Source organism: Ursus arctos, unplaced genomic scaffold, assembly GCF_023065955.2.
Source record: "Ursus arctos isolate Adak ecotype North America unplaced genomic scaffold, UrsArc2.0 scaffold_32, whole genome shotgun sequence".
NCBI classification, from domain to species: Eukaryota; Metazoa; Chordata; class Mammalia; order Carnivora; family Ursidae; genus Ursus; species Ursus arctos.
Genome location: NW_026623008.1, coordinates 19672556 through 19742600, shown reverse-complemented (window position 1 = coordinate 19742600; position 70045 = coordinate 19672556). Strand labels below are relative to the sequence as shown.

The following is a 70045-nucleotide window of genomic DNA, read 5'->3' as shown; positions in this document are numbered from 1 at the left end:
TTTGGCTTGTAACTCAGAAGGAACTCAAATAATTAGGTGACATTATTGTAACAAAGCTCCTTCCATTCTCATCTTACCTATGGTACATGGTTTCTAATGATTCTATTTATAGAAATAAAAAACTGATATAAAATTGTGGCTGAACCCAGCCTTATTCCAACAATAAGTAATATTTATCCAGAAATATGTGAACTCCTTGCAAAAAGTCTATTTCAATAAAAGAAGCATTTCCAGTATTATTTTACTCTTGCCTTAATAATTACTTATATTAAAAAACAAAATTCAACTGAGGAATTCAATCATGAATCGGGTAGCATCCATTCCAGCCACGTAGAGGGATTCTCGCAGGGGTTGTACAAAATGTAAGGCTTTTACAAAGCAACCTTTTTCATGACACATCCCCAAAGGCAAGAGAAACAAAAGATAAAATGAGCTTGTGGGACTTCATCAAGATTAAAAGTTTCTGCACAGCCAAGGAAACAGTCAGAAAAACCAAGAGGCAGCCCACGGAATGGGAGAAGATATTTGCAAATGACACTACAGATAAAGGACTGGTATCCAAGATCTACAAAGAACTTCTCAAACTCAATACACAAGAAACAAATAAACAAATAAAAAAATGGGCAGAAAATATGAACAGACACTTTTCCAATGAAGACATACAAATGGCTAACAGACACATGAAAAAATGTTCAAAATCATTAGCCATCAAGGAAATTCAAATCAAAACCACACTGAGATACCACCTTACGCCAGTTAGAATGGCAAAAATAGACAAGGCAAGAAACAACAATTGTTGGAGAGGATGTGGAGAAAGGGGATCCCTCCTGCATTGTTGGTGGGAATGCAAGTTGGTACAGCCACTCTGGAAAACAGTGTGGAGGTCCCTTAAAAAGTTAAAGATTGAGCCACCCTATGATCCAGCCATTGCACTACTGGGTGTTTACCCCAAAGATACAGACGTAGTGAAGAGAAGGGCCATTTGCACCCCAATGTTCATAGCAGCAATGTCCACAATAGCTAAATCGTGGAAGGAGCCGAGATGCCTTCAACAGATGACTGGATTAAGAAGTTGTGGTCCATATATACAATGGAATATTACTCAGCTATCAGAAAGAACGAGTTCTCAACATTTGCTACAACATGGACGGCCCTGGAGGAGATAATGCTAAGTGAAATAAGTCAAGCAGAGAAAGACAACTATCATATGATTTCTCTCATCTATGGAACATAAGAACTAGGATGATCGGTAGGGGAAGAAAGGGATAAAGAAAGGGGGGGTAATCAGAAGGGGGAATGAAACATGAGAGACTATGGACTATGAGAAACAAACTGAGGGCCTCAGAGGGGAGGGGGGTGGGGGAATGGGATAGACAGGTGATGGGTAGTAAGGAGGGCACGTATTGCATGGTGCACTGGGTGTTATACACAACTAATGAATCATCGAGCCTTACATCGGAAACCGGGGATGTACTGTATGGTGACTAACATAATATAATAAAAAATCATTAAAAAAAAAAGTAAGGCTTTTATAGGAAGGAGGGTGGGGCAAGAAAGTCATAAACAAATGAAAAGAAAGGCAAGTTCATCTTCCCTTAGGGGAAAAGGCAGGGGGTCCCCGTACAGACTACCCCCTTTGGGAGACTGAGAAGACCTATGCATGAATTACCTCATTGATACTTATCAGAAAGTTCCTGACTAACTTATTAGGATTTGCATTTCTCAGGGAGGTTGAAGAGCAATTGGATAACCCTGTTTTGGTGACTTGGCCTGGCCCAAGTAATGCCATTTGGGGCCTGTGGTTTTCTTTTTAACATTTATCAAAAGATACATGGTATGGGCATGGCTGGCTGGCTCAGTCAGTAGAGCATGTGGACTCTTGATCTTGTGGTGGTGAGTTCAAGCCCCATGTTGGGTATAGAGATTACTTAAAAATAAAATCTTGGGGTGCCTGGTTGGCTCAGTCGGTTAAGCATCTGCCTTTGGCTCAGGTCATGATCCTGGGGTCCTGGTGTTGCAGGATTTTTTCTCCAACGGTGCCCACGGTTCTTGGTCACGCCACCTGGAAGAGTGAAGAGCTACAACAGACAGTGGTGGGCAGCAAAGCAAGGTTTATTGAGCGATAGTAAAGTGATAGTACAAAGCTCCCAAGAAAGGAGGGGATCCCAGAGGGTTACCCAGCTCTGCAACTTCTGGCCTTGGCTTGGGTTTGGCCAATGGGGAGTCTTAGCAGGAGGCAGAGGGGAAAAAAGAAAGTGAGGTCAGGGTCTCTATTGCCTTGGTTCCTACCTCTGCTGGTCTAGTCAGTCTGACCCTGTCCCTGGACAAAAAGTTAGTGTTCCTTTCAAGCGGAGGAACTGCCCCTCTAGGTCTCAGGTGGTAACAGCCTGGCTGCTGCCCATCCCAGCTTCCTGCATGATCCCTTGTGATTTTCTCTACCTTGACCACACCTTCTAAATTACCCCTTTGTATATAGTATAACCATCTCGAATTGTCTTAATTTGAGTGTGCCACTTGCTTCCTGTTGGCATCCTCACAAATACAGAAGGGGCGCAGAGTTTTTAAAAATCCCTTAAGGGGTCACGAAAGCAAAAAGTCTGAAGACCACTGATGCACACTATAGCCTCATCCATTCCTTCAGTAAACATGGACCGCATCATGCCCAGGGCTCCACTACAGAGGTGAATTACATGGGGTCCCTCTTCTCAAGTAATAATAATCGAGTGGAACAGAAGATACACAACTAATTAAGCAGAAGGTAACAGAATGGAGTATGATATGTGCTTTTTAATAAGGATATGGACAGTAAGTTGTGGGAGCACTGTGGAGAGAGCAACCAACTAATTGTACTTGGGAGAATTGGGGATAACTTCACCGAGGGGGGTTCATATGTTTTATGGCAGCAAAGATAAATAGGAGCTTGCCTGAAAGAAAAAGGGAGAAAGGGCGTTCAAGGCAAAGGGACACCGTGAATAGAGAACCAATGGTTATCAGAGGATTGCTGAGTCATGGCCCGTTTCCAAAGGTGGTTCAAAAAGCACCAAGAATAAAGGAAATAAAATGTAAATATGATTAGGTTAAATAAAGAAGTCATACGTGGCAAAAGGCATTGCAAACAGAGTTAAAATACTAAATGGCTCTGTGGAAGAAGATAATTGCAATTCATATATAAAGAACACCTAGAAATCGGTAAGAACGGAAGATAAGCAAGCGAGTTGAAACGTAGGCAAAGCACAGGAACAGGCAAACCGGTAAGAGGAAGTCCCTAAGGCAGAGAAATGCGGATTAACACAATTAGGTACCGCTTCCGAAGAACAGAGTGTGGCAAGGGGACAAATAATAACTTCACAGTGGAGCAACCTGGAAACACACATTAACCAAATGCTTAAGGGTAATAATCTCACCAGTAGCAAGTCATGTGGGTAGCACGTGCCCCCGATTGGATGTGGGGAGAGCACTTCACCTCCTGCTATTCTTCTCGTAAACCCATAACCTTGCCTAGTCATGAGGAAATCACCAGATAAACCCATATTAAGGACATTCTGCAAAAGATCTGATCAATGCTCCTGAGGACCATTTAGGTCATAGGGGCAGGAAAGACTGAGAAGCTGTCACAGATCCCAGGAGACTAAGGAGACATGAGGACTAAACGCAATGTAGTATCCTAGATGGGAGCTTGGACCAGAAAAAGGACATTAGTGAAATCTGAATTAATCTAGAGTTTAATAGTAATAAACTGGGGCGCCTGGCTGGCTTAGTCGATAGAGCATATGACTCTTGATCTCAGGGTTGTGAGTTTGAACCCCACATTGGGTATAAAGATTGCCTTAAAAAAATAAAAAATATATTAAAATAGTAATAAGCCAATGTTGGCTTCTTAGTTTTGACAAATATGTCGTGGTAATGTAAATGTCAACATTAAGGGAAATTGAGGGAGGAGTGTGAGTCTCTTGACTATGTTTGCAACTTTTCTGTTGCTCTAAAGATACTCCAATAATAAATACTTTAAATAAAAAGTTTATTTTAAAAAAGGTTGAGGGGTGCCTGGGTGGCACAGTCGGTTAGGCTTCCAACTCTTGATTTCGACTCAGGGTTGTGAGACGGAGCCCCACGTTGGAATCTGCACTCCGTGCAGCCTGCCTGAGATTCTCTCTCGCCCTCTGCTCCTCCCGTTCATGCTCTCTCTCTCTCTCTCAAATAAATAAATCTTAAAAAAAAATGCTGAAACACTATTTTCTACCCTTCGAATTAGCAAAGAATAAAAAGTCTGACTCAAACTAAGAATTGAGAAGATATGGGAAAAGTAGCTCGCTCATACTTGCAGGTGGGAGGGCAAAAGAGACCTTAGGAAAGGGCGCCTGGCTGGCTCAGTCAGTAGAGCACGTGACTCTTGATCTCGGGGTTGTGAGTTTGAGCCCCGTGTAGGGTGTAGAGATTAAAAAAAAGAGGTACTTTAGGAAGACACTTTAGTCTAGGAAAGCAGAGGATGTACAAACCTTACAATCCGGAAACCATTCTCAAGTATATAGGAAGAAGAATTCTTAAGCATATGCGTCAAGAAATATGTATAAGAGCAGTCGATATGACATTCTTCACAGTAACATAAAGTTAGAGCGACTTGAATGTTCATCACTAGGGAAGCACTTTAAAAATTGAGATATATTGGGGTGCCTGGGTGGCATAGTTGGTTAAATGTCTGACTCTTGGTTTGGGCTCAGGTTGTACTCTCAGGGTCATGAGAACGAGCCCCGCATTGGGCCCTGCACACACTCAGCGTGGAGTCTGTTTGAGATTCTCTCTCCCTCTCCCTCTGCCCCTCCCATTCATGCTAACTCTTTCTCTAAGATAAATAAATAAATAAACCTTTATTAAAGAATTGTGATATATTAATATGATGAAATATTTACTATAGAGCAGGTCAAAGGAAAGAACAAGATCTCTATATATGAACATGGCTAGATGTTAAAAATATAATATTGAGTGAAAAAGTAAAGATGAAGAAGGATAAATATATGATGCCATTGGTATAAATTTAAAAGACACACAAAAATACCATATATTGGTTTTTTTTAATATTTTATTTATTTATTTGAGAGAGAGAGAGAGAGAGTGCATGCACGGGGAGGGGGGAGGGGGCAGAGGGAGAAGCAGACTCCCCACTGAGCAGGGAGCCCAAATTGGGGCTCGATCCCGGGACTCCAGGATCATGACCCAAGCTGAAGGCAGATTCTGTAACCGACTAAGCCACCCAGGCGCCCCACCATCTATTGTTTATGTTTACATGTATCCTAATTCATTCATCTAATGGACCTTTCATGAGTGCCTTATTATGTGCCAAGTGCAATTTTCAGTTCTGAGGATACAGCAGTGAACAATAATAGCTGGCAATTATATAGGACTTGCTGTGAGCCAAGCACTCTGTAATAATAATAATTAATAATAATAATAATAGCAAACACTTATGTAGCGTTTACTACATAGCAGGTATAATTCTAAGTACTTTACATGCATTAGCTCATGGAATCCTCCTAGTAACCTTATGACATAGGTTCTATTATCACTCGCATCTCACAGCGCAGCGCAGTGAAGTGAACTTGCCTAGGGTCACATGACTGGACCGTGGTGGTGAGGGCGTTCAAATCCAGGCGGCCAGGCTCCAAGTCTGTCCTACCAACCACGACGCTCTCTGCCTCGAATCTGTGCTGTCACGGAGCTTACATTCTAGTGACGGCAAGCCAGGCCACACAAATATATAGTATATGTAGTGTGTAGACAGTGACAGAGCTGTGGGGAAAATAATAAAGGGGAGGAAAGAGGGAGAAGGGGTGGGGGTATTACGTTTTAAGGAGGGGATGTGGTGTTCAGGAAAGGCCTCACTGAGAGATACCATCTGAGCAAAGATTCCCAAGGAAGGAGAAAACCATGCAGCTATCTGGGAGTGACTGCATTCCTGACAGATGGAACAGCAAAGTCAAAGGCTCTGAGGAAGCGGTAAACCTGGAGTATTTGCAAAATAAATCGCAAGGAAGCCAAGGTGGCTAAAGCAGAGGGAAGAAGGGGAAAAAGTCAGAAGCGAGTCCAGAGAGATGTGGGGGCTACACTGTGTGTGTGGGGGGAGATGCTTCGAAGTCATAATGAGGACCTCGGAGGGGTCTGAGCAGGGGGTGGCAGCATGTGACTTAGGCTTTAGAGGGCTCCCTCTGGCTGCTTTGTTGAGATGAGACAGCTCAGAGGCTTTTGTAATAACCTGGGCAAGAAATGGCAGAGGCTTGGACCAGAGCGGTCACAGGGGAAGTGCGAAGAAGTGGGTGGGTCCTGGACATATTTTGCAGCTTCGATTGGCAATATTTGCTGAGGATTGACAGGAAAGAAAGAAAGGAGTCTGGGGTGACTCAGGTTTTTGGCCTGAGTAAGTGGGAAGATGGAGTGACTGTTTCCTGGATGGGGAAGACAGTGCAAAAAGCAGGTTCGGGGACGGGTTGGGGGGGGAAGGCCTGAAGTTCCCTTTCGGACGTGCTGAGTTTGAGATTTCTGTTGGACAAGCAGGTTGTCATGTGCCGCGTTCCGTTGGACACAGTAGTCTGCAGTGTCGAGCAGAGAAGATAAAAAAATCTGTGTACGGTCTGCAAATGGATGTTATTTGAAACCACAAGAAACGGTGAGATCACCGGAGACGTGAGCATAGATACAGAGTGTGCAAAGGTGAGAACCAAACCCTGGGGCCTGACATGCAGAGGCTGTGCAGGAGGCTGAGGAGAAGGGAGCCAAGAAGGGGAGGATTCGGCAACAGGAGACCGAGAAGGAAGAGCCCGCAGGGCGGAGGAAGGCCAGGGGAAAAACCGGGAGAGCGTAGAGTTTCATCAGCTGATTGAAGAAAGGGGTTCGTTTCATCAGCTGATTGAAGAAAGGGGTTTGAGAAGGAGCAAGCGATCAAATGCGTTGAAGGCTCTGATAGGTAAACGACGATGAGGACTGAGGAATGGCTGATGGAGCAACACGGGGGTGTAGCGGGCAGAGTACGATACCCCGAAATATGCCGCTTTGGCGTAAGGCTTATTTTGAGCAGAAGGCGACTGCTGCAAGGAAGGCTCTCTGTCCTCCGCCTCTTCGGATGAAAGGAGGACACACGTTTCAAAGGGGTCCCTGCTCCTTCTCCACCAGGAAAGACAAGAGTAAATCCCCGAGACAGCTTCAGACCCTTAGCTGGAGCTACCGCCAGAGGGGTCTCCGTAACAAATCACTCACGGGCCTTTCTCTCTCATTAGTTTCCCGTATGTTTGCCTCCCCACAATTTGCTGCCCCTGGAGACAGGTTCTTTTCCATCGTCTTGTCACTTCCCCAAAAATGTATTGCTCCTTTGCTAAGATGGTATATAAGCCCAAGTTCTAACTAAACCTTTGAGTCACTCATCTGCGGGTACACGATACATGTGTTCGGCAGCTTCTGTCTGCTTCTCCCTTCTTAACCCATCTTTGGCTGGTCTCATTGACGGGGCCCCAGCTGGAGACCCTAAGATGGGTAGAGAAAGAGCCTTTTCCTCTCCAACAGAGGCCGTTAGTGACATTGACAGGAGGGCTTAGGTACAGCACAGGGAGGTGAAAACCTAACTGGAACAGATGTCGGAGAACGGGAGGAGAGATGATGCGAACTGTCCAGACGGTTCTCCCAGGTTTTGGCAGTAGCTGGAGGGAGCACAGAGTGAGCAGATGTGTGTTAAAGTGTCAGAATAAAGCATTACACTCATGATAGAAGTTGCCAGTCATTGATAGAAGTTGACGTACGTTACATTCATGATAGAGGTTGGTGCTAAGCAGGTTCAGAGACTTTTTAAGATTTGACAAAACAGTACATGTATCCTTAAAAAAAACCATCACCCACAATAATTGTATGTTGAAAGCAAATATAAGAAACTGTAACAGCTGATAATTCAGAAGTGAAAATTTTGGTGTTTGTTATGCTATCTTTGTACTTTCAAATTATCTTATGAATAATTGCGGAGGGGAAGTTGCGGGCCTGAATGTATGAAATACCTTGTGTGCTCTGCGGAGAATGGGGTATGTAGCTGTCTAGACAGAGGATGATGGTGGCTCAGAAAGTTCTCCCTGAAAGCTGTGTGTGTGCCGGACTTGTGTACAGCCAGCTGGAGGTGAGAGTGACACAAAGATTACTTTTGCTTTCTTTAGAGAGGGAGAGAGAGGGTTGGGGGAGGGACAGAGGGAGAGGGGGAGAGAGAATCCCAAGCCGGTTCCATGCCCAGGGCGGAGCCTGACTCAGGGCTTGATCTCACAACCCCAAGATCGTGACCTGAGCCAAAGTCAAGAACCAGACGTCTTAACCGACTGAGCCGCCCAGTCACCCCCAAAGTTCACTTTAATAGGATCAGGGCAGAGTTTTCCAAAATGAGGACAGGACCATCTGCTTCAAAACCTCCCAAAGGCACTTAATAAAAATTCCAACCCTGGGCCTTCCCCTCCAGCCTGCTAAATTTTAACCTTGCCAGCAGGGCCAAGCAATCTGGATCTGGAACATGGAGTGGCAGCAAGCTTGGGGGAAGATGGGAGGCTGTGTTTTGTACCTGGAGATGGAAGCGCCCATGGGCTGTCCAGGCGGTGAGTGGATGCGAGTATCAAGCTCACTGATGGGTGTTTATCGGACTCATCATGAAGCTCCCATTGCAAGAAGCACAGGGACGTGCACATAGTAGGTACTAAATGTTACGATCTTAGCTTAAAAGTCCCCTTGCTGAATTCCAAATTCTAACTCCTGACCGTCCTCCCAACTCTCTTCTAGTTGCCCAGGGCGTGTGTTTTTTCACGCTGGCTATCAGCCTAGAGAAAGGGGCTTAGGCTTCAGAGTCAGACAAACTTGGATCCTCATCTAAGCCCTCCCCTCCCCGGCTTGGTGGACACAAGCAGCTGTCCTCTGGGAGCCTTGACTTTCTCATGTACAAATAACATATCCTGTCATGCATTCATTCATTCATTCATTCACTCATGAGGGTTCTTCTGCCCTCCTGGAGCTTACAGCCTATGCGGGAAATGGCAGTAAACAATAAATAGAGTAGATAGGTAAACTATACCAAATGTGAGAAGGTGAAAAGTGCTATGGGGGGAAAAAAGGAGCAGAGAAAGGGCTGGGACTGGGTGATAGTGGCGGTGGTTGGACAGGGGAAACATCACTCCTGAATAGGGGTATCACGTAGTAGGCCAGGTGCAGAAGGGAGGTTTGTGGGAAGGCTTGGGGGATGTGAGGGAGGGAGCTGAGTAGATATCTGGGGGAAGAGTGTTCCAGGCAGAAGGAAGGGCAAATGCTTAAGGCCCTCAGGCAGAAGTGTCTGAGAAACAGCAAAGAGGCTAAGTATGGTTGGAATGGAGCAGTGAAGGGGAGATTGGAAAACAGGGCCTTGCAGGGCAGTGATATGACATAACAAAGGGAAGAAAGAAATGAACAGTTACTGAGCGCTAACTATGTGCCAGGAACTGAGATTGACATACACCAGCCATTTGATCCTTCAAAGAACCTTCCCCAGCAGGTGCAGGCAGACCGCATTTTGTTGTGCTTTACAGATGTTGCGTTTTTTACAGATTGAAGGTTTGAGGCAGTCCAGCATTGAGCAAGTTTATTGGCGCCATTTTTCCAACAGCATTTGCTCACTTCATGTCTCTGTGCCACATTTTTTTTTTAAAGATTTTATTTATTTATTTGACAGAGAGAGAGAGACAGCCAGCGAGAGAGGGAACACAAACAGGGGGAGTGAGAGAGGAAGAAGCAGGCTTCCAGCAGAGGAGCCTGATGTGGGACTCGATCCCATAATGCCAGGATCACGCCCTGAGCTGAAGGCAGACGCTTTAACAACTGAGCTACCCAGGTGCCCCTCTGTGCCACATTTTTAAAAAGATTTTATTTATTTATTTGAGAGAGAGAGAGCGAGCATGGGGGGGCGGTGAGGGGCAGAGGGAGAGGGAGAAGCAGACTCCCCGCTGAGCAGGGAGCTTGACTCTGGACTCCATCCCAGGACCCCAGTATCACGACCTGAGCCAAAGCAGATGTTTAACCAGCTGAGCCATCCAGGCGCCCCTCTGTGCCGCATTTTGATAAATCTCACTGTATTTCAAACTTCTTCATTATTATTGTATTTGTTACAGTGATCTGTGATCAGTGATTTTTGATGTTACTATTGTAATTGTTTTGGGGTGACATGAACTGCACCCATATAGGACAACAGGCTTAATCAATATATGTGTGTTCAGACTGGTCCACCAACCAGTTGTTCTCCCATCTCTCTCCCTGTCCTCGGGCGCCCTATTCCCCGAGATACAACAATATTGAAATCAGGCCAATCAATAACCCTACAGTGGCCTCCAACTATTAAAATGAAAGGGAGTCACAGGTTTTTCACTTTAAATAAGAAGCTAGAAATGATTAAGCTTAGTGAGGGAGGCATGTGGAAGGCCGAGATGGCCATGAGCGAGGCCTCTTGTGCCAGTTAGCCAGATTGTGAATGCAAAGGAAAGGTGTTGAAGGAAATTATTTTTTTCATTAAAGATTTTATTTTTTTATTTGACAGAGAGCACAAGTAGGGGGCGAGGCAGAGGGAGAAGCAGACTTCCCATGGAGCAGCGAGCCTGATGTGGAACTCAATCCCAGGACCTGGGATCACGACCTGAGCCGAAGGCAGACACCTAATCCACTGAGCCACGCAGGAACCCCAGTCTTGAAGGAAATTAAAAGTGCTATTCCAGTGCACACAGAAAGTGAAACAGCCTTCTTGCGGATACAGAGAAAGTTTGAGCGGTCTAGATAGAAGTCAAACCAGCCACAATATTCCCTTCCGCCAAAGCCCCATCCAGAGCAAGGCCCCAACTCTCTTCAATTCTGTAAAGGCTGAGAGAGGGGAGGAAGCTGCAGAAGAAAAGTCTGAAGCTAGCAGAGGTTGGTTCATGGGGTTTAAGGAAAGAAGCCATTTCTATAAAATAAAAGTGCAAGGGGAGGCAGCAGGTGCTGATGGAGAAGCTGCAGCAAGTTCTCCAGAAGATCTGGCTCAGGTCAGTGATGAAGACAGTTACACTAAGCAACAGATTTTCAGTGTAGGTGAAACAGCTTTCTGTGGGAAGAAGATGCCATCCAGGACTTTCATAGCTGGAGAGGAGAAGTCAATGCCTGGCTTTGAAGCTTCAGAGGATAGGCTGGCTCTCTTGTTAGGGGCTAACGCAGCTGGTGACTTTAAGTTGAAGCCAGTGCTCATTCACCATTCTGAAAATCCTAGGGTCCTTAAGAATTATACTAAATCTACTCTGCCTGTGGTCTATCAGTGGAAAAACAAAACCTGGATTTCGGCACATGTTTACAACCTGATTTACTGAGTATTTTAAGCCCACTATTGAGACCTACTGCTCAGAAAAAAAGATTTGTTTCAAAACATTACTGCTCGCTGACAATGCACCTGGTCACCCACGAGCTCTGACAGAGACGTACATCAAGATGAATGTTGTTGTCACGCCTGCTAATACAATGTCCGTTCTACGGCCCATGAATCTGGGAGCCATTTTGACTTTCAAGTCTCATTATTTAAGAAATACATTTAAAAATTATACTTCATATGGCTATAGCTGTTTTAGATAGTAATTCCTCTGAAGGACCTAGGCAAAGTAAACTGAAAAGCTTCTCGAAAGGAGTCATCGTTCTAAACGCCATTAAGAACATTCATGATTCATGGGAACGGGTCCAAATATCAACATTAACAGGAATTTGGAAGAAGTTGATTCCAGCCCTTGTGGATGACTGTGAGGGGTTCAAGACTTCAGTGGGGAAAGTAGCTGCAGATGTGGTGTTAACAGCAAGAGACCTAGAATGAGAAGTGGAGCCCGAAGATGGGACTGAACGGCCGCAATCTCATGACAAAACTTTAATGGACGAGGAGTTGCTTCTTATAGATGAGTAAAAACGTGGTTTCTTTTTTTTTTTTAAGATTTTATTTTTATTTATTCGACAGAGACAGCCAGCGAGAGAGGGAACACAAGCAGGGGGAGTGGGAGAGGAAGAAGCAGGCTCCTAGCGGAGGAGCCTGATGTGGGGCTCGATCCCATAACGCCGGGATCACGCCCTGAGCCGAAGGCAGACGCTTAACCGCTGTGACACCCAGGCGCCCCAAAACGTGGTTTCTTGAGATGGAATCTACTCCTGGTGAAGAAGCTGTGAAGATTGTCAAAATGACAACGAAGGATTTAGAATAGTACGTAACCTGAGTTGATAAAGCAGCAGCAGAGTTTGAGAAGATTGACTCCAATTTTGAAAGAAGTTCTACTGAGGGTAACCTACTAGGGGGAGATGCCACCCAGGACCCAAGCATCTTGAGACTGCAGGGGGAAGGGTTGGCACAAACATGGCTTCTCTGAGTCAAGAAGTATGGGCCTGGAATGGTTAAAAAATGAGGACATGCTAAAACAGGGTTACGAATATTGCAGTATATTTTAACTGATAACTTTTAGTGAGATCAGACTTTTAACAGGAACAGTACACAGTGATATAGTTTATCTGAAATTATTAAATTCATAGCACACTCGAGGTGGTGTGGTCTCATGATGGAACCAGTTTCACAGATGTGAGGGCCTTCCTTCTAGTCTGTCAATGTGTCTCTGTGACCGAATGTATAGCATGAAGCCCTAACACTAAAGGTCTACGTTTGAGGCCCTCAGTACATGTAAATAAAGATAATGACATACATATGTGGTGCTTGCCGGGTGCTGCTCTAAGCTTTCCAAAGATTCTTGCGTACAGCCATGACCTCTTGAATCTTACCAATTCCAACGAACATGATACGTTCAAATCTCAGTTCCGCCACTGCTGTGGGTTGACTTGTACCCTCCCAAAAGTTGTTGAAGTTCTAACTTCCAGGACCTGTGAATGTGGCCTTCTTTGGAAATAGAGTTATTGAAGATGATCTAGTTAAGATAAGGGCATTAAGGTGGGCCCCCATCCATCTGACTGGTGATCTTGTAACAAGGGGAAATTTGGACCCAGAGACAGAGACCCAGGGAGATCACCACGTGAAGACTGGTTATGTTGCCAGCATCAAGCAACACCAAAGATTGTCTGCAAACCTCCAGAAGCTAGGAGAGATGCAAGGAACGGATTCTCCCTCACAGCCCTCAGAAGGACCCCATTCGGCGGACACCTTGATTTTGGCCCTCTAGCCTCCAGAGTCCGAGACAAAAAACGTCCGTTCTTTAAACCGCCCAGTTTGTCTACGTTGTTACAGCAGCTCTAGCAATCTAAGGTACCTACTGATATCCTAGCTAAGGAATTCTGTCTCCTGTTTTGTTATCTGCAGAACTGGAACCATAATAATGGTTCTCTAGGCCACGCTCTATTCTAAACCCTTTGCGTAGATTATCTCATTTGGTCATCACAGCATCTCTCCGAAATTCGTACTGCTACTATATCCCCTTGAGAAATAAGAAAGGGAACAGAAAATTAAGTAATTTGCTCAAGGTCATAGAGTAACTGAATACGGAGGATAAAATAGAACCTTCACGAGACAGTTGGGAACTCTGCATGAGACTGCGGGTGTCTAGCGAAAGCGCTTTGTAAACTAGTGAAGCATTCCACCCGTGTTAGTTAGAATCTCTGGGGATTCAATCCCCCCCCCCTTTTTTTTTTTTGGTGACTTCTGACTCTTCTCTTCCTACCCGTACTTCCTTCCCTTGGCGACAGTGGTCGCTGCGGTGCGCGGGCGCTGACAGGTCCCTCTAGCCCGCTGCGCTGGCTGCTCGCTGGTGTCTATAAATACCAGCTCCGGGCTCAGCGAGGCATCAGTCGGCCGCCGCCGGGGCTGGGGCCGGGGCTGCAGCTGTCACTGGAGCTGGACGCGGCGGAGCTGAAGCTGGGCCGGGGCGGAGCGCCGCGCCGCGCCGGGGCCGCAAGGAGGGGTGTGTTGCTGCCGGCCCACCGCGAGCCGCCCCCAGCCCGCGCCCGGGGCGCCCTCCCGCCAGGCCGCCTGCCTCCGCCTTCCGCCTCCCTCCATTTCCCCGGAATTTCAGCCCGGCGCGCCTGCACCCCGGCCCTTCTCTGGGTGGGGAAGCTCCCGGCCGCTTTCCGGCTTCACTCCTTCCTCGCAGGCTGGGCTCCCAGCCCCCTCTCTTCTTTTCCTGGACTGGCTCCCACCCCCCGACCCCTCCTTTGGTCCCCTTCCTTTAGCTCAGGCTCCCTAACCCCTTCCCTTAGCTGAGTCCCAGCTCCTCAGTCACATTCCTCAACCAAGGGTCTCAGCCTTCCCTCTTCCTTTCCCTCGCCTGGGGTCCAACCTATCCTGTCCCTTCCTCTGTCCCTAGGGTCCAGTCTCCTTCTCCCACTCCCTTTCCCGGGTCTGGAGTTCCAGACCTTTTGGTCTCCTGTGGTCCTTTCTGGGTCCTTGTCCCTTTTCCCCAGTTTGGAGTTCTCCATTGCAAACCCAGCCTCCCTCCACCCCCAGAGATCAGCTTCCACACAAATACCTCTCTAAAACATGAACTTTTCCTAGGGACTGCCCCAGTCTGTCTTCCACCTGCTGACCCCTTGCTACCTATGCCCCAGGTCTTACTCTCACTTTGCTAACAGTCAAGGCCTGCTGAACCAAGGGATCAGCATGAGACTTCTGTGGTCTGGCATCTGTGGCCGTGCTCCCCCGAGAATCTTCCCTTCGTTGCTGGTGGTGGTAGCCTTGGCGGGGCTGCTACCTGTTCTCAGGAGCCATGGCCTCCAGCCCAGCCCTACTGCCAGCACCATCCGAGGCTCAGAGCCACCACGGGAACGCTCGATTGGGGATGTCACCACCGCCCCACCCGAGCTCGCCCCGGAAAGCCGCCCTGTTAACCATTCCGTCACTGAACACAGCATGAAGACTCGAAAGGCCTTTCCAGTCCTGGGCATCGACTACACACATGTGCGCACACCCTTTGAGATCTCACTCTGGATCCTGCTGGCCTGCCTCATGAAGATAGGTAAGTCCAGTTGGCTCGGACACTTCTGCGGCCACCAAACTGGCGAGCTTCTTGCCCGGTCCTTACCACTTGAGACTGCCCAGGAATAAAGGTCCGGACCACTACAGAAAAGTAGGCAGGCTCCGTCCTGCCATCTTGGTCTTTCTCAGACTTGGGCTCTGTGGTCTGAGTGCTCCCAAGATTGGAGCCAGCTTTGTGCAAGGGAGACAGCAGGATTAGGGCATGGGATGCTTCTTATAATAGGTACGTTCAGCAAGGGTTCCAGGCCTGCAGATCTCCTCTGGCTGGGCCAGACCCCGAGGGGAGCCAGGCACCCAGCTGTGCACGTACAAGACAGAGGAGTGTCTTCCAGCAAGTGGCCAGTTGGCACTGTCACCAGCAGCCAGGGCAATTACATGCTTCACAGGAGGGTGTTCCAGAATGGGGTATATATCTACTTGGCCTGTCTGAGGAGTTTAAGCATAGCAGGGGACCTGTGTGCTGGAGACCTAGAAGTGCGGTGGAGCCTGAGGGATCCCCATAGTATCACCTTCCTTTATTCCCAGAATGTTATCTGTCAGCTTTGCCTGCCCAGGCTGGCCGGGAGCCCCTGAGTCAGTTTCCGGCCCAGGAATGCCGTCCTTTATACAGTTTATGGGACTGGAGCCCTGGAAATTTCTGAAGTCTGTTTTGGACGTGGAAGGGGGAGTGGAGGAAGTCGAAGCTTGGTCTGGCCCCCCACTCACGTCCACGTTGGCACCCGGCTGTGTCTCAAGGTGCTGTATGGGCTGACAAGTCACGTTGGCTGGCCACTCAACCAAGTGGGACAGGGACAGGTGGATGGGCTCAGGATGTTCTGGTCTGAAGAGAGTCTGAAATGTTCTTTTTGGGAGAAGGAACCAGAAAAGTTGTTCCCTCCCCTCCCTGGTCTCCGTCCCTGCTAGGCCTGAATGCTCTGTTCTGCTGGGTGATTGATGGAGTTCACCGGAGCCTGCATGGCCCAGAAGTCCCTGGAAGTGTGTCCAGGGGGGCTTTGAAAGCTGCCTTTGCTTTTTTAGCCTCAGCTATCTGTGGAAGGCGTGAGGATCTGGGATTCTGCTGGTTTGGGTTTGGGGAGTTTGTGACTCTTGGTAGGAAAACTTGCAGCTTTTCCAAGGACATGCAGGAGCTCAGTGGTGATGCCTGGCTTCGTGAGGCAGGCTCTGGGACATGCTGCAGGAGGACACTCCGTTTTGACAGATGCAGTGGCTGGTGCAGAGCTTTGGTGCTGTGACAGTAGCAGGACCTGTGCATGGAGCTGGGCCACCAGCTTCATGTACTTATACCCTGATGGCAGCCAGCTTCCTGGTAAAAATCAAGGACTGGGCAAGGGGACCTATGTGTACTGATTCTGACACCTTGACCTTGAACAAGCCGGGCCTCTTTCTGCAGGTCTTGCCCAGCTGTGAAACTGGCAAGAATCTCTACATTTGACCGTATCAATTGAGTCATGAAAACTGTGTCTTAATTTTTTGTAAGAAACTAGTGACCGTGATGTGTCATGTGCCTGTATGAGGCCAGGAAGAGACCTCATAATCACTGTCTAGAAATTGCCCTTCTCTCTGCAACTCCCTCACCTTCCAACGACACCTGGCATTGTGTTAGAGCACTGGGGGCCGGTACGCACACTACAAGTCTCAGTGCCTTCTGTTGGGACGACAGCATGACCACAGAGATCCTACTCTGGGCAGGAAGGAGTTTGTCCCTGAAGGCCTGGTATCTGTTTCTGATGGGGTCAGGCTCGGCCTGCTTTGTCCCCACCAGAACCTGTGCCAGGGACCCTGAGCAGCTGGAGAACAGAGATGACGCCATGGCAAGGGCATCAGTCTAGAAGTTAGAAAACTTGGCTTCTCATCCCACCTCCCTCTCTGACCTTGGGCCAGTCATGCCTCCCCACCTGTCAGCTGATCTTTGGCCCCTTCTAGGGCTGACATTTCTGCCATTCCACTGACTCGGGTAACCCTGGCAAGTCACTCAGCCTTGGGCCTCAGTTTTCCTATTGTGAAATGAGGAGGCTGGACATGATCTCTGAGGACGTTTGCAGTTCCAAAAGTCTGTGTCTCTGACTTGGAAGGGCATTCGGAAAACAGAAGAGCCCCAGCATCTGGCTCTTCTGGGGGAGAGAATTACGACCAAAAGATCTCAAGGGTCCCTGTTCAGGTGGCAAAAGTGAGTGCCCATTTTTTCCTTTCCCTCTGCAGGGTAGAACTGAGGTTAGATGAAGGCGCCTCCACTCTGCCCCTGAGCCTTTCTGAGCCTCTGCTTCCTCAGACATTAATGGGGGAAATAATAATACCTACAGAGCTGTCGGTGTGACGCTGACCCGAGCTAGTGCGTATGAAGCTGCCTTTGTACCTACAGGTAGCACTCAATGAGTGACATCTGCCCCCGTTGGGATTTATTTTATTTTATTTATTAGAGAGAGAGAGCCCCCGAGCGGGGAGGGGGGGTTGCAGGGAGAGAAGCAAGCAGGATCCCTGCTGAGCACAGAGCCCGATGCAGGACTCGATCCTAGGACCCTGGGATCATGACCTGAGCCGAAGGCAGACACTTAACCAACTGAGCCACCCAGGCGTCCGCCCCTGTTGGGATTTGAACCACCAAAGGCAGATGCATCCCTACCTCAGCCTCCTACGTACAGTCTTCCTCTGAAGCTGGAGGATTACAAATCTCTCAACCCTAGGCTGCCACAGGGCGTCCTTCCTTAAGGTTTTGGGGTGTTGGGTGTGTCCTACTGATTTTGTTCTTCCTTTCACTTTAGCTGCCTCCAGGGCTGGTCCTGGCAGGGAGGGGACACAGCACCAACTGACTTAGGGGACAGGGGTGGGGTCTGAGGCCATGCTTCCTCTGCACTGTCAGATACTCAGGAACCTCAGAGTTCATTTCGGGGTCTTGCCTACTCTCTCAGCACTTCGGTGTGGGTAGGAGCCGAGTCAGAGCCCTCATTCTGTCACGTCTGGCAGCTGCTTCCCTTGCAAGGTACCCCTCTTTTAAGAATAGAAAGTGCTGTGTGCAGTTCGCCTTCCTGTCCTAATCAGTGAGCAGAGCCTCAGGTTGACCCCGCCAGAGATGGTTGGGGGAGGGTGGGGTTGGTTAGAGCTGAAGTTCTAGAGTAATGCTTCTGGGTTCTCTTCTGACTGGCTCCGTGGGTGACATGGGACCCTTCTCTGGGCCTTTTCGCTCTCTCTGACGGTCAGGGATTCTTGCCTTTTCCTTGCCCGGGAGGGGCTGGTGGTGGGAGGGGGGTTTAGACTGTTAGGAGACCTGTGAGCGTGACCCTAAGCCTTAGGTTCGGTCTGCTCCCCCGCCCCCTTGTGATTTGGGCCCTACGTGAATTCCACTTTGTCCCCAGTTCACCCGACTCCCAGTCTAGTGCTTGTTCCAAGGGAGAGCCTCCCTGTAACCCGGCTCGCCACTGGCACCCCTGCGTTTGTTTGCCCATATCCCTGACCTGGAACTCCTGGCAGAGGCCCGAGAGCCCATAAAGCAGGTATTCATTTTGTCTCCTGACCAGAGACAAAAAAGCCTTCCTTTGTCTCTTCAAGTCATATAGCTTTTTTTTTTTTTTGGTTTTGGTCTTTGCAAGGCATATCCTGCCATTTCCTCCTTAAACAAGTCTGTGAGGGGGGAGAGGGTCACTGTTGCCCACTTCCCATGCATGGATATCGGCCCCAGCAACTGGTTTCCTGTAAAAATAAGACTAGAACTCACCTCTCCCACTTCTCAGAAGGAGAGAGGAACAGCCTTAGAGGTCATGTTGAAATTCTCTCAAGAAGCCCAGACGGCACCCTCTAAAGAGAAGGGGGTGGCCTTTTCCTCTCTGGGAAGATAGCTGACTGCAGGACAGTGGGAGCGGAGGGTCAGCTGGGGGCCGGGAGGAGGCCTTCAGGTAGGACACGTGTCTCCAGAAGCATCAGGGCCCTTGGAGGCCTTCGACTGGTCATGTCGCTGGACTTCATTCAGCTGAGCGCCCACGAGGCGTGCCTTTGCTCTCATTCCCGCTCCTCCGCTCTGGGAAAGCAGAGTGGTCAGAAAGCCTGGGCTTCCGCCGCCGCCCTGCAGTACCAGGGACCACGGCCGGGCCTCGTTGCCCTGGACCTGACTTGCCTCCCTGGTAAGGTGAAGATGCCGCCTGTACCTTCTAAGACGGGCGTAGAGGACGCGCTTGGGAATGCCCAGCACGGTGCCCGGCGGGCTGCTGAGGCCGCTTCTAGGGCCCGTTCAGACTCCACCCCTTTGGGCGGGCTTCCCAGCCCACTCCAGCCCACGGCCAGGGCCAGTTGCTCTCGCTTCTCCCCCTGAACCCGTTTCCCTTATTGTTTATCCACAGCTTTGGCACGAGGCCTAGCCTGCCCTGTGACATGTCTTCTGTTGGGGGTGTTTGCGTTTTCATCAGAATTACCACTTATTGAGTATCTACAGAGTAGTGTCAGGCACTTTATAAAAGTGATCTCGTTTAATTCCTACTAAAATCGAATGAAATAAAGGCTGTCTCTGTTTTACAGATGAGGAAGCAGACCAGAGAGGTTATCTTCCGTGATGTTGAATTGCTGTTTCTTTTCTGTTTGTGTTTCGGCCTAGCCTCCTAGAGGAGTGCCCCTGTCTCTCCGGCTCCTTACAGCCCCATGGGCAGATGCACACGTGGCCTTCCTCGGAGTCGTGCCCAGCCTGCCGAGCTCGGACTCCCTCTAGGGATGGGCCAGATGTCAGTGGTGGGAGCCCTCTCTCTGTCCTGTGAAAGCTGTTGGGGTTCTGCGCCTGGCTTTGGGCCTATCCCCGGTCCCCATGAGTTGCACAGATACAACAGAATCCTGCAGCGAGGCTGGGCCTGTCCCCGAACCTCTGGTAGTAAGCCTGCCTGTCCTCTCTGTGGAGGTGCCCTTTCTGTGGTCTGACTAGAGCTTGCTTCTTCCCTGCTTGGGCAGGGGAGTGCCCATGGAAGGGGGGTTAGCCAGCAGGGGGTGGCTAACCCTGTGATTGCAGTCTTCTGCCGCTGGGCAGGGAGGGTGTGGGGCTGCTTTGGGTTACCCTCAGGGCCCAGCAGGATCCCCTGAGAGGCAGCTTCTGTGTTGGGGGCAGGTAGCACAGATTTCTTTAGCCCTAGAAGGCAGGCAGAATCTAGTAGCAGTTATCATCACTGCTGTAACTTGTTTCCAAAGCACTTGCATATATAGTATTTAATTCTGATCGTCTCAGTGGGTTAGCAGGTGGTATTGATGTGCCCATTATACATCTAAGGAACCTGAGGCCGCCTAAGAAGTAGGTGGCAAAGGACACATCTCTGGACTTCTAATGCAAGACCCCATCCTCTTTCCTGCCTGGCTGACATCCTGGGTCCTTATAAAGATCAAGGGAGACCAGAGATAAGGGACTTTGATGAGAGTAAGTGACTAGGCCCATCCACATTGGTAACTCGAGCAGTTGTCAGAAGGAGTCAGTTTCCCCAGTAGGAGGGGAGAGCTGAAGGAACAGGGCAGTCTGGCGTGGTCTGGAGCCCAGGCCAGATCAGCTCCTAGTTCTAACAAAGAGCGTGAGGGCTGAACTCAGCCTTGGGGCCTGTCATACTCAGACAGGTCAATGGCACAGCAAATCTTTGAAATAGAGGGCTTTTCCTTTTCCTTAAAGTGTTGTAGGCCCTCCTGGAGGAGAAAGGAGAGGCAGAGATGTGAATTACAACCAAAAACATGCTGAATGGGCAGGAATGAGGAAGTCAAGAAACCTGAGATCTGGTCTTAGTTCTTTGCTGAGCTGTGTGACCTTAGGCAAGGCACAACCTCTCTGAGCTCCTGTTAGGAAATATTTGTGATAGTTTTGTCAAGTATTTGTTAATTATATTAGCTGCTACTTATTAAGCTCCTATTTCAGAAGCCATGTCATGTACTTGCACAGCTAGAAAATATTGGGGTTTAAGCCCAGATCTTTCTGACTCCAGAGCCCATGTTCTTCATTATCCCCCCACTCCCTTTCAGTTCAGAAGTTTTATTTTTCCCATAATCATTATGAACAAGGAAGAGTTTTATGGTTTTAGTATGTCAAGTCTTGACTGCACTCTGTGGATCATTTCTGGGTTTAGGGAAAAAACCGTGACATCCCCCCCCCCCCCCGCCCGCCCAAGTCCCACTGTGAATTAAATAGCCCTTCTCTAAGGTATTGGCATTCAGAAACACAGGAGAGGCAGGGAAGTGGAGTGGAGGGACCCCAGATTCCCTTTGGGAATGCCAGCCTGGGCGGAGCCGGCTGGCCTGCCTCCTTCTGTCGTCCCCTCACCTGCCCCCTCTCCTTCCGTGGTGAGGAGAGAAGGCTCACTCAGCAAACCCAGGACCTGGGTTATTCCTGAGTCATCCATCGCCTGTGTGGGCCTCATTTTGCAGCACTCACACCCCCTGCAAACGTCTGAGTCAGACATGTCTCCCCAAGGTTGTCTGCACACACCGCCCTGGGCCAAACCATCTCTTTAGATGCCGATAAACATCAACTGATACTTTTAGGCAGCCCGTGATTATATGTGGGTATTTTTAATCTTACGGGCTAATCTAATTTTAACTGAACTAAGTTTTGAGTTGGGCCTGGATCAGTGGGCTCTCCCCCTTCTTGGGATTATGCTGACTTCATTTTCTTCCCCTAAAAGCTCATCTAACACGCGGGGCCAGTTTTGGGGTCTATCAGGCCAGACCTGACCCCTGACTTCTAATACTGACTTGCTGAGAATTTGGAGTTCCCCAAATCACCCCTAGCAAGTTCTTTTCTGAAAAGATATGTCCTCAAGCAGCTTGGAGTGAGGTTCAGGATGAGAAGTCCTGTTCCTCCCGGGGCCCCCTTTCCAGTCCCTTAGGGGGACACTTATCCCTAAGCCCAGTCTAGCCCTTCCACAGTATTCAGCCTGTTGGAGACCAGGCCACTGAAGGCGGAGGGGTGACATCACAGCTGTGTGTCAGGCAGAGCCCACAAGCTCACCAAAATAATAAATAGCTAACACTTAACATAGCACTTTCCGTGTGTCAGGCAAAGCTCGCAAAGGCTATGTCTTTGTACTGGCCAGCCAGGACTGAGAACAGCTAATTAATTTGTCTCTTCAAGCTGGGATCCAAGAGGCAGGTCAGCCGAAATCAGCCACCAGGCCTTTAGCTTGTGGCCCATCAGGGAACCAGGAAGAGTGAAACCCTGAGCCCTGCTCGTTAGGCTCAGGAGAAGATGGTCTGTTTGTGCTGAGGGGGTGGGCAGACTCCCGGAAGGCAGAACATCAACCCCTGAGCACAGGGGTGAGGAGGGGAGGCTTCTCAGTGAAGGTGGAACTCGAGCCAGTCTTGAAGGATGGAGAGGAATGAGATAACCATGCAGGACCGAGAGAGTTATTCTTAGCACACAATCCCCACAAGAGTGTAAGCCCCTTGAGGACAGGGCCTTTGTTGGCTTTCTTCTCTGCCTGGCACAGAGTAAGGGCTCCTGCGTACCGGGGGATTGAAGGGGTGCAGGACTGACTTCCATGATTATAGACATGGGGTCCATGTGAAGCATGGGGCAGATTGGAAACCTAGTTTGATGGCCCAGAGAGGAAGAGAGCAAGGTTTGGAGAGGCTAGTCACCAGACTGAATGCCAGGCCGGGAGTTTAACTGAGCTCTGAAAGTCACACGCAGAGTGATTGGAGGTGTCAGCCTGTGTGTGAGCGGTGCTGCCAAGGCCACTTCCCTCCCTGGCCACCTCCCGGGGCTTGTCTCTAATGGAGGGTCCCTAGGGACATCCTCTGTGGGCTGGGTGGGGTCTCCCTGGGAAAGTCTGGGTCTGTTTGCTTTGCCCTCAATTTGTGTAAGTAAAAGCAAGATACCAGAGCGTCCTCAGGGAGCTGCCAAGAGGCCTAATTGAATTAAACTTTTCCCGGGAAGATTCTTCAAGCCATCAACTGCACCGTGACTGTGAATGAATGAGACCAGTGGCCATAAACCACGCAAGAAGGCAATCTCATTAATTTATGGTTGCGCCTAGACAGGTCGACTTATGGCTTCTCTTTGTTTTTATGTGTGTTGGGAGTGGGCTGGGGCCAGAATCTCCTTTCTGTAGCAGATTTATTTTTAAAATATGAATAAATAAAACATGTTTGTGGTCAAAACAAAACCAACAGAATAAAACTCACAGTACGGAAAGGTATTAAGGTAAAAAGTAAAAGTTCCCCTCCTCGCTTCTCTGATAACCCAACTGTCATACTCCCCGGAGTTAACTTTCTTGTGCTGCTTTTCATAAATTTCTATGAGTATATGAGTGTGGAAGTATGAGGATAGATTTAGTTTTCATAAAACCATTTGTGTAAAGGAAAAGAGTTCTAGGCTGGGGCCTAAGTCCTAGTCCTAGTCCCAGCTCTGCCTCTTTCTTGCTTGTTGACTGATGGTAAGTCATTTTGCCTCCCTGGGCCTTGATTTTCCTATCTGTCGATTTCAGTTGTTGAAAGTCCTCTCTGGGACTTTTCAGCAGGAAAGGCAGTCATCCCAGAGGAGCCCCTGCTCTGGTGAGACCCAGGGCAGACTGAGGCCCTTTGGGAGATGGGCCGCTGCTGTCATTAGCCCTGCCTTCGGAGTACAGAATTCCCAAGTACTGGATCATGGTCCTCTCCAACTCCAGCTCAGAGTTATGGAATTAAATGAACGGGTTTGCAGAGAGCCAGCTCTGTTGCTGGGGAAGTAAGACAACACACAAGGGAGGAAACACAGGTAGGAAAGTATGTGGCTCAGGCTGGGATGATGGGGGCATTGGATTGGAGCAGGAGAGATGAGGGAAGATTCCTGAAGGAGTAGTCCTGAGGAGTGGGCCAGGTGGAGAAGAGGAACATCGTTCAGTAAGGCGTGCTTTTTTTTTTTAAGATTTTATTTATTTGTCAGAAAGAGATGGAGAACACAAGCAGGGGGAGCAGCAGGCAGAGGGAGAAGCAGGCTTCTTGCTGAGCAAGGATCGCAATGTGAGACTCGATCCCAGGACCCTGGGATCATGACCTGAGCCGAAGGCAGACGCTTAACCAACCGAGCCACCCAGGCATCCTGGTAAGGCTTGCCTTTGAAAGGGAATCTGGCTTAGGTGGGAGAATGGACTGGATGACCTGCTTTTCTTCTAGGATCTAGGTTTCTAAGATACTTTTTTTTTTTACTTTTTTTTTTTAAGTGAGTTCTCACCCAGTGTGGGGCTCGAACTCACAACTAGAGTCGCATGCTCCAGCAACTGAGCCGGCTAGGTGGCCCTAAGAGTCTTTCTGAGTCCATGATGGAGTTCAGGGGGCTTGTGGACCCCCCCCCAAATAGTCTGCAGACGTTATATAATTGTGTTTTTATCAGAGAGAGCAGTACTAGCCACAGATTTTCCGAGGGATCTGTGGCCCCACAAAGTTAAACAGCTTTGGCACTTTGTGCTGTGAAAATTTGAAGAAAGGTAAAGGACTTTCCTCGGGCAAAGTGTAATACTGCACCCTAGGGTGAGTGGGATATGCCTAGGGGACTGCAGAACTCATTCTAGGCAAGGGGAATGAACCCGGTCAGAATGGTAAGCTGTGTCCTGGGAAAAGAAGAAGGAAATTGACCCTGTAAAGTAGAGAAAAGCTTCTCTGGACTGGGGATCAAAGCAGATGCAGCAGACCCCTGCCCTGCCCTCCTGCACAGGCAGGGAAGGTGCTGGGCTCCTTCTGCCCCCAGGGTCTGCTAGGTTTCCATGGGGAGTCCAGTTCACACCCCAGAAGGTACCCCTTTTTCCTAAAGTGGCTAGGGCCCAAACACACCTCTGCGTGTCTGTTAGGGGAAGCAGCTACCTTCGAGGCAGCGGAAACAAGGGATTGCCTCTGAAGGGGACAGGCTTTGAGGGCGCAGTGCTAGGCAGCCCTGATTCGCTTCTGCTGTTTCCTGGACTGAGGATGCTTTATCTCTTGCTCTCACCCCGTTTCTGGGAGTGAGAGTAGAGAATATTTTTCTACCTGCAGAGTACTAGAGGTAGAAAGAACCTTAATGTAACTGAGGCCCCAGGGCCCAGAGGGAGATGGAGATGTTTTGATCCCATCCTCGGATTTTCCAGTCGAGGCCCAGAGAGGATGTGCCCAGAGCCACACATGAGTTTAATGGCAGAGGGAAGGCTCTCCCTGCTCTTCTTAACTAATAACCCAGGTGTCTCTGGGCAGTAAGAGGGGCTGTGGTCTTTGATCTGGATATTGGTTTCCAAGCTTTGGTAACTGATGGGCCCTTTAAGCCTAAGAAGGGCAGCTTCCTCCTGGAGTATCTATCCCAGAGCTGTTCCTGGCCCGGAAGCCGTTTGGCCTTGGCCACCCAGCTGCTTGCAGGAGAACCAAGTGCAAGGCTTTGGACTCCGTCACGAGCCAGTGTTGAGCCTGGGTGCTGGGCTTTTTATAGCATCTTTGCCATCAAACCAGGCATCGAGATCTTATCTTTTGGATCCTGGGCCAGGGCCCACAGCAATCTGGATGCGGTAGCAGGTAGGCAGGATGCCTGCTTGAGGCGGGGCCAGCTCACCTCACTGAGCACAGCCGGAGACTCCTGTTTCATCTCAGTGGAGGAGGGGAGCAGGCAGTCCACCCCACCCTCCCCGGCCAGGCTGGCTGGCAGGCAGACCAAGCAAAGATGCATGAGAACCACTTCTTTTGAGGAACTCAGGGACTGGTCTGAAAAATGCCATATAGATGCAGCGCAGTTAGGCAGTAGAAAGTGGGGGTGATTTTAGGTGCGGATGGAATCCTCTGAGGGTTTAGAAGAGACAGAAAGACCTTACCACCTGGGAGGATAAGAGGAGGGCGTTTTGTAGAAGTGACAGTTGAACTAACCCTTGAAGAATAAGAAGGATTAAATGAGATGCTTGAGTGAAACAGGTCTCACTGGGCACAGCCAGAAGCTTCTTGGGGCAGGACCTTTGAATTAGAGGAGTGTCCCAGGGCAGCTTCCTTTGGAAACATGGTGGTTAGGAACACAGGCTTTACCACGCCACAGACTTGGGTTCAGATCTCAGCTCTACCACTCTGTGGCACCGTGACTTTGGGCAAGTCACTTCCCCTCTTTTTGAGTCTCAATTTGATCACCAGCACCATGGCGTAACACCTGGCAGTGATGCTGGAAGGACTTGGAGAGAGTACCCTCGTAAGATGGTTGTCACAGAATTCAGCACATTCCAGACACAAGATAGATGGTGGCACTCACGAATCCCTCTGGGATCAGGAGAAAGAGAAATACTGGCTTGTTTTCTCTAACTCCTGAATCTCCCAGCAACTGAATAATCACTCAGCAAGACTTACTGATGCCCTGCTGTGTGTCCAGTGCTGTGCTAAGCGCAGGGGTGACGTGACTGTGAATAAATCATATTTATCCTTTTAATGCGTACACTCCTGAGGTGGCTAGAGCGCTTTCCAGCATGCGTCAGGAAACCTTCTGGGGAGATGCTATTCTCCTTTTCATGAATGCGGAAACTGAGGTCCCACGAGGTTAGGTGACTTGCCTACGAGCGTAAAGCCCGACTGTGGCACAGTTGAAGCCAGACCCAGGGCTTCTCATTCTAAGTCCTTGCTGTTTCTCCTACATGACAGTCATCTCACCATCTAGCTGTAGGAGCAAGACTTATCACTTGAAACATTTAATGAGCAAAGCACAGTTTTGTATGACAACTTGATGCGTAGCCATAAAAGCACTAAATTTTGCAGAACAGATGATGGTTTTTTAAAATAGGCCCTGCTATGATGAGGTGCCAGGTGAACTGCGCCAGTATGGACAGAAGGTTCTGCCGCTTTGTAACTCCACCACCCTGGCTGAGCCTCAGTCTCTCCAGCGCAACAGGTAACGTGTGTAAAGCTCCAGGCACATCACAAGCACTCAGAAATGGGAGTTGCCCCTGTGCCCGTAGCATTAAAGGAAGAGGAAACGGGAATGATTGGAAGATGGTTTTAGGTGTGACGGCCAGAGGGCATTGCTGACTGTCACCAGGACTGGCCTGGGCATGCAGGTGAGGCCGTGAGCTGAAGCGTCTGAGTGTGGTCTCAGCTGGGAGGGGGAGACACACATTCGACAAACACCGATCCGTGCCTCATAACTGCTGTGCTGGAGATGGAAAGACGAATAATATAATCCAGCCTCGCGGGAGACTGACACATAAACAGGCGCTTGTGCCGTGCTGTGAAATGCCGCAGCAGGGCCCCGCAGGGCTGGGGTGCACAGGAGGAGATGGGGGCTAGATCAGAGTGGGCTTCCCAGCGCTTCGAGCTGAGTGAGCCTCGACGTTAAGCAGGAGTTTGCTCACCTGGAGGGCGGAGCTGGACAAAGGCACAGAGAAGTGAATAATGCAGAGCCATTGACCTTTGCTTGTGGAACCCTTGGGGCATTTTTCACCCCCTTAACCTCAGCCCCAGACACGTTCCCCCACCTGCCTGGCTGGACAGAGAAGCAGAGCCTCCCTGCGGGGTTTGGGCACCAGTGCTGGATGTGGCTGGATGTGGGCGGCAAGGAGGGAGCTACTGTTGTCGGGAACCTCCCGAGTGCCTGGCCTTGTGCTAAGGGCTCTGCGTGGTACGTTGTGGTCCGAGGGTCTCGGTCGCCCTGAAGGGTACAAGTCCTGAGTCCTGGTGTGTGCCTTTGGCTGGCTTTATAGCCACCTCGGGGAATACAAGTGCCCGACGATGGCTGTGTCGCTGCCTCAAAGCCTAGAAGGACTTCAGGGAGAGGAGCGATGGGGCTGGAATGAGAACGGGGCAGAGGCATTTGTGCAGGTGTCCTCACAAGACCTTGACGGGGGGGGGGGGGGGGTGGAGCTGGCGGATCGGGTGAGGGTTGTAGCACCAGCCAAGGCTCTGAGCAGTGGGTGTGAGGGGACAGCCAGCCGGAGGAGGGGGAGAAGAGGAGGCCTAGCCAGCCAGGGTTGGGAGGGAGGGGGGTCTGAGCTGGGGGTCAGTGAGAAATAAGATTGGGTAGGAGAGCTAGTTGGGGTTCACAGGCACGGAGAACTCCAGCCAGAGGGCTCCTCAGGCTGCTGGAAAGTGTGGCCCCGCAGATCTGAAGCTGGCCCTTCACTGTAGTTCGCTTCTGCTCTCCCTGTCCAAGCGGCGAGGTCTCTAACCGGGTGACTCCAGTGGCCTCCTGAACGGGCTCCTGGTTCACTCCCCTCTACCTGTAATCAGCTCTCCACGGAGCAGCCAGAGAGATTGTTCGGAAATACAAACCAGAACTCAGCATTCCCCTGCTTCAAACCTTTCAAGTGCTTCCTGATGAATTGAGTTTGAAATAAAATCCAGGAGAGGTGTGGCTACACCTCTCTCAACTTCCCTGCCTGCTGTCCCTCCCCTACTCGCTCACACCAGCCTGCCTGCGTTTCTCAGATGCACAGGGCTTGCCAGGCCCGTTCCCCCGCAGGGCCCCTGTGCTTGCTCTCTCCCCTGCCTGTAAGACCGCCGCAGGCTGGCTCCCCGTCCAGGCCCTCGATTGGAGGTCATCTGTTCAGAGAGGCGTCCCTGGCCACCAAGTCTGATGTGTAGCACCCCCCTCCTCCCACATCAGACACTTCTGGGTGCTGAGGACACAGCCAGGAGCAAGACAAGGAGGCTCCTGGAGTCAGGGGGCTCGCATGCCAGTGGGGGGTGTTGGGCAGTGGACACAACAGTGTCAGGCAGTGGTAAGTATCCTGAAGAAAATAAACATGAGAGAGATGTGCTCCTTTGGATGGTCAGCGAAGGCCTCTCTAAGGAGGTGGCTTTTGAGGTGAGCAAATGACAAAAAGGAGCTTGCCTTTCAAAGACCAGGGGCCCTGGGGAGGGCATGTTTGAGGAACCTGGATAGAGGGAGGGGGAGGGAAGGAGGTGAGGTGTGAGATCGGAAGGGAAGACAGGGGTCAGATTGGGTTGGGTTGGATTCTAGGCACTATGTGGTGCCATTGAAGGCTTTTGATCAGGGTGACGTGGTCTGACCTGGGGAGGGATGCGCAGAGCAGCCTGGGAGCCAGAGCCGGAGACTTGGCTCTGGCTTGGCGCTGGCCTCCGGGAGCTGAGCAAAGCAGGTCCCTGGCCCACGGCCACTCGGCCCAGGTCCGTGAGAGCAACAGGTGCAAAGCTTCCAAGCAGGCACCTGTGGCCAGGCCAGTAGTGGGACGGAAGCTCCAGCGGGGGGGAGCTGTTCTCAGAGAGGCGTGACGGGGAGCGGGAGAGGGCAGGAGGGGATGAGGGCACGGGAGGAAGGGAGGGGATGAGCGGACGCCAGGCTCTGCTCGACTCCTGCCTCCTCCTCCCCTGCCCCACCCTAGTGCCCGCAGGCGGGCGGTCACCAGACCCGTCCTGTGCACGCCTCGGTGCGGCCAAGTGCCACGGCTCTGACATGCCTGCTCCCTGCTGAATCCTGTGGTCCCACATGACCTGGGGGACTGCCAGGCCCGAAGAGACCAGGCCTCGAATCAGAGGACTTTATTGTTAGGAAGGATGCTAGGGACCGAGCGAGGGATCCAGGTGGTAAGATGGAGAAAGATGAGGGGGTGGGGGATCAAGAGGCTTAGACTTGCGGCTCTTGCAGCAGTGGGGGGCCTGGCGTGCAGACCGGGGGAGGGTCGTTGACAGTGCAGTGGAGAGCACCCGGCGGTAAGGCTGGCAAGTGCTTGCTGAGCAGTGAGAGAGCCTGGCCCAACCCCCTCAATCTCACAGAGGAGGAAGCAAAAGGCCAGAGAGGAAATGACTTGCCCACAGCCCAGGGCGGCAACAGAGCGGGGGTTAGTTCAGGTCTTCCAAGCCCCTAGTCCGGAGGCCTTCTGTAATGGTGTCCGTGGGTCTTCTTTCCCCTGCCATTCCCTCGGGACCCGCCCCTGTCCCCTCCGCAGGTGAGGCAGCTGCCTGTGGGCGCCCCGCTTCTCTGGCTGGCCTCTGAGCACCTACTGTGCGTGAGCACAGCTGTGCGGGCGGGAGCTCCGCCCCCCTCCCCGCCGGTGGCGCTGACAGTTGTGTGAGGGAGATAGACGTGTGAACAGCCACTGTACGGGCTGAAGTGACACGGGGAGGCGGCACAGTGCGGCGTGGGCCCTGGTGGCAGACGGGTCTCGGTTCTGGCGCTGCCACTTAAAACATAGCGGTGACGAGGCCTGAACCTAAATTAGGAAAGATCAGGAAGGCCTCTGACTCAACGTAGAGGAGTGTGGACATTTCTTGTAGTGACGGTAACTGGAGAGGTTCTGTGGTGAGACATGATCACAGCTGGCCGGCGTTGGGGACGAAGGTTCTCCTAGCAGGTGGAGAATGGCCTAGACGGAGTTTCTCGCAGTGTTCTTGGCTCTGGGGATTTTCCGCCTCCTCCCTCCATAGATAATTATCCTTCCTAAGAAACTGATCAGATGGGAAACTGCAGGAAATGGTTTGGGACAAGATTGTGTAGGAGTTGGGGGGGAGATGAAAAGGATGTAGCGGGAGGGGGCATCAGGCCCAGCAGCGGGAGGTGGCTCCCTTGGAAGGAGGAGAGAGGGAGCTGGGCAGGCTGGGAATTTAAAGCAGAGTGGGTGGCTCAGGAGGAGCCAAGCCAAGTTCCTCAAAGTTCCCCCACTCCCCTGGTGAGGAAGAGGGGTGAGATTGACTGGCAGGGCCAGCTTTTCTGAGGCAGTGTGCAGCAGTGTGGCCCAGCAAGCCCCAGCCCCGGGCCAGGTGTCAGAGCCAAGCCCAGGCCCAGCTCTGCTGCTCAGCTGTCCTTCCACATCCGAAATTCCATCCTGGGGGCCGGGGCCTATGATGGCAAGTGGGCGTGCACCGGGTTCCCCCTCCTGGCGCAGAGCACACCTCCTGTCCCAGCTCCCAGCAGGCCCAAAGCTTTAGTTGTGGGCCTGGCCTCTGCTCCCCGTGGGCCTTGCTGGTGAAACAGCTCTCAGCGCGCTGGGGCTTCCAGGGAACCAGGCTCCTGTCCACGTGAGTAGGTGACTGAACCACAGCCACCGTGATTAGCAGTGAGGGGCAAGCAGAGGCAGGGCTGGCTGTGCAGGGGCCGGATGGGAGGGAGTCAAGGCAGCTGTCCGTACAGTCACGGCAGGGTCAGTAGAGCCTGGTGGCGGACGGTCGTCAGAGCCCAGCACATCTGGCTTTGAGTCCCAGCTGCACCACCTGCCCGCTCTCTGACATTAGGCTGAGCACCTGACCTGTGAAGATCATTCGTCTGTACGTTCTCCCTTACCTGTTTTTTTCAAAACCTTCCCTCCTCTGTTTAATTGAGGGATAACATGCATAAATACATACAGGAGAGTGAGCTAATCTTAAATGAATGGCTCGGTGATTATATTTACGAATGTATGTGACCATGTTAACAAACCAAGACAGAGGATATCTATGTACCCCCAGAGTCCCCTCCTGCCCCTCCCGGTCTGTACCCCCACATTCCTCCGCGTAACCCCTGTTCTGAGTTCCGTCAGCATCAGTTGGTTGTACCTGTTCTTGACCTTGATATAACCGGAGTCAGACAGCGCATACTCTCTTGTGTCCGGCTGCTTCTGCTCGGCTTATCCAGGAGGTTCCTCTTTGTCGTCATATGCAGGAGAGCCTGTCCCTTCTGTCACTGTGCAGCATTGCCTGGCGTGAAGAAGCCACAGTGGCTCACTGTCCTGCTGCTGGGCATCTGGGTGGGTTCCCACTTTTGACAGTTACAGATAACGCTGCTCTGAACATCCTTATCCTCCGTAGGGTTTTGTGAAAATTAAATGAAATAATCTATTACAGTAAAGTGTTGAATACTGAGTTTAGACTTAGAGCAGGTGCTCAAAAAAATTTTCTCCCAGATTTTTGTTGTTGTTGTTCATAAAAAGGAAACAAAAATTCAAACACTACCTAAGTGTGTAAAGAAAAAATGCAAGTCCTACCCCGTTCACTCACCTGCTCCTTAGAGCTGATCACTTTACAGTTCAGTATGTTTGCCTGAACTTTTCTTTTTTTTTTTTTTTTTTTTTAAAGATTTTACTTATTTATTTGACAGAGATAGAGACAGCCAGCGAGAGAGGGAACACAAGCAGGGGGAGTGGGAGAGGAAGAAGCAGGCTCATAGAGGAGGAGCCCGACGTGGGGCTCGATCCCGGAACGCCGGGATCACGCCCTGAGCCAAAGGCAGATGCTTAACCGCTGTGCCACCCAGGCGCCCCTGCCTGAACTTTTCTTTGCTATTGTGTGAAGGTCTTTTTTTTTTTTTTTTAAGATTTATTCATTTATTTTTAGAGAGAACGAGAGAGAGAGTACACGTGGTTGGGGGGTGGGGTGTAGAGAGAGAGCGAGAGAGAATCTCAAGCAGACTCCGTGCTGAATGCGGAGCCCAACGTGGGGCTCAGTCTCACGACCCTGAGATCACGACCTGAGATCACGACCTAAGCCAAAACCAAGAGTTGGACGCTTAACCGACTGCGCCACCCAGGTGCCCCTGAAGTTCTTTTTAATAAAAATAGTTTCATAGTAGTAATCATGCTGTTCCTACTCTTTTGCAACTTAGTTTTTTAATTACGTCTGACTTTTTAAGAGTCTCCTTATCAGCACTGAAGGAGCAGCTTCAAGAGGGACAGACTGGGATAAGCTCCTGAACCAGTCCGCCGAGGCCTTCCACTCTGGCCTGGCAGGGCTGCTGTTAGGTTCCCTCTGTGTGGAACCCAGGGTTTGGCTTCCGGAACCCTGGGTGCAAGTCCTGGCTCTCTTGTGCCCTCTTTGGGTATGTTCTTGGGTTTTTGTGCCCTGAGCTTTGGTTTTCTCGTCTTTAATGCAGGAGCGCCCACACCTGCCTCATACGGATGCCATGAAGTCTAAATCTAAATGTGATAACGTACAGGAAAGATCAATGTTAGGGTAGGAGATAACATATAGCAAAGTACAAAGTGGAAAGTACAAGGTGAAAAGTGACGCATGTTGCTGCTTATTATGTAAAATTACGAGCTGTCAGAGCTAGAGGCCTCTGAGAAGCCCGCAGAGCCAGCGAGTGATGGAGCCAGAACCAAGCCAAGGGGGACATCGGCCCCGCAGCTTCTGAGCTCCCCCCACCCTGCAGTGGAGGGGGTGCCCGCCATCCTCTGGTCCAGGAAGGTGGGGAAGCAGGAAGGTCGGCAGAGGCACGGGGGCCTGGGTGGGGAAGGAGATGCTACCCCAGTCTAGGCTACAACACTTTCTCCATCCTAACTGTGCCCCCAAACCCCAAACTCTGTCCATTCCCCGGCCCCACAGAGCTCCCTTCCTCCCCCTAAGGAGCCAGACCAGCACCGCTGCTCCCTGCCCCCTCCCGCAGGTACCCACCTGGAGTTGTGTCTCTGAGGCTTCTTATAGCTTGCTGTTTGGATCTCCTGAGCCTTCGGCCCCCCACACCCCCAGCTTTTATAAGAGGATAGAGAGGGCTCCCCCAGGCCCGTGAGCTGATGGCGTAGACTGAGGTCAGGAATCCAGAAGCAAAACCCTGACCAGCCTGGGCTGGGGCCTGTGCCTCATTCACCCTGCTCCCCCTCCCCAGGAAGAATTGGCATAAGATTTGCACGGAACCGGCCTCGGTGGGCTCCGCTGTCCCCCGTGTCTGGCCACCGCACTCAGTACCAGGTGCACCGAGGCAGAAGTGGCTCCCTGTGCTCTGGCTCCCGCCCCTTTTGGAGCCCCAGCTCATTATAGCAGCACCCGTGGCGGTGATGTCAGGTTGCTGGGCAGGGCCTCTGGGAGTGCCCTGTTCGTCCAGGGTGGGGTGGGAGCCCTCAGATCCCCTTTCAGGGCGAGGCTGTGGAGTGACACATGTTCTAGTGGCAGTGAATGGTGACGTCACAAAGGCTAGGAGGCACCTCCCCCTCACGCTGGAGCTCTTGCCTTGTGTGGCCCTTCATCATCTTGGGTGGGTCTCCCCTGACCCTGTGAAGCGAGTGGAGGTGTCCTCATTTTTTAAATGGTCTGGAGAGGTTAACTAACTCACCCAGGGTCACAGGAAAGTGCCAGAACCAAGCCACCTTGAATCCTAGGAAACCAGAGTGAAAGAGCCATGTGAGGTTTCCCGGCCCTGTCACCGCATGGCTGAGCAAACCCAAGCCCCAGAGTGCAGGCACATGGGGATTGGCACCCAGGACCGGTATTCTTTCCATGCCGTGGACAACAGCCATAGTTAGTACCACGGTGGGGCCCCCGTCCGCTCCTTTGAACATTCTGAGACAGTCTCGTTAGGGCCGTGCTTTGGAGAGTGGAGAAAAGTTGTCATCCAGCTTATTTTTTCTGTGGCTCAGATGAGGAATGTGGTTGAGAACTGCCCCTGAGGACAAGCCCCCGGCAGCTCAGGAATCCGCTTCCCGGGCTTGAACCCCACTTCGCCCTGCCCCCTACCAGCAAGGCGGCCTTGGGCGGGTGGCCTAGCCCCTCTGAGCTGCAGATTCCTCGTCGGTGATGCGAGTGTGCTAGTGCGTCTCTCACCGGACGGTTGGAGGGTTAAGGAGCCCTCAGTGAGTGCCGCGATTGTCCACGTCCCGCTCTCAGGAAGACGCCGGGTCATCTCATGACTGAGCTGATCAGAACCAGAGCTCCAGCCTGAGTTCCGGCCCTTCTTGTCCTGCCCTGCAGGGCTGCTTCCTGGTTCCTGCTGCCGCAGGCATCCCCACCTCTGTGCCGCATGCACGATCGTACAATGGGCCCTGCTCAGGTGGACGCAGGTGCTGCTGGAGGCTTTCTTTGCTTCTTCCTGGGCACGGGACAGTGACTTCTGTGGGCCACAATGGTGGCAGGCAAGTAGGCAGGCTGGCAGCCTCTCCGCCCGCCTGGGACCTCGCCCCTGTGTGCTCGGCTCGTCACAGATGGGCTCCTGGCCTCCAGCCAGGCCCTCGCTGCATAGCTCCATGTGGGCTGGCCTCCAGAACCCGTGCCCTACGCATGAGAGCGGCAGCAGGAAGCAGCGACAGGTCATTTCCTATTGAGCAGCCTGGCTCGAGGGCAGAGCTCAGCCTCTGGGGTCAGGCTGTCCTGGGATCAAGTATCAGTTTTATTGCTTCCTGGCTGGGTGCCACTTGGGCAAGTTCTTGAAACTCCAAGCCTCAGTTTCTCCTCTGGAAAACGGAAATAGTGCCTACCTCATAGCATTGCTGAGGCCAAATGAGTAAGCACAGGGCTTGGTGACAACTGTCCCTCCCATGCTGGCACGCAGCTCGCGGCCGCGCTGTATCCCCCGCGGCAGTGCCTCCAGAGGAGCTCCGTTCCTCTTCACTGGGGTACCAGACAGCTCCTGGTCTCCCCTGGCAGATCACACACAGAACCAGGGCATATCGGTTCTGCAGGGGATCTTAGAGGGAACCAGGAGTTTAGAGTGGATGGGTGTCTCACTCCCGGGGTCACATGGCAAGTGACGGCCTGAAGTGAACCGGGCCTCCTGTTCCCAGCCCAGCGGGATAGAGAGCCGGGCTCGGAGCTGGAGCACGCATGCTGGGCTGTGGCTCTGGAGTCAGAAAGACCCAGCGGTAGGGCCTTGGTGAAGTCTCTTCACCGCTCCCTGGCTCGGCTTCCTCAGCTGGAGAACGATACCTAGGTCAGAGAACCTTTAGGGGCCTCACGCAGTTAAGGTGCACAGCACATCACCGCGAAGTGCTCGGCAAAAGGTAGTTGTGGAAAAAAGGTGGGAGTAATGAGGGGTGGCGCTGTGTCCCACGTGAGGACCGGCTTTGGGGAATGTGGCCTCCGTGTGCATCCCGACTCTGCCAACACCTTCTATGTGACCTTGGCCGAGGTCCTGCCCTCTCTAGGCTCTGGTCTTTGCATCTGTGGAATAGAGGGGTTGGACTGGAATGGTCTCGGAAGGCCCTGTCTCCTCTGCCCTCCTGTGGCTTCTTACGGAGGTTCTTCATGAACCCCAGGAGATGCCTGACCTCCCTTTGCTGTTCCTGTAGCCCTGGGCCCTCCTGGCACCAGGACCGAGGCCTGCAGCCAGCCGTGTCCTCATCCTTTCTCTGCAGTGTCCTCTAAAGGGCAGCCTCTCTGAGCATGCCCAGCTCTCCCATCCGCTCCGTACCCCTCCTGCTCTCAGAGGCCTGAGGTGACACACTGTCCCAGTGGGCAGAGAGAGGAGACAGGGAGAGGCCCTCCAGGTGTACCCTCTGTGTCTCCCTCCTCATGATGCTCAGCCAGCTGGGCTGTTTTCAGAAGTGTGCGGGAGCCTTTCAGGGCAGCCCCAGGAGACGGATGCCTTGGGCACCTGCTTAGGGGGAGCCCTGGCCCCCACCCCACCAGCGAGCCTCTGGGACGCGCCGCTGAGGTCTCAGGGAGCCTGCAACCGCGTGGCGCAGCTGCGTTCACAGCTCCTGTGACCTGCGCTCAGCTATCTGGAGGGCAGTCTTGCAGATCTTAAAGGGAACAAGAAACAGGTTCAGTGGGTATCCAGAGGGCTTCTGTCTCCTCCCAGCCACCCTCTGCCTCTCCTCAGCCTCCCCCAACCTCCCTTTCGGTCTCCCCTCTGCCTCGACTCAACCTCCCCCCAGCCTCTGCTCAGCCTTACCCCACCCTCTCCCTCGGCCTCGCCTCCTGCCTCTGCTCTGCCTCCTCTCCCCTTCCCCTCAGTCCCCCTCAGCACCTCTGCAGGCTTCTGCCAGCCAGGCTCAGCCTGGAACCAGTGATGACAGCGACAGGGTAGCAAGCCCTGTTTCGGAGGGGCTGCCTGAGAGTGTGGCCCCATCCCCTGACTCTGGCTGCTTCCCTGGCGCCTGTGCCCTGGTGCCAGCAGGCCCTCTGTGGGGCTGGGGACTCAGGGTACAGAGAAGAGACCATGCCCTTTGCTGAGAGTTTTCTTTGGCAGCTCTTTGCTCCAGACACGTAATCTCATTGGATCCTCAGAACAGCCCTTGAGATAGAAATGACTGCGAGCCCGCTTTTCAGATGAAGAAACTGAGCTTCACCTGAGACTCAGAGCACCTGCCAAGGAGACACGGCTTGTAGGTCGCAGAGCCGGGAGACCGGGCCGCTGGTTCTCAGGACCATGCCCTCTCTTAACCACCGGGCTCCCTGCTGGTTGAGTTGGGGTTGAAACCTTGGACAGATCCCTGAGGCGACTGTACCCCTGCTTGTTTTTCCAGATGTCACCTTTCCCAGCTATGTCACTGAGGATCTGCCAGCCTGCACGTGGGACTGCCTCCCCTGGCCGGGGCCCAGATGCTCTGCCTCACACCTCCAGAGCTCTGGCTGCCACTTGACTGCTGGGTCCTCCTCTCACCAGGACCTGGCTCCAGTGGAGGGCCCAGCCCCTCTGGGGGGTTGATATTCCTACTGTGTTCTTATGGAACTCAAGTCAGGGGGCAGCCACGCTGGGCCGCAGAGTAGGCCAGCCCTGGAGAGCAGACATGCTCTGCTCCCCAGGAACAGGGAGACCCCTTGCCATCCCCCCTTCCGTCCAAGACCTGTCTTTCTTTTTGTCACAGCCACCTAGGGCCATGAGCCTTGCTTATCGCCATGCTGGAGGGGAGGGAAGCGAGGCTCAGGGCAGTACTGTGATTTGCCAGAGATCACAGAGAAGTTCAGGTTGAGAGCTGGGACAGAAGCCAGCTCCTGTGTTGGCAGACCAGGGCTCTTTACAGCAGCCCGTGCTTTGGGCTATCTTACTCCGCACGAGGACTGTCCTGGGCCCAGATACTGCGCTTGTTGGCATGGACAGAGATGGGGAGTGTGAGGTGCTTTGTCCAGTAGCAGAGCTCATTGGTCAGATGTCAGAGCTGCATAGAGGCTCTCAACTTGCCTCTGAGGACGGGGAAGGCCAGAGAAAGACGGGCTCTTTTAAAGCACCTAGTAAGTTCGTGGCAGGGTCTAGATCGGAACCCAGGTCTCTGAATCCCCAGGCTGGGCTTGGCTTGGGCCCTTCCTCTCCCCAAATGTAGCTTTCTGGCCTCCTGAGGCATGTGGAGGTGGACGGGGGGCGGGCTCACCCACCCTGCTGGGATCTGCAGGAGGCAGTGCAAGCTGCCCCCAGAGCCTAGACTTAGCAACTCTGCGGCTGGACCGCTCTCCCCATGCCGGGGTGCTAAGCCAGGGTGGCCAGCACCATCTCCCATTCTTTCTTTCCCGAGGTGCTTGCAGACAGGACTTTCACATCGTCCCAGACCAGAGCCTTTCGGTGACTCTGCCTGAGCACTGGATTGGGTCCACAGTCTCAGGTTTGTGACCTAGCTCTTCTGCTACCCATGTGATCTTGGGAGAGTGTCTGGACCTCTCTGAACTTCTGTTTCTTCATCTGTTGTCTACTGCCCAGAGAAAGGGCTGCTTTGTGCCCACCTAGGTATCACTTCCTTTCCAGCCTTTGCTGTCACCTGTGCCCAATAGAATACCCGCTACCTACGCCATGCTTGTTCCCCACACCTCCTACCTTTCCAACATGCCGGTGCTTTGCTCGGAAGGCCCTCCAAGTGCCCTCCTAACCCCAGGCTCAGTCCAGTTCAGCTAGTGTTTAGTGCACATGAACTTCCTACCATGCGCTGGAGATGAGGTTAAATCACACTGGAATTCCCCCTTGGATAGTCATGCAGGCTCAACAAACAAGTCTTGGTCTTTGCCACGTGCCAGGCTCTGTGCTAAGTGCCGGAGCGTCAACGAGGACTAGGACAGGGTCCCTGCCCTTGAGAGCCGTCTGAAGGGGGAGACAACCTGCCAGCCACACAGCGGGAGCCGACTCTTAATGGAGGGCTGCAGGATTTCAGACTCAAGTGTGACAAGTTTCTGCCCTGGGGAGCATTTAGGGAAAGCTGCTGGAGGAGCTGGAGTGCTTCTCCAGTAACCCACCAAAGCCTCTGGTTTGCTCAGTGCTCTCCTGTCTCTCGTCCCACATGGTCCTCACAACCTTGCTTGGTCATCGAGGCAGAAGATGATCAGATGAGCAAACACTGATAGTGAGCCTACTGTGTGATGGGCACAACTCTAGGTGCTAGGAGGTACTGCAGCAGTCGTGACAGTCTGCCCTCATGGAGGGGGACGGGGGACCCATCAATGAGTACATACAGACTTCAGTAGTGGTGAGTGCTGTAGAGAAAGATAAAGCAGGGTGAGTGGAGAGAGAGGACTCGGGAAGACCTCTCTGAGGTGGGATTTGAGCAGGGACCTAAAAGACAGAGGGAATCTGTTGTTCAACGATATGGTACAGAGTGTTTCAGGCAGAAGGAAGAGTAAATGCAAAGGCCCTGGGGTAGAATTGTTCTGTTCAAGGAAAAGCAAAGAGGCTGTAGATCTAGAGGGGAGTTTGCCACTGGGTTGGAGGTGGGGTATAAAAGAAAGGAGTCAGGATGATTCCAGGGTTTGGGACTTGAGCGACTGAATGATACTGGGGCAACGGGGACCACTGTAGGAGAAGCATGTTTGGCGGTAGGGAAACGAGAGCTCAGCTCCTGTGCCCTTGCCAGTATGAGTCCACCCCAGGTGCACCCAGACACACCAGCCTACGGGTCACCCGTGCCCACCCCTCTGGGCAGTCTCCTCATCTTCTCAGGCCCTACTCCAAGCTCAGTCCCCTGAGAGTCATGTTGTCTCATCGATGTCTTTCTGGCCCTTCTGAGAGGTCACCGAAAAGCCCAAGTTGAGGGGTAGCTGACACCTCTTCTTTATCGCTGGCCCCAGATGCCGTGAAGCACTGACTGAGCTGGGAGGGGCGGAAGGGGTCCCCGATGCTTCCCTGAGTGCTGTCATCTTCCTCCCACCCAGTTAGCACCTCTGAAGTCTTGTCTTGTTCTCCCTTCATGGCATCCCTCCTCCCTCCCCTGGAGCAGGTGAAAATGGGACGCTGGGCCTCGCTTTCCACCGGGCTGTTGTCCTGGAAATGGTAGAATTTCTCTTTGTGTTGCTTTGATGATATTGGAGCAGGCTCAAGTTGTATATAATGGATCTACTTCGTGGTCAAGCTTCTAAGCTAGGTGACTGCACCTGGGAGGGACACTAAGGACAACAGGTATTTGGTGCACTCAATTTCAGTTTTCGCCTCAATTTGCATTTTGCAAACTCTACCCTACCCCCGCTAAAGGAAAAGAAAAGAGAAATGCCACTTTCCCAAGGTCTAGAGTTTCTGGAAATGGAACCTCTCTTACGGAGCTCCCCTACCCCTGGTGTGGGCAGACGTGCTAGGAGCTCCTGCTGTGGCCTGCTGGTCCTGAGAACAGTCTGGCAGGAGGAGGACCACGGATGGGGATGGGTGGGGGAGGGAAGCCTTTTGCCTGGAGAGCCGCCCACCTGGGCAGCAGGAAGGGGGCGGGCAGTGGCTTGAATCCAGACTAAGTCTAGGTTCTTTTCCAGCTCAAGCAGTCCATGCTTTCACTTCCTCCACACTACATGGTTGAAATTCGGGGAGCTGAGAAGGGCCTCCTTTGCAAGGGGCATGATTTAGATTTTTCTGATGCCAGTGGCCCCACGGGATCAGGTGAAGGTACAGAAGTGGAAGCAGAGGCCCTCTGGTTTCGCTGCCAGCCACAGGGGCAAGACCCGCCTGGGGCTCTTCATGGAGGATCTCAGTATGAGAAACCCGCCTTCATCCCAGTGCCGTCACGGAGGGACTGTTCCGTATGCTTTGGCACGGGCAAGGCCATGGATGCAGTGAGGGCGCTCCGCAGGGGGCTGGGAGGCAGTGGGAGGGGAGGTAATCTTGGGTCTGAAACACTACTCTGGAGCCCTGGTTCTGTGACCTTGAGGCACATATGCGGCCATCCCTCTGATTTTCTCTTTACTTATTTTTAAATGGGGGATAATAATAGTACCTACTGCATTAGGGTTGTTGAGAAAATTAAATGAGATGCTTTAGTAAAAGTGTTTGGGGCAGTCTCTTCCCCTTAGAAGCTGTTCTAGCAGGGTATGTGGGGTATGCCGTGTATATGGGGCGCCTGGGTGCCTCAGATGGTTGGCGGTCTGCCTTCGGCTCAGGTTGTGATCCCAGGGTCCTAAGATCGAGTCCTGCATCAGGCTCCCTGCTCAGCGGGGAGCCTGCTTCTCCCTCTCTCTCTGCCTGCGGCTCTGCCTACTTGCGCTATCTCTCTGTCAAATAAATAAATAAATAAAATGTTAAAAAAAAAAAAAAAGAGTATGCCATGTATACCAAATTTTAAAACTATAGATACAGAAAAGTTTGGAATTTTGTACACTGGACTGTTCACGGTATGGATTTGAGGGTGGGAGGGTGTCTTGTATAGCAGGGAAAGGGAAAGGAGGAGAATCACTGGGACGTCCTCCTCCTCCTACTTATGTACTTAGATCCTGTTGGGACAAAGTTTTAAATGACCATGCATTCTGTTTACAGTCATCAAAGCACCGTATTTCCATTTTGAAAAAAATCAAAAGAGACCAGTATGTATAACGTGTACCTGCCAGGGACCCAAACCGGCCACAAGCCTTTGAAGCCTGAGGTCCTACCCCACCCCCTGAGCTGCCATCCTTACTGGCTGTCTGAAACCTCTGGCTCGCCAGTCCTATTGTTGCCTCCTGGAGCTCTGTATCTTGTCAACACACACGGACTGTTTACTGCCGGTCCCTGTCCCTGTCCCTACTCCCCCCCCCACCCGTGTGACTCATCCTCCACCCCACACACAGGGACGCTCAATCCGGAGCCTTTCCTGTGGGGGGTGGGGAGAATCTGCTGGAGCGAAGTTGATCCAACAAATGCTATGGGGCGCGGAGGTGACTGGGGGGGTTGGGTTGGGTACCAAGAAGTGCCAACCCAGTGGGGTAAGGTGGGGTCAGGGCCGCTGAAGTGCGTCCTTGAGACCCAGGGAAAAGACTAGTGGGAGTGAAAGGCAGAGTGGGAGTAGAGCCTGGTTCAAGGCCGGGTCAGGGGCATTAGGGGCCAGACCTGAAGGTCAGGAGACCCTCCAAGGCCTGCACACCCGTTGGGTCCCTTGACTCCAGTCCTTGCATGTGAGCCAGTGTCTCCCTCCCTGTACAGTCTCTTTCCCACGCTGGCCGGAGGTTTCAGGGTCCTCAGAAGACTACCCGGATCCCCTCTCTGCTCATTCGTGCACACTCTCCCCACCCCCCACCAGTCTCCTGCCCACGAGGCCCAGCTTCAACGGCACATCCTGTAGGAAGATTCCATCATTCCCTGCACCTGCTTTTCCTGAGCCTCACCCGGTGGGTCCCAGGGCCGTGTGCTGGGATGCCAAGCGGGCTAGAAGACCTAGCTACCGAGCTCCTGGCTCCGCAGTTAGGAGGGGCACCTGACTCAGCCTGGGGAGTTCAGGAACGGCTTCTCAGAGGAGGTGACACCGCCACCATTAGGGAATTAGGTTTTGAAAGGTGGGTGGAAGTTCAAGGTGAAAAACAGTTTCCCTCGGTGTACACAGAGTTGGGGTTTGAGGACTTCTGGCAAGTGGAGTTCAGGGGTTGGGGATGGTAGGTTCGTGATGAGGGTTAACCCCGAGCTTGGCCAGTTCCCTGGCCCTGGAAACCTGGTCACAGCACCTGCTCTGGAGTGCCTCTCCCGCCAGGTCTCTGAGAGGGCCCGGCTGTCGCTGTGTTGCTCTGCCTACTGCTTTCCAATCCGTCTCCTTGGCCACCAGGTCCCCCCCAGCCCAGGTGGCCTTTCTGGCCTCCCTCTTCCTCATCAGTCATCTCTGATGTTAGTCCGCTGCTTCGCAAAGTACATGTTGCTTCTGTGTCCAACCCCGATTCTCACCTGTCTACACCCCAGGAAACCGAGGCCCGCCTGTGGGGCAATGATTTGTCCAGAGCATCGTGGTTACTAGAGGGCAGAGCTAGGCCTCGAATCCAGGTGTCGGCCTCCTGGCCCGGTCTTCTTTTCCCACGCCTCAGGCAGCCTGGTACAGGCTGTGTGTGCTCTCAGAGAGCTTTTTTAGCTCGTTCCCTACCCACACTCGATGTTCCCGGGGGGTGGAACCCTGTCTCCCTGAGATGTGGGGCGAAACAAGCAAGAAATAGAGGTGCCATGCGGAAGACGAGAGGGGGAGGCACACAGAGCCTGACTCCCCCGGCCTGGGGGACGATTCCTGCCCAGGTACTTGAAACAGACTTATTTATGGCTGTACCCACGGCGGAGCCATATTGCAAACCGGAATGCTCTGCCCCTTGATCCCGACAGGCTTTGTCTCCATTGACGCAGCATATGGCACAAAAGCCTGGCAGTCCGGGACCTGGGTTCTGATTTTGCCCCTGCCACTTGCCAGCTAAGTAGCCTTGGGCAAGTCACTTCGCCTCTCTTTGCCTCAGTCTCTTCATCTGTCAAATGAGGGTCTGGGTACAAGAGAGGAAATGAGAGGAGCTCCATGGAAGCCCCAGCATAGGACCTTGTATCAGACAGTCGGGAGTGTCTGGTACGTGCTTTTCTTCTCTCCACTGGAGGCTGGATCTTCAAGTGAGTCCTGATCAAGTACAGTATCACTGAGTGGGCGCTATCGGTTTACATGTTTAAAAATTGTCATTCATTGGGTGGCTCCCGGAGACCAGGAGCTCTCTTATCTCCGTGACACTTATACAGCTATGCTGGGGGTGGCGGCATCACCCCAGTTGCAGAGTAAGGACCAAGATTCAAAGACACATGCGACATGTGTCATGTAGGATCTCCCTTGCTCCTCACAACAGCACTCATATTTGGATATTGGCAAAGGCTCGGTGAAGACAGCCTCCCTTCCTAGTTCTCTTTCTTTTCCTTGTTTTTCATATATTCATTACCCTTAACCTCTGTTCACTATGTGCAGGATACTTGTCCTGGGCTCTTCAGAGGATACAGACCCTCGAATGGCTCTCCTTCTGCCCCCGCCCTCGCTTGCTCGCTCTCTGACAAACTTCTATTGATCCCTCAAAGCCCAATCCAAATGGTCCCTGCCCTGGGAGCATCACCTACTCCTGAAATTTAACCATCCCCACCTCCTTCCTCTTTCCTACACTTGACACATCCAAAAGGCAGCTTTATCTCAGTTCACAAATAGTTAATGCCTACTCTGTGCTGGAAGCTGGAGACCCAGATGACTCCAGAAATATTTCCACCTGTGGGGAGCTTAACGCCCAGTGGTGGACAAGTTTACACCAATAGGTCTTGATAATGTAGAGTGATTCATATTATACTTTGGTTTTGAAGAAAATTATTCTAATAATAGCAGTCACCACTTTTTGCTAACGTTGAGCACCAGCGTTGTTTGCCATGCTTTGCCCTGGTTACTTCCTCTTCTACTCCAGTGTCTGAAATAGGCTTTTGCACAGATGGGGAAACCGAGAGTAGAAGATAAAACATAAATGCCTAAGGCTGCCCAGCTAGGAACCCTGACTGGAACCCAGGGAGGCCTGGCTCCCAAAGCTTTGTCTCTGCCGGTCTGGCTGTCAGCCTGCTGGGACGCTGGCTGAGTGTGTCCCGAGTGTGTCCCTTTTTCCTTGGCCCTCATTGCTGACGTTGATGGTGGAAAGAATCAGACTAAAGAAGAATCAGCTCCTCCTACCCCAAAGGAGCCTCAGCCCCAGTGGAGACCAGAGCTGAATACTGATCAGGCAGACAGGGGCTGAGCAGTCTGATCATTCCCAACTCCCGCCTTAGAAATTAGTGACTAAGACTGAGCACTTCTGGCTGAGTGAACTTGGGAGGGCTTCCTGGAGGGGGCAGACCTAAAAGATAGGAACGATTTCCCAAGGTTTTTACTAGCCGCTGCAGTGGAGGGGGAGCAGTGGTGAGACTTCCCTGGAGGGGAGCTCATGGAAAGCATACCACTTCTGGTCCTCTCAGAGCCTCTTTGGGCCTCTTTGGGCCTGAGCACTGATGCCCCCCTTAGGGACAAAATAAGAATAAAAGCAGAGATCATGTGGTGAGTGGCTAAGAACAGAAACTCTGGAGCCAGACTGCCCGGGTTTGAGTCAATTATCAGCTACTTGACTTTGAGCGAGTTGCTTAACCTTTCTGTCCCTCAGTTTCCTCATCTGTGAAATGAGGGAATGGTCATCATGACCTCCCAGAGCTGTGATGAGGTGCAGATGAGATCAAAAGTATCAGAGCACACTGCTGTAAACTGTAGAGTGCCAGGTCTTCGCTGGGTGGTATTACCTTTCAGGACTGTCGTTGAGACTGGTTGCTGGGGCAGTTGAAGAGGGAGTTAGAGAAATGGAATCGTGTGCAACCAGGAATCCCTTGGGACCTGGCCGAGTTGCAGCCCCAGAGCAGTCCTCAGGCCTGGAACTAGGGCGGCAGGGCCCCTCGCACACCCCTGGGTCTCTGGTGACCAGCACGGGTGGGCCAAGGAGGCCCTCTTCCCGGCACTCCCCCCTGACTGCCCAGGCCAGGGGAGAGATGGGGGAAGGAGGATCAGGGGTGTCTGGTCGCCCTGGCAACCGAGGGTGACGTGGAACAGCTTTGCCTGCTGCTCCGCTGCACCAGTCTCAGCAGCTGGGGACCGTCCCAGGAGATGGAAATAAAACATTCTCACGGCGGAGAGCAGAGAAGCTGCAGGGGCGCCGGGAGCCCCTCACCAATTTGAAGTTTGCTCAAGTGTCTGTTCAGTGTGCCTCTGTGTGAGAGAGAGAGAGAGAGAGAGTGTGTGTGTGTGTGTGTGTGTGTGTAAGAAAGGGTGAGAATAAGTGTGTGTAAGAAAGCTAGAGTGTGGATTAGTCTAAGAGGGATTAAGTGTGTAAGAGTGGGTGAGTGTGAGGAGTGTGTATAAGAGCTAGAGTGAGGGTATGTGTGCAAGGAAGTGTGTAAGTGCGAGAGCACACGTGAGAGGTGAGTGTGTGGGAGAGAATAGGTGTGGGTGAGTGTGTAAGAGGGAGTTGGTGAGCGTGTAAGAGAGTGAGAAAGTGGGTGAGTGTGTGTGTCCCTCCGTCCCTGCGGCTGCCCGGCTGGCACCTGTGCTGGACACAGTGTAGCCACTTCCGCGCTCCCATGGTGGGGACTGTGTGGGTGGGTTCGCCGGGTGGCTCGGAGACGTGGAATTCCACACCTTCTCGCTTCCTTGCTCCAGGAGGACTGGACGCCCTCCCAGGAGGCCGTGTGCTTGGAGAGATCCCTGGACCTAGACCTGCCTGCGTTCTCGCGGTGGCATGGTTATGGGACCTTGACAGGTCACTGGTTGTCTCTGAGTCTCAGTTTCCCGGACCGAGGAGCAGAGAGTTGGACGATCTCCAGGGTCTGTTCCAGCTCTCCCAGCTCTGGATTTGACTCTGACTGCCTCTGCCCCACTCCAGATTCCATCCTGGTGACATCACTACTGCCACAAAGTTTGGGCCTGGAAGTTTCGCCTTATTTCTTGGCATCTTGGGATCTCACCTTAATGGTGGGCTTTTGTCGGGGGACTGGGGGCCCCAAATGTGCCCCTTTCTCCACACCTGGTGTCAGCAAACTTCCCGCATTTTAAGGAGACTCTCCAGGGCTGCAGGGTGGGAACAGCTGGTGGAGTCAGGGCCTTGGAAGAGGGACAAGCCAGAACACGCCCGCAGGCTCCCCCTTCCCTACACCGCTGCGCCCTCCCTCCCCCCTGGAAGCTTGCTTTTCAGTAATGTGCTGCTTGCCCGAGGTAAGGAGCCAAGAGTGGATCCCAGACCTTCTTCAGCCTGGACCCCTCCCTCCCCTGCCCTTGCCCGGCAGGGCCTGCTCACCAAGAGGCAGGGCCAACACAGGAAGACCCCAGGGGACTTGCCCCGGGAACATGGCTCCAGCCCCAGGTACCGTGGGAGCCGGCTTCTGTGGAAGAAAGTACATAGCACCCAGGGGGCGCAGGACCTAACAGGCCTGGGTGGCCGGGGCCTATCCGGCCTCCTCTGAGTTCCAGGTTTTCCTCTGTCAAACAGCTACCATGACAGCTGTCCCTTAACCCAGTGAGGGAGGCCTGATGGCCTGAAGGTCCTGAGACTGGGAAAAGCCGTTCCCGTGAGTTCGTCATGGAGGTTCTGACTCTGAGTCACCTCTGTGTCCCCAGTACACAGCACAGCCCGGCTCAGAGAAAATACCCATGTTTGAGTAAAAGATTAAGTAGCTCTCTCTGCTACAGATAGTCTAAGCTAGAGTGGAACTCCTACCTTAGACTCTGGGAAGCCACTGCTTTCTCTTCTGCCAAGTGGGTACAATACGAACCCCACCGGGCAATTGTGCCAGGCTCCCAGCACAGTGCCGGGCTCACGGTGCACCTTCAGGAATAATGAGCGTTCTTCACGTTCCCACTCTTGGCTTGTTTCCCTTGTCCCCTTACCCCATCCCTCCGTGTGGTCCTCATCTCTGGGTCTGCAGTGCACAGTGGGGCACTTTGAGGGACCAGGCAAGCTTTGTGGATTGGACTGATGGCAAAGAGGGGTGGGGAGGCATTTTTAAAGTTTAATGTGCTTGGTGGAGGGAAAGGCTGTCATCTGCTTGCCTGGGCTGTCTCTTCACACTGTGCCTTCTCCTCTTGGTGCTCAATTCCAGGGTAGGGTGTCGAGATCGGCTAGCTGGACCTGGAGCTGGACTCCCGGCCTTGAGAAGCTGCTTCCTGGTGGCTGCAGGAGCTCTGTTCCCCTTAACCCCCTTGCCATCCCGTCACCCCTCCAGGGCAATGCAGGTCTCTGGGTGTGGTACCATTGTCCTGTCTCTGCTGCTCCTGCCTAGGTTGTCTGACCTTGCCAGGTGCCAGGGAGAGAGAGGAATTGGGGCAGCAACTGTGGATTGAAGTTCGAGAAGGAGAGGCACCAGAGAAGGACTCTTGCCCTAACATGAGCAGACAGGGGTGGTCAGGGAATGCTTCCTGGAGCAGGAGGCAGGTAGAAGCATGTGGTGTCAGCCATACACAGTAGGGATAGAGGTACAAGAATAGTGTTCTGGAGAGACAGACTAGACCAGGCAAAGATCTGCAGGTGAAAGAGGATATGGCTCATTTGCAGGGGAGATGCCCCTTCCAGTGCACCCGCCAACTGAACACTGGGGCTTACTGGTAGATGCTACAAAGACTGGGGAATTCTTCAGCAAGAGGTGAGTTTGGTCAGGTCTGTTTTGAAGCCAGGAGAATGCATATGGTGGCTTTGGGGTTCTCTCCTGGCCTAGGATGGAGACATGTTATTTTCCAACATGTTTGAGTGTCTCCTGGGAGCTTGGCAGTATGCCAGTGTTCTGGGCCTAGCTAGTGTTTCGAGTGTGAGTCTTGACTTGTAGCTCTGCTGACACTACCCTGATCAGTACTCGAGAGTGGGAGGGGCTTTGGGCATGGGGAATGATGTTTCTTCTCCTTCCCAAGGATCTCAGGGGTAATGAAAGCCAAAGCCTGCCAGATGGGTTATCAGGAATTCTGTGAGTTATGGCCTAGCCTTGTACATTTTCAAATCAGTAGTACTTACTGAGTACCTACTATGTCCCTAGCCCTGGGCATCTGATTATAAACAGATAGGGAGTCTGCCTCCACAGAGCATACAGGCTAGGGAGGGGAGGAGGAAAGCAAGACCTTTCACCCTGAACAAAGTATCATACTTTCTTAACCAAGCTGAACCTGGGGTTTTTGGTACCCAGCATGTAGATAGGTGCTGGAGTCTTCTCTACCTACCTCCCCACCCCAAACAAACCAAAACCCCTTAGGGAGCTTGGGGCCAAACGTGGCATTGAGAGAGTACGTCTCAGAAGGGAATTTTTGCTACTTCCTAGCTCTGGGTTTGGGGCCTTAGGGCCGGCCAGTGCCGCTGGCTCGGGGGGAGTGTTGGCGGGTCTCAGGCAGAGGGGCTTGTTCATGCCTTGATGAGAGGGAGAGCAGGGGTTGACCTACAGAACTTAGGAGTTTGATGGGAGCTGGGGGTTCGGACCTGGGTTCTGTCCTGGTTCTTTTTTTTTTTTTTTTTTCCTGTCCTGGTTCTGCTTCTAATTTGCTGTGTGCCCTTGGGCAAGTCCTTTCCCCTTTCTGAGCCTCAGTTGCTGCATCTTTAAAGCAGAGGGGGTTAGGCTAGAAACAGATGGCGGATAGGTTTTGTCTCACCTGCAAAACTGATTGATCGCTGTTTGGCTTCTTGAGCTGCTGTGTGCGCTCAGCAGGGGAGTGCGTGAGTCTTGGAATGGCGGTGTAGGTAATGCCCTTGGGTACCTGGAGCCTCGGTAGTCAGTGGGTCATTCTGCCTTCTGGAGGCACACAGAGCTGCTTCTTTCCATGCTATGGCAGAGACAGAGATAACATCTGTATATTCTTTGAAAAAAAAAAACCACTTCGAAAGCATTGTCACTTAGTGTATATAGCAAACCCTGGGAAGCTGGTATTACCGCTTCCGTGTCACGGGCGAGGAAGCCAAGGGTCAGAGTTACCAGAGCGGCCCTCTGAGGCCAAGCCTCTGTCACCAGCTGCTCTTCTCATCTCCGGCCCCGTCCCCAGCCTCGCGTCCTGACTCGCCGCAAGCCCACGGCCTCCTGTTCTCTCACCCTCCGCAGGTTTCCACGTGATCCCCACTATCTCGAGCATCGTCCCGGAGAGCTGTCTGCTGATCGTGGTGGGGCTGCTGGTGGGGGGCCTGATCAAGGGCGTGGGCGAGACGCCCCCCTTCCTGCAGTCGGACGTCTTCTTCCTCTTCCTGCTGCCGCCCATCATCCTGGACGCGGGCTACTTCCTGCCGCTGCGGCAGTTCACCGAGAACCTGGGCACCATTCTGATCTTCGCCGTGGTGGGCACGCTGTGGAACGCCTTCTTCCTGGGTGGCCTCATGTACGCCGTGTGCCTGGTGGGCGGCGAGCAGATCAACAACATCGGCCTCCTGGACAACCTGCTCTTTGGCAGCATCATCTCCGCCGTGGACCCCGTGGCCGTGCTGGCCGTCTTCGAGGAGATCCACATCAACGAGCTGCTGCATATCCTCGTCTTCGGGGAGTCCCTGCTCAACGACGCCGTCACTGTGGTGAGGGGCCCAGACCCGAATCCAGGTCCAGGGCGAATCCCGCCTCCACCCGCGAATCACAGTAGCGAATCCGCAAATGTCCCTTCCCGCTGGCTGTGTGCCAGGCGTCGTGCATTAGCTCATTTAATCCTCGTGATGCCCTTAGGAGGTGTTTCTTAGTCTCACTTTACAGAGGAGGCATCAGGCCCCCCGAAGTCCGACGACTTGCTAACATGCGATAGGACCAAGGTTAGAAGCCAGGTCTGTCAGACTTCAGGGCCTGAGCTCCTGGCCTTTCCAGGCCATAGCCTCTGTCCCTGACTTGGACTGTGATGTGAACTTGGTTAAATTACATATCGTCTGTAGACTTCAGTTTACCCTTTATAGGCCAGTTAGTCTATCAGGGCCAGATCAGCCGTCCTGTTGGCTGTGCCTAAGTTACAGTTCACTTTGGGCAGAGTTCAGGGGCAGCACTGGTGGAAAGGGACCCTGCCCTGAAAACATCCAGGAAGGGCGCCTGGCTGGCTTAGTCGGTAGAGCATGTGACTCTTGAGCTCAGGGTCACGAGTTCCAGCACCACATTGGGCATGGAGCCTACTCTAAAAATATAAAAGATAAAAATTTATTATAAAAACGAAAAACAAAAAAAACCCCAAACCTCCAGAAAGTGATAAATAAAATGGATTGACCTGGGGTTGGCCACTTGCTTATTATGTGATCTAGGCGAGTGACTATACCTCTCTAGGCCTCACCTCTGATAGCTGCAAAGTGGTCGAGTGGGTAGTACTTTCCTCCCAGGGGCTAGTAAGGACAGATGCCCCCAGCGCAGTCCACACACGGCCGCGCGTATGTGCTGACATAGGCCCTTCCTCCCAGCTAGTTTCCTCAGGAAATGGTTACGTGTATGTGCATGCTCACATCGTGTTGTGAAAACACCCCCATTCTCCTCCTAGTTGGACCCCTCAGAGAGCAGCTGTACACGTAGGAAAACACAAGGACACGTGTGCACACCAGTGCACGTTCACACACCCACCCCCAGTCCCTCAGGAAGGTGCACTTCAAAGAGACATAGTGGTGGTCAGCTTGCCGCAGGCAGCCTCAGCTTCCTCACCTCTTCCTCTTCCTCCCTTCGGGTCTTCATCGGGTCCTGGTGGGGCTGGGAGAGCAGCAGCCTGATCTAAGCAAGCAGGCCTCAGCGCTGGTTCTTCTAGCACCAGCTCTTGCCTCAGTTTTTCCATCTGTAACAAGGATTGCAGTACCCAGCCCGTCATCCTCCCAGGGTTCTTATAGGAGTCACACCAGTGGGTACCACAGACAAAGCCCTCCCCACTTGGATCTGGGTGTTGGGGTTCAGGTTGGCACTCCTGGGGAGCAGTGGGGTGTGGTTATGTCAAAGGGATACCTCAGTCTGGCCAGCGTGGGCCTATGGCCACGCCTCCCCAGGTGGTGGCAGTGCTCGTAGTAATTGCTCCTGCTCACTTCCTGTCCGAGCACTTCCTGTCTGAATATGTATTGCCTCATCCAGTCCACACAGAGACTCCATGAGGTTGGCACTGTAATTATCCCGTTTTTCCAAGTGAGGAAACTGAGCTACTGATAGGGAACTCGTCCGGGGTCCTGTGAGCTGGTAAGTGACGCTAAGTGACGTAGCTGGGCGTCAGACCGACGCAGTGGGAGTCCGGAGCCCACACACTTACCACCAAGCCGCGCTGCCTCTCTAGTCCCATTGACAGTGCAACCGGGTGGGAGAGGAGGACCTTGCCCTCTCTACCTGCCGCACTGGTCCAGGTGGTAGACCCTGGGGACCCATGAATCTCCTCAGGCCAGGAGTGAGCGTAGGTAGCCCAGGGCTGAGAACGCACCTGTTGTCCACAGACAGCTATGGCCCGGGCAGCACTGGGGACGAGCCAGTGCTTGGCATGTCCCCTTCTTGCTTGGCCCGCGTCAGGCCCTTTTTAGAGCTCTGGCCATGAGTGCGAGTGCCCTGTTTCCTGACGTGAAAGCTGAAGGCAGCCCCTGAGCTGCGTGGTCGCAGGTCACCACTCATACCCATACTTCCTTGCCTCTAGGTTCTGGGGGCTTTGGAGAGTTCCTCCTCAGCAATTCTCAGGTCGTCTGCCCTCTCTCTCGGCACCCCAGGCCTGGAAAGTCCCCAGCCGGTTTCCTGGCAGAGCTGTCTGGGAGTAGGCCCAGTAGCCAGGGAGCCGGCACCCGAGTGCAGGCAGAACCTCAAAACTGCCCCCGTCCAGGAGGGCCTACCCACTGCTGTCAGGGACCAAGTTCCGGGCCTGGTGTTGCTGCTGGGGCTGGCGGCCCTTCGTTGAGTCACTCCACCACTCTGAGCTGCGGTTTAGGAAAGGAACAGGCATCCTTGGCTCGCCCACTTCACGAGGCTGCTGTGTGTCGAGCGGGGTAGCCACTGTGCAAGGGCTTTACAGTATGTGATGTGCCACTTCGACGTCTGACGATAGCATTACAGTGACTATTTCTCAGTCCAGGAGGTGGGGAAGCCTTAGAAACCCTCTCGTTCCGTAACATCTGAACTTGGCTGTTCATGGTAACCACGTGGAGAGCTTGTTGAACGGAGATTTCTGGGCCCCACCTCCCGAGAATCCAAGTGGGGTATGGCCTGGCTGTGTATATTTTCAGAAACGTCTAGAGGTTAAGAAGTCCTGTTCTAGTTCGTTGTCTGAACTTCCTCTGCTTTGTGCTGAAGGTGAGACTGAAATCCAGACAGGAACACGATCTGCCCAAGGTCAAACAGAGAGGCCGCTTCATAGCTCCGGGAGTAGCTAACACCAGGATGGGCACGGTCCTGAGCACTTGGCCTTTATTAACTAGTTTAATCCTCACAGTGGCCCTATAAGGTTGGTACTGGTATCCCATTTTATGGTGAGGAAAACAAGCGCAGGGAGTTGGAGTAATTTGCCCCGCGTATACGCTAGGGAGCGGCAGAGCCACGATTCCACCTCAGATGGTTTGGCGTCAGAGTTTGTGCCCTTAATTGTCACGGCACGCTGCAGGCCTGAAGCAAGGCCCTCTGGCCCTTGACACTAGGGTTTCTCTGCTATCGCGTGGCCTCCTCTTGTGGCCATGGTCAGTGGAAGGCATGCAGTCTCCCTAGGTGGACACCAGGGAGCTGGGGGGGACAGGGCCCTGCTCTCCTGCCAACCAGCTTACACCCCCTCCCCAGGTCCTGTATCACCTCTTTGAGGAGTTTGCCAACTATGACCGAATAGGCATTGTGGACATCGTCCTCGGCTTCCTGAGCTTCTTCGTGGTGTCCCTGGGTGGGGTGTTTGTGGGCGTGGTCTACGGGGTCATCGCAGCCTTCACCTCCCGATTCACGGCCCACATCCGCGTCATCGAGCCGCTGTTCGTCTTCCTCTACAGCTACATGGCCTACCTGTCAGCTGAGCTCTTCCACCTGTCGGGCATCATGGCGTGAGTCTGGGTGCAGCATGGGGGAGGCCACCAACCTGGATTCCCTGGGCTTGTGGGGTCACAAGGGAGTTCCCCAGGGCCCAGACTCCAGCCCTGGGATGAGACTCATGCACCAGGTTCCAGATCCTGGGACTGCCCCTGGAAGCACTGAGTTTAAAGTTCTGGAAAGCCTCAGCGCTGCTACTTCTTCCCTTCGCCTCAAAGGGAGTTCCTTGGTTGTAGTTGGACGCAAGCTCTCGCATTCACTGTGCCCTTCTGCAGCCCCAGCAAGGAGGCCTGGGGCTTCCATTGCCATCAGGAGTCCTGAAGGCCCTGAGGCCTCAGCTGGGTCTTGAAGTCCAGGGAATGTGGAGAGGCGGCCAGGTGCAAAGGTTTGCCCAGTTCGGGAGGACATTGGAAATGCAGAGGCCAGGCCAGATTGGGGGATTCAGGGTGACCTTGAGGAGGCTGGGCCAGCAGGAGCAGAGCCCAGGTATGGACAGCAGGCAGGGAGGGCTGGGGCAGCTGTGTGGAGCTGAGCTCCCCATGGGGACCCCCATGCATTAGAGACACCGTGCTTGGGGGAGTAAACCAAGGCCATGAATGTGTGTAACTGACTCCTGTCAGACGGAGGCAGCATGGCCTTGGGGGAAGGCACCGGCTTTGGAGCTGGGCAGACCTTAGTTTGCATCTTAGCTCTGCCGCTCACTGGCAGGGTGACGGTGGACAGGCAACTATCTCTCCAACTCTGAGATCCCTCATCTGAAAAATGCAAAAACGTGCCCACGTCTGGAGGGTCGAGTGAGAGGACGGAGGTGGAAGAGTTGTAGAGCCCGCAGCGGGTTCTGACCTGTCCGAGGGCTCTGGATACGGGCACCTGTCCGCCTCCCCGGCGGTGGAGGGGCTCTGGGAAGGTGCAGCTCCACCGAACCCCGAACTCTGCTCTTTCCTGACCCCAGACTCATCGCCTCGGGCGTGGTGATGCGCCCCTACGTGGAGGCCAACATCTCCCACAAGTCTCACACTACCATCAAGTATTTCCTGAAGATGTGGAGCAGTGTCAGTGAGACGCTCATTTTCATCTTCCTCGGCGTCTCCACGGTGGCCGGCTCCCACCACTGGAACTGGACCTTTGTCATCAGCACGCTGCTCTTCTGCCTCATCGCCCGAGTGCTGGGTGAGGTCCCGGGCTGGAGCCGGGTAGAGGTGTGTGCGTGCGTGCGCATGTGCGTCTGTGTGCCCGCGCGCGCGGCCTTGTGTGCCTGTGGTGTGGAGGCAGGGACCGGGCTGCGGGCGGGGGCCCCTTGTACGAAGGGCTCGGCCGGGTGGGCTGCTGGCAGCTCCCAGCACAGCCGCACAGCCGCGGCCTGCCCGCTCTTCTCTGCTATGCTGAGGTTGTGATGGGTCTTGTGATGGCTCACGGGAGTCTGTGATCTCCGGGAAGACAGTCATGGTGCGTGAGAACGGCGGGGCCTCAGGGCCCCTGTGCCACAGAGCCCGGGTCTGTGAATGTTCTCTGCGTTGTCTCGGGGCGCAGATGACTTGAGCACTTGCGGACGAGTCAGTGCTGCTGGCTCCAGGCCACACACAGGGACCAAACCTCAGGTCCTTGGTTCTGCTTATAGTTTCCAGACACAGCTCACCCCAGTGACTGTGTCACTTTCCCTTCGCATCTCACTCTCCTCCTCTCGGATAGTAGGTCTGTGCTCCCTGAGCCTGACTGGCTATCACCTCTACTTGGTACACTGTTCGGAAACCCCTGTAGTCCTGGACCTCATCTGCCAGAGATTCTGGTTCTGTGGGTTGAGGCTGAATCCAGATCTCTGCATTTAAAAAAAAAATGTTTTTATCATGGAAAATTTGAAGCATGCGGAAAAGTAGATCCCATGAACTCATAATGAATGGATACCAACTTGTGGCCAGTCTTGTTTCAGCTCCTCTCCCAGCCCCCTTCTGACTTCCAGCCCCTCGAGGCCTCTGTGGTGTCTCTAGAGCACATCCGGGTTGGGAGAGCCCCTTCAGGATCCCCCCAGCTCTTGGCCGAGGGACCCAGGAAATGAGTGCGCTGGGCGGGCATCCTAGCCGGGGGCTGCCTCCCGGCCGAGCAGTTGGAAATGCAGAAGCCAGGCGGGGCTGGGGACAGCTTGACGCTCTTCTTGCCCTTCCTGGCAGGGGTGCTGGGCCTGACCTGGTTCATCAACAAGTTCCGAATCGTGAAGCTGACCCCCAAGGACCAGTTCATCATCGCTTATGGGGGCCTGCGAGGGGCCATCGCCTTCTCCCTGGGCTACCTCCTGGACAAGAAGCACTTCCCCATGTGTGACCTGTTCCTTACTGCCATCATCACGGTCATCTTCTTCACCGTCTTTGTGCAGGTGCTGGACAGGGCGGAGCAGCCCCCCTTGGGACCCTGACTCTGCCCGTGGAAAGAGGAGGCGCACAGCCCGAGAGGGGGCCACGAGTTCTAGTCCACCAATAACTTGCTATGCAGTCTTGGGCAAGCCGCTCCCCCTTTCTGGTCCTCAGTTTCCTTAATTGTGAAGGGGGAGTTGTGATGATGAGTGACCAGTCAGAATGCTGCCTCACTTAGAAATCCAGGCAGCACTGAGAGAAGTGGGCGCAGTCAGCACGCCCATCTCAGTACAGGGCTTCAGGGAAATGATTTAATGTCTTGGGATCTCAGTTTCTGTGCCTGTAAAGTGGGACTAATAGCACAACATGGGGGGGCTAGAAAGGTTGCCGACCTGGGCAGTAGGAGGTCTGGAGGCAGCCCGAGCTCTGCTGCTCTTGTGCGACCCTGGGGAAGACCCTCCTGCCGTTTCTGGGTCTCAGTCCCCCATCTGCAAAGTGAGGGCACCGGCCTAGATGGTCCCGGAGTCTTTCCAGCTGCAGGTCAGTGATCCCTGTGCGTTTCAGTGACTCTGGCTTAGCGGAGAGTCCCCCCAAGCCCCTCAGAATCCCCAGGGAAACCCAGCCTGGCTGGTGTCAGTGCTCCACCTTGCCTGACCTGTGACTTTGGGCAAGTGAGAAACTGTCTGTCTGGGCCTCCATTTCTCTGTCCCTTCTGCCTTTCCTAGATGCAAATCCTGGCAAAGCTTTAGGTGGGAAACAACATTTCCTTCTCAGGGGAAAAACATGTGGCGGCATCCTCCTGGGGCCAGACTCACTTCTGTCCCTTCTAAGGATAGCGGGCTGCCTCTTTTGCACCCTTGCTCTGTTCCCCATTGTCATAACTATTTATCACCGTGACTTGGCGGCTGTCTACGCTCACAGCTTACCAAGCCCATTTTCAATGAAGTCAGCATTGAGGGAGGGGCCTCCCTGCCTGGGTTTGAATCCGGCTTTACTACTACTTCCATAAGACCTTAGAAAGTTACTTAACCTCTCATCTGTGAGATGGGGACAATGGAAGAACCTACCTGTCTGGGGCAGTGTGGGCATTCAATAACTAAAACCTGGTAAATCAGCCCCGGCTCTGGCACAGGGCACGTCTGCAGTGAAATTAGCTGCCGTTGCTGCGGCTACTAGGCTGGGCGGTTCCTGTCCTGTGAAGTGGTTTTCCCTATCAGCCAGGCCTGACTTCTCTGGGGTTGTAAAGCATGTTTGTGGTAGAGCCCACATTTGAACCCCGGGCCCTCTGACCCCACGCCCGGGTTAGATGACCGATGTGTGAATCATTCAGCTGGAGGGGCTGTGTCTTCAGGACGAAGCAGGCCTTAAGGACCTGCCTTTGTACAAGGGCTGACACGGAGGTTGGGAGAGTGGGGACCTCAGAGCAGAGAGCATCCCAGCTTCAGGGGCTCTGGGGGCAGGGGAGGGGGGAGGCTCCGTGGTCTCCCTGCCAGGGTAGTAGACCTGGAGTGCCTGACACCTACCTGCCCCCCCAGGGCATGACCATTCGGCCCCTAGTAGACCTGTTGGCTGTGAAGAAAAAGCAAGAAACAAAGCGCTCTATCAACGAGGAGATCCACACACAGGTACTAGAAACTGGGCCTTGGCCCTTGGTTGCAGGAGAAGGCTCAGGGAGCTGGGGAGCAGCTAGGCCTCACATCCTTTGGCTTCATTCAGCCCCCTTCTCCCTTATCCCAGTGCCGGGTGGTCCTTCAGCCCCTGAGGTCGCCAGATCGTGCCATAGGCAGCTGTGGTGTGGGCAACCAGGTGCCCTAGGAGGGGATGTCATGCCATCTCTACCTCTAGTAGGAGCCTATCCCAGGCATTGGGCACAGGTGGATTCAGGGAAGGGGGCTCAGCCAGGCCATGGCAGGGGGTTTGAGGCGCCAGGGTTCAGGATGAGTGAGATGTTGGTGCCACCTCCTGGCTGCTCCTGGAACTACAAGGCTGGGCTGAACAGCGCTGCATGGGGGTGGAAGGTAGGGGTCCATTCAGAAGTCTTGGTAGGGAAGGAGCCCAGTAGTGAGGCTTGACCTGGCCCTGGGCCCATTTCAGTTCCTGGACCACCTTCTGACAGGCATCGAGGACATCTGTGGCCATTACGGTCACCACCACTGGAAGGACAAGTAGGTGGCAGGCCTGGTGGGCAGGTGGGCGGGAAGGGCAGGTGAGGGTCTCCCTGGGCCTGGGCGTCTTCCCGCCCTGAGGAGCTGGCCCCATGCATCTTCTCCCTCCTCCCACCAGGCTCAACCGGTTTAACAAGAAGTACGTGAAGAAGTGTCTGATAGCTGGGGAGCGCTCCAAGGAGCCACAGCTCATCGCCTTCTACCACAAGATGGAGATGAAGCAGGCAATCGAGCTGGTGGAGAGCGGGGGCATGGGCAAGATCCCTTCTGCTGTCTCTACCGTCTCCATGCAGTGAGTGCTGATGGCGACGCCAGCGGCTTCGCACCCACACACCGACCCCTGCACACCAACCTGGCAGGCCACGCGGGGGCGAGGGTGGCGGGCCTGTCTGTCGTCCAGGCAGGGTGGGCGAGAGAGCCACAGGGCCACAGAGGACCACCCCACCCAGACCATCCCCGGGGGTGACTTCCTGGCCCATCCCAGCAGGCTCTAGGGTCCAGTAGCTTTGTTGGGGACCTAACCTGAGCCCTGTTGTCCAGGAACATCCACCCCAAGTCCCTGCCTGCCGAGCGCATCCTGCCGGCACTGTCCAAGGACAAGGAGGAGGAGATCCGCAAAATCCTGAGGAACAACCTCCAGAAGACCAGGCAGCGGGTGAGGGGCTGCTCCCTGCCCGGCACCCCTTCAGCCGAGGGGGCCTTCTGCTCCAGCCCTGCCCCACCCGAGCGCAGAGCCGCCCTGGCCCCCTCAGGCCCAGCTTCTGGGGCCTGACAGCTGTTCTCCCACAGCTGCGGTCCTACAACAGACACACGCTGGTGGCAGATCCGTACGAGGAGGCCTGGAACCAGATGCTGCTCCGGAGACAGAAGGCCCGGCAGCTAGAGCAAAAGGTGGGTCTAGGACTGGAGCCGGCCCCTGCCTTTCCCGGGAGTCTGGGTGCTTCTTCCCCCGCACCCCTGCCGCCAAGCCCCTTTGAAGAGAGAGCCACTGTGGGGTGTTTTTTTTTTTGTTTTTTTGTTTACCTCCTCCTCTTGTTTGGGGGACTGAGCCCCAGGGCAGGTTCCAGAAAGCTGCCTCCTCCCCCACCTCCTCCCCACTCGGGGCAGCAAAGAGGCCAATGCCCGCTCGCTGCATCCGCAGGCATCTGAGTCTATGCACGTGCTCTTACCCCTCATTTCCGAGCGAAAACACTAAGGCCCAGGGGAAAGGGAGCTGCCGCAGATGATAAAGCAAGGGCATACGTGCATTCGACCGTTTGCTCGGGAACATTTTTTTGGGTGGTTCGTAAGTGCCGAGCATCAGAGTAGCCTCTGTGGGTCCATCAGTGAGCCAGCCAGGCCCTCCCTTGCAGAGCTCCTCATGCAAAGGCCCAAGCCGGATGGGAAGGGCGAGGGGCCCTGAGCACTTTGAGCAGAGGGTAGTCGGGGTAAGCTTAGGAGCAGGGGCAGGACGAGGAGAGTGTGGGCAGAGGAAGGCCCAGGCTGTGTTCCCAGTCACAGAACATGGCCCTTGGTAGACACCGAGAGGGTTCAGCTTTCCAGAAAGTTTGTTAATGGTGCCAGGCTTTGGGCTTTATTCCAAGGGCATGGAGAGCCCTGAAGAGGTCTGAGCACGGGGCTGACATGGGAAGGGGTGTAGGGGGGAGTGGGATGGAAAGGAGTGGGGACATTTAGTAGGAGATGGAACTACCAAGACTTGGTCACCTGTTTGAGGTGGGGCTTCGGGAAGAGGAAAGAGGGGTCATTCTCTAGTCTTCTGGTCTGGAGTGTTGGGAGTGGTCGTTCAGGAGGGGACGACAAGGATGAAGCAAGGTCTTGAGGGAAGATAAGAATCTGAGTTCGGTTTCAACCTATTGCACTGAGATACCTGGGGGCCTTTTGGGGTCCAGGTGTCCACTCCTGAGTTGACTTTATGGGTCTGGACCTCTGGGGCGAGTGTGGACTGGAACAGAGACTGGGGCGGGGTTGCTGTGGGAGAGGCAGGGCCGGAACGCCGGAAGTGTCGGCACGGCCTCAGCGCTGGTGCCGACAGAGGCGGACGACGAGCCCCATGAGGAACTGGCAGAGAGGGCGCGAGCCCCCGAACGTGCCAAAGGAGGGGGTGGCCACCAGCCTTGGACGCCATCCCGAGGGGCTGCCTGTGCTCACCCCTGCCTGCCCTCTCTCTGTCAGATCAACAACTACCTGACCGTGCCGGCCCACAAGCTGGACTCACCCACCATGTCGAGGGCCCGCATTGGCTCAGGTAAGGCAGGGCACAGGGTGGCTGGAAAGGGGCCTGGAGGCTGGGCACTCAGGACCACTGTCTCCTGAGGTTGAGACTCCAACAGCAGTGGGCCTCAGGGAGCCACTGGGGAGGACAGGCTTCTCCCTCTGACCTCCATCCAGGCCATGAGCTCCTTCTACATCAGGTGGAGTTGGGGGTCCCCCAAGGGGACAGAAGCATGGCCCCGCTGTCCTCCCCAGGGACAGACGTGCTCCATGTGCAGCTTAAGGGGAGGACCGTGAAGAGGTTTGGTGCCTGGCAGGGAGGCAAGAAGGGTCTGCACCATTGGGATATCCAACATGTGGGGGAGTCATCAACAGGCCTTCTCCCAGGCCTGGGCCCTGGGGGCACATGGTGACTCAGGAGGGAGCTCTGATTCTCGGTCTGGGGATGGTCACCTATAGATGACCCTGATCTGAGGAGAGGAATGCAGTCCTACCTTTGGGACAGCAGTGTGAGGGGAAGAGAAGCTGTCTGATCAGGGCTCATCCAGGCCCATGTGGAGCATTGCCACATTAACAGGAAGGTTCTGTGGGAGTTGCTGGCACACGCCAAGGGTGGGGGGACATGCTTGGCAGGGCTCGGGGGCAGAAGCCAACTTGTGCCTTGCTCTTGGTCCCCAGACCCGCTGGCCTATGAGCCAAAGGCCGACTTGCCTGTTATCACCATCGACCCAGCCTCCCCGCAGTCGCCTGAGTCTGTGGACCTGGTGAATGAGGAGCTGAAGGGCAAGGTCTTGGGGCTGAACCGGGATCCAGCCAGGGTGGCAGAGGAGGACGAGGATGACGACGGGGGCATTGTGATGCGGACCAAGGAGCCCTCTTCCCCGGGCACGGATGATGTCTTCACCCCTGGGCCAAGTGACAGCCCCAGCTCCCAGAGGATACAGCGCTGCCTCAGTGACCCAGGTCCCCACCCTGAGCCTGGAGAAGGAGAGCCTTTCATCCCCAAGGGGCAGTAGCGCTGGGGTCAGTGGGCAGTGCCTGTCCCACCACAGACTCTCCCACCAGAGCAGGGGCTGCTGGGGGAGCTGGGGGCTCCCTTCATCCTTCCTGACCTGGATTGGCCCTGCCCCTCCCCCAACCGCATGGCAGCTGGGCCCACAGCCCCCACCGCAGCACGGCTTCCCCCTGCCTCCTGGGAAGCACCCTCCCTCCCACCAGAACTGCCTTCCCAATCCATCTGGCAGAACTGTTGGGCTGTGAGGCAGATCCTGCCCCTTCCCGATTCAGGCTCTCTCCCAAACCCGGCCTAGAGCCTCGAGATTCCCAGCCCTCGGAGGCCTGTCCCCTACTCCATCAACCTCATTCAAACCAATCTTAGTTCCTAACCAAAGAGCCTCTGGCTCAGCCTTGATCCCACCTGGAAAGGGAAGGAGCCAAGACCTCTCTTGGCCTAGGCCGGGCCCTACATTAACAGCGGAAAGACTGGGGAACCAGTCATGTGACTGGGGGGGGGGGATGGGTGACACACAGCAGGCAGGCCCACCGTCCTCCTGCCAGCTCTGTCACCCTGGCCAGCCCCCTGCCCTGTCTTACTCAGAGCTGCAGGCTGAGAGTGTCTCTGAGCTTCTCTGACTGAAGTCGGGGTGCTTTGGACAGTGATGTGACTTAGCTTTCCACACTGCTCCAGTGGGGACCACTGAACCCTTCAGGGGCGACTGTCAGGGGAGGGGCTGTCAGGGGCTCCAGAAAGTGCTGCCTTTTTATCTGTTTTGTTTGTTCACACTCCATGTATGATTCAATTTGCACAGAGGGCATTCCTGTTTTTAAAAACATTTTGAGAACCCCTGGCTTAACAGAGTTCTAGCCCTCCTAATCCAGAGAATTACCCCTCCTCGTCTGTGCCTGTCTGCCCAACACGCCCCCAAATCGGTCCTCTGCCTCCTGGGCTCTTAACTGTGGCCCCAAGGCTATGATTTTAGAAGTGACCTCTTCCACTCCAATTCATGATTCTAACTCACTGATGCTGGGCTCCTGACCTTCCGTGCTCTTGGGCCTGACCCTCAGTTCCTGCTGGCCTGTCCTCTCTCTCATCCCTCTCCACTGCCTTGGCCCCTGGACCTCTTATGCCCATCGCGCCCAGCTTGCTGTGGAGCCCAGTCCTTAGGGGAGAAGGCCTCCCCGAGCATCTCCCACCCCACCAGGGCTGGAGGGTGGGCAGAGTCCTGGGCCCCCAGAGGCCTTTGCTCACAGGCACACACTCCCACCCCCACTGCCACCATGGCCAGGCCCAGGCCTATTGGTGTCTGTCCCACCCCAGGATTGTGCAATAGTCAGAGTGTCCCTCTTCCCAGCGGACTGGGCAGTGGGTGCTCCTCTGCCCCCCTCCTCTCCATGCAAGTGCTGTTTTGGGCAGGAGTCACCACGCAAGGGTGACGTTGACAACCATGTTCGAAGCCCCCACAGCTGCTGCTGCTCTGCCGCCCGTACAGAAGAAACCGGATCTTTTTCATATTCTAATAAATCTGTGTGAGTTTTTATAGAGTTGAGGGCTGCTTCCTAGGGACCAGGACTTCGGGAAAGAGGGTTGCCTGGGGGCCTGAAGGACTTAGCTCAGTGGCTGGCACAGAGAAACACTAATCCATTTCAGCTGCTGGCATGGCTATTACTGTGCACCGGGCACCTGAGACAGAGCAGTGAGCAAAGCAGGGCGCTCCCTGCCCTCAGGCGCCCTCAGCCTCTCAGGTGACAGTGTCCATCACAGACACGCCAGGAAAAACCCAATGTCTGTGCGAATGACAGAGAATGAAGGAGGGGAGCGGAGGGGTGGCAAGGAGGACTGTCCTGAGTCATCTTAGGAAAGGACTAGAGAATGAGCTGAGGTTAACCAGGTGAAGTTTCGGAGAGTTCCTGAATATTCTAATCGGGAGCTGCACTGGCAAAGACCCTAGGATCTGAGAAAAGGCGGGTTTGGCTGGGTCAAAGGGTGACGGGAAGGGAGGCAAAGATGGGACCTAGCGGTCCTCGGTTAGATTTCGGTTTATACGAAGGGCAGAATGGGAAGGTTCTGTCACCTGTAAAGTGGGGACAATAGCGTGGGTCAAAGTGCTCAGGTGTGTAAGTGTGGGGTCCAGTGGGCTCAGTTCAGCGGAGGTTGGATCCCTGAGGTGCACTTCCAGAAGCTGACCACCAGAGGGCAGTGGGGCCTTGGCACACACCCCCGGCACCCCTGGAACCCGGGCTGCTCTGAAAAGCGTCTAGTTTGCTCAGCGTGGGAGCCTGGAGTGGTGAGTGCCAAAAGGCCTGTCGGGAAGACCATAGCATCCATTCCTGTATCAGCTGGTTCTCCGACAAGAAACAGATGGTACGCTCAAAGAGATAGCGAAGAGCCTTCACTAAAGGATTCTTTACAGAGGTGTAGGCAGGGTGAAGGGAACCTAGCAGGCATGCGGCCCCAGGGGGCTCACACTACAGCGAAGCTGTTATAACCCCCTGGACCTGAAGAGCAAGAGGAGGGAGCTGTTACTATGGGAGAGGGCTGCCCTGCTGCCGCCTCCCCTCGGCCAAACCGGCGGAAAGCCAGAAGGGAAGGCCCCCGAGTGACTTCACTGAATTCGGCCCACAGAGGTCAGCCTTGCAGTAAATGGAGAAAGGGGAGAGTGGATAGAGGGGAGAGGACATCTGAGCAGAGCTGTTCCTTCTGCCCCTCTACCACCCACTCATCCTTCAGATGAAAAACTCCTGTCTCTCTTATTTAATGACTATAGAATTTCTGTTTAGAGTGATGAAAAGTTTTGGAAATAGTTTGGGGTGATGGTTACACATTGTGAAGGTACGAAGTGCCCTGGATTGTTCACTTTAAAATGACTCATTTTAGGTTATGTGCATTTCAGCTCAATTTTTTAAAAATGGAAGGAAAGCTCATCCCCACCAGAAAAACCAGTCTCATCAGCCACCGCCTCCTTGTCAGACACCATGTTCTTGTCCTCCTTCAGTCATACCCTTTAACTTAAAACGTTCATCATCACCGGGCTCTTGCAGCAAGATGGGGGGTGGGGTGCAGAAAACAACAGAAACCCACCACAGCACCCCCGTCTGCAGCTGGTCACAAGGCTTAGTTCAGCACTCGACGGCATCCTCCTTCCACCCACTTCTTTTTTTTTTTTTTAATGATTTTTTATTATATTATGTTAGTCACCATACAGTACATCCCCGGTTTCCGATGTAAGGCTCGATGATTCATTAGTTGTGTATAACACCCAGTGCACCATGCAATACGTGCCCTCCTTACTACCCATCACCGGTCTATCCCATTCCCCCACCCCCCTCCCCTCTGAGGCCCTCAGTTTGTTTCTCATAGTCCATAGTCTCTCATGTTTCATTCCCCCTTCTGATTACCCCCCCTTTCTTTATCCCTTTCTTCCCCTACTGGTCATCCTAGTTCTTATGTTCCATAGATGAGAGAAATCATATGATAGTTGTCTTTCTCTGCTTGACTTATTTCACTTAGCATTATCTCCTCCAGTGCCGTCCGTGTTGTGGCAAATGTTGAGAACTCGTTCTTTCTGATAGCTGAGTAATATTCCATTGTATATATGGACCACAACTTCTTAATCCAGTCATCTGTTGAAGGGCATCTCGGCTCCTTCCACGATTTAGCTATTGTGGACATTGCTGCTATGAACATTGGGGTGCATACGGCCCTTCTCTTTACTACATCTGTATCTTTGGGGTAAGCACCCAGTAGTGCAATGTCTCTTCCACCCACTTCTATGCCCCTCTTACCAGGGGCCAGCTCTCGGGCTGGTCGGGTTCTTTACCTGGTGGGGTGCCCTAGGCCTTTATTCCTATGCAACTCAGGTTCTGCTTGGTCTTAGGTTTGTTGGGTTGCCAACTTTCCCGTTGATGGTCATTATTGGACATGGGAGATCCAAGAGGCGCCCAGTCAATCCTCTGGATTCCAGATGTAGCCTTCCTGCCCATCCCCCACTTTCCTTCTGGTAATCTGGATTAATCACACTACCTGGTACAGTTGACCCCCTCTCTGGCTTTAGGTTAGGTAACATACAGAGCTCAAAATGACCCAAGGGAAGACTCTACTTCCAATTTAAAGGAAGCACATATGTGTTCCCTGGAGGAAGTATTCCTTCTTTGGGTACTAAGGACTCCAGGCCCACTGAACCCAAAGTTGAGGGGATGGAAAGCAAAAATCCCCGCAGTGGGTTATTTGGAATAATATTGAGAGAAGCCATTCCCATCCCTACCCCTCGGTCCCTGGGCCTCTGCGTTCTGGCCAGGAGAGCTGGAGCCAGATATTGGCCACTGATTTAAAGCAGGGACTGCATACTACCTGTCAGCCTCACCTTGCAGAGCAGTATCCCCCAGCTGGTGCTGTCACACTGTTCTATCCATTCAGCTATTTTGAGTGACAGGGCACATTGTAAGTCCAATGCATTAAAACCATTGCTGTATGCCTCTCACCATAGAATGAAGTTAGGCAATGTGTGGGATAGCATAGTGGTGAAGAAGGCATTCTGGAAAGTCCAGAGATGATGGTGCTAGCTGAAGCCTTGCAGGCAGGGAAGGGAAGTTCATATCAGAAATATATATTTATTACCATGAGCTAATAAGTTACTGTTCCCTTCATAAAAGAAGGGGTTAGTGTAATCAACCTGCCGGTGGGTAGCTAGATGGTCCCCTTGGAACGGTGGTTCTCAAAGTTTTGGTCTCAGAAATCCTTTACATGCTTAAAAATTATTGAAAAATTATACTCTTAAAAATTGTGAAGGGCTTTTGTGGGGGTTATATTGATTTTGCTGGATGAGAAATTAAACTTTAAAGTTTTTTATTTATTTGTCAGAGAGAGAGACCACAAGCAGGGGGAGCAGCAGGCAGAGGGAGAAGCAGGCTCCCCGCTGAGCAAGGAGCCCGATATGGGATTCGGTCCCAGGACCCCAGGATCATGACCTGAGCCAAAGGTGGAGGCAACCGACTGAGCCACCCAGGTATCCCCGAGAAATTAAGCTTTAAAATAGTTATTTAGAACTAATAAACCTATTACATGTTAATACAAATATACAGTTTTGAATGAAACATAACTTTTAAAACAAAAACTGTGAGTAGAGCAGCAGCATTCAACATTTTTGCAAATCTCTAAAGAGATTTGGCTTAATACAAGACCGCTAGATTCTCAAATCTGCTTCAGCATTTAGCCTGTTGTACATATGTCAGCCCTCTGGAAAATTCCACTATACACTCATGAAAGAATGACAGTGAAATAGGCAAAGAATGACTTGGTATTAATATGAAGGTAGGTTTGACCTCACAGAACTCCTGAAAGAATCTTGGGGAACCCCCAGGGGTTCCTGGTTTACACTTTGAGAACCATTGCCCCAGGGAATGGTACCACATTGGAAACTCAGCTTGGTCTTTGCTGCTGGCAGCCAGGTGGCTCAGCAGTGCCAGCTGCCCATCAGATTAGATGAGGGAAATATGTTGAGCCTATGTGTATTTTCTATGGCTGCTGGAATAAATTACCACACATTTAGTGGCTTCAAGCAACACAAATATATTATCTTACAGTTCTGCAGGTCAGAAGCTTGACAGTTAAGTCTTAACTGGGCTGAAACCAAGGTGTCAGCAAGGCTGCCTTCCTTTCTGAAGTCTCTAGAGGCGAATCTATTTTTCTTGCTTCTAGAGGCTGCCTGCATTCCTTATTATGTGCCCTCCTTCCATCTTCAAAACTGGTCATGGCCAATCCTTTCCCACATCACACCACCCTGACACGGACTACCTCCTGCTTCCACATTTAAAGACCCTTGTGATTACGTCGGGCCCATCCAGACAATGCAGGACACTCTCCCTAGTTTCACCATCAGCTGTTTAGCAGCCTTAATTCTATCTGCTATCTTAATTCACCTTTGCCATATAAAATGTATTCACAGATCCCAAGAGCTAGAACATCTCTGGGAGGCCATTATTCTGCCTACCTTTCTATGAGTAGCCCCAATCCCTGCCACCATGGCCACTTTGTATGTGGGCCCATTGAGCAAGAACCAAGGTAGCCGGGAAAAGAAGCTGATGTCTACAGAATGGGTCTCGTCCGCCTGGTGGTCGACAGCCTTCTCCATAATGGCGGCTCTCTCAGAACATGTGTGCGGGTTAGAAATAGCTTCCAACCTTGTCATTTTCAGGTTTCTGACCAGCCAGCAAACTTGTTCGCCACTGCTCGTGAATCGTGAAGATCTGTACCTCAGGTCTTCTCTCCTTCCACGCAGAATGGACAGCCGATATAACTAGAAGTTCTACCCTGATGCTCTGAGAGGTTATCCCTCCATCGCTGTCTCTTAGAGACACCCTGAGTGTGGCGTTAATGCAGCAGTTGTCCCCTTGTGGCTGGTGCTTACGTACCATGCAGACTCATTTGGAAATCGTGGCCGTGTTTTCTCCCCCAGGCTAACCGATCATAACAATTTCCCCAACCTGAGGGAGAAGCAGTGAAGCAGCGAGAGGGGATACCATGGGGATTTGAGACCCCAGCTCCTGCAATTTCCTTGTGCCTTCTGGACTTGCTCAGACCTGATCTCATATGTGCCATTCAATAATAGAATGCTACCATGCACATCCAATTTTATGATTAGCGGGATCGGATAATATCCAGTCCTGGTGGCATGGGTCACTTGGTCTCCACCATATCCAGTTGTGAGCCAGGAGCTGTTTTTAAATGGAGAGTAGTTTATTGGCGAAAGAGAGCATGAATTAATCTAAAACTCTAAGGGTCTGTAACTGTCCTGCAACTTTCCTGTGGGAGCTTGTCTATATAGCATTTTTTCGCCATCGTCACTTCCAAGTCATAAAACTCATGTGACCGGGAGGCTTGCTCTGCAGTCTGGACCTGCTGCGGTCTTACATTGCTGCAGGCCTCCCTCGAGACGTGCAGTCTTCCAGGTTTCTCAGAAAATGGGTTAGAATAGCACAGCCCAATAGGATGTATGTTGCCTCGAAAATCCAGAACCCCACCAAACATTTTGCCTCTTTCTCTGCAGTGGGCAGTATAAGGTTCAGCAACTTGTCTTTCGTTTTACAGGAGATATCCTGACCTGCCCCAAACCACCAGATACCCTGGAAAGTTCACTGACATGATGTGCCTCTGAATTTGCGATGTACCACCCGTTGGCATACGTATGTCCTACCGAAAATCTAAAGTGCTCCCAATTTCCTGCTCACTAGGCCCAATTATCAAAATCTCATCAATATACTGAACCAGCATAGTGTTCTGAACTATACCAAGATGATGGTTGTCACTTCGGACTATACTATGACAGAAACCCGCAGGCTAGACAAAACCCTGAGGCCGTAGAGGGAAGACGGGCTGTTGTCTCTGCTACGCGAAGGCAGATGATTTCTGATTATCTTTACTTAGTGGAATAGAGGAGAAAGCACCTTGGGTCAAACACGTACGTCAGACCAGGAGCTGCACTGATTTGTTTCAGTGAAAATGTCATGTGCAGAGCCACAGCTGCAACTGGCATCCTACCTAATCTAGAGCCGTTCCCCAAGACCCAACGGGTTTTTGCCCCAGCCAAATAAGTGACGTCAACTGAGTCTTGATAGGAATGACAATCTCTGCATAGTTCAGATCTTTGACGGTGGCGCTAATTTCTGAAATTCCTGTGGGAATCCAGCATTGCCTTTGGTTGGCTCCTTAGATGGTGGTGACATTGGGCTTCCAGTTAATTTACAGACATAGGGTCTATGGTCCTTTGGATCCGCTGGGGCTGAGAACAGATTGAAAGCCTTGAACTCATGACTCTGCGCAACAGCGGAAATTCAGAAAGCCCCCGGGGTGACTCTGAAGGAATCTTTGCTCTCTGGTAGCGACAGCACAGATACGGCAAAGAACCAAGGCCAGGCCCTCACTGTCAAAATCCCAGGGTTGCAGAGCCAATGAAACCAGCCACCCCACCAAGTATCTTACGCTAAGGGAAGAGCACTGGTTCAGAAGGCGTGGGACCCTCGGCATGGGATGGGGATATGTGGGTAGAACTTTGAGCTCCCAGCACACCCTGAATCTTCCCTGCTGGTGAGGGCGGAATGCCCTGCCTTCTGTCAGAGGAAACCAGCCTTTCCCAGCATGAAGTCATTCAGGGACTTCACGTGGGGAAGTTGCCTCACGGGGGTTGCTGATCTTCCTCAGAGCGCACCCCATCACCTCTCATTACCTACAGGCAAATACTGAGAAATTTTTTCCCCAGCGTAGCCCAGTTTAAGGCTTTCAATCTGATTTTTTCCTTTGTGTACGTTTCCTAGGGCAATCAGATGGAGAGTCAGAAGGCCACTCCGGTCTGTAATCACTACTGTCACCATGGTGACCAAGTGCCAGGGCTGCTTGATCTCCCACCATCTTCCCCGTCCATCTCTTGCCACCACTGGCCCTAAAGTCAGGGGCTGGGATGCCGCCGCGCACCGCGGGTGGCCAATGTCCGTCCCCCCCGCCAGGGAGGCTGCTCGAGCACTCATCAAGACGTGATGTCAGCATCGCATCCGGGGATCTGTTTCCCAGGGCTATTCTGGCATCAATTCTTGTAGCCGTCAGGGCCCCGGATGGAGGCAGATGGCTTATTTAAAGGGGGTAAGTGAAAAGGGTTTGAGGAAGGGACTTCTGCGAAGTGGTGGGCAGAGTTGAAGGAGCCAAGAAAGGCTGGTAGCCCTCAGGGCTGGAGCAGCAGGAAGCCTTTACCACCTGGGGAACAGGGGAAGGTAGCAGAACCTGGAGAGAGCTGCGGCCTTGGGAAAGCTCCGCCTCCACCGACCAGGGCAGAATGGAGACAGGTGAGGAGTGAGCCGGTAGAGTGAGCGTCTGACACGATGGCCCATTTTACAAACAAAGATACCAAGGTTTAGCTGCCCCCATGCAATTCAGCAGGTAGGCCCGGAGCGTGTGCGTGTGTGTGCGTGTGTGTGTGTGTGTGTGTTGGTGTGAAGGGAGGGAAGCACAGACCCCTGTCCTGGAAGCACCAGCAGGTTGGTGGGCCAGACACCCACCCTCAGCTTCATTTCCTCATCTGTGAGGGAGACTTCCTAATTTCCACCCACCTCATAAGCCCAATAAAAGGGTCATGTGAGATCCAGGAAAATAATTTTCCATCAAGGAATATTTTTTGAGGACCCACTACAGGCCGCACTGTGTGCTCAGGGGAAGGATGGA

General features: G+C 53.1%; 1 protein-coding gene across 1 annotated transcript; it reads left to right on the top strand.

Moving 5' to 3' along the window:
- Positions 1 to 13826: 13826 nt before the first annotated feature.
- SLC9A1 (solute carrier family 9 member A1) lies at positions 13827 to 62378 on the top strand. The gene is made up of 12 exons (XM_026516930.4): positions 13827 to 14978; positions 49251 to 49711; positions 52884 to 53134; positions 54073 to 54290; positions 55286 to 55488; positions 57001 to 57090; positions 57560 to 57630; positions 57749 to 57922; positions 58171 to 58285; positions 58420 to 58521; positions 59803 to 59875; positions 60520 to 62378. The coding sequence occupies exons 1-12, from the start codon at positions 14624 to 14626 to the stop codon at positions 60855 to 60857; spliced, it is 2451 nt and encodes an 816-aa protein (XP_026372715.1). The 5' UTR covers positions 13827 to 14623; the 3' UTR covers positions 60858 to 62378.
- Positions 62379 to 70045: the final 7667 nt, after the last annotated feature.

Excerpts from the sequence above, each read along its gene's own strand:
- SLC9A1 (XM_026516930.4), top strand. The coding sequence starts at position 14,624 with ATGAGACTTCTGTGGTCTGGCATCTGTGGCCGTGCTCCCCCGAGAATC. Across the intron at positions 57,091-57,559 it reads ACGAGGAGATCCACACACAG|TTCCTGGACCACCTTCTGAC; the intron begins GTACTAGAAACT and ends GGCCCATTTCAG. Across the intron at positions 58,286-58,419 it reads TCCAGAAGACCAGGCAGCGG|CTGCGGTCCTACAACAGACA; the intron begins GTGAGGGGCTGC and ends GTTCTCCCACAG.